This window comes from Ranitomeya imitator, chromosome 2 (assembly GCF_032444005.1).
Source record: "Ranitomeya imitator isolate aRanImi1 chromosome 2, aRanImi1.pri, whole genome shotgun sequence".
In the NCBI taxonomy this organism is placed as follows: Eukaryota; Metazoa; Chordata; class Amphibia; order Anura; family Dendrobatidae; genus Ranitomeya; species Ranitomeya imitator.
The window spans coordinates 248,923,197-248,984,144 of record NC_091283.1 but is presented as its reverse complement, the minus strand read 5'-3'; the positions used below and the strand labels follow the sequence as shown (position 1 = coordinate 248,984,144).

General features: G+C 44.8%; 1 protein-coding gene and 1 long non-coding RNA gene across 2 annotated transcripts in view; both read right to left on the bottom strand.

The window, feature by feature from the left end:
• Window positions 1-347: 347 nt before the first annotated feature.
• On the bottom strand, window positions 348-46,457 carry LOC138667349 (oocyte zinc finger protein XlCOF8.4-like). The gene is made up of 5 exons (XM_069755577.1): window positions 46,418-46,457; window positions 9,738-9,887; window positions 9,429-9,608; window positions 9,223-9,346; window positions 348-1,173 (listed from the first exon to the last, which is right to left on the bottom strand). The coding sequence occupies exons 1-5, from the start codon at window positions 46,442-46,444 to the stop codon at window positions 572-574; spliced, it is 1,083 nt and encodes a 360-aa protein (XP_069611678.1). The 5' UTR covers window positions 46,445-46,457; the 3' UTR covers window positions 348-571.
• Window positions 46,458-60,691: 14,234 nt separating this feature from the next.
• LOC138662915 (uncharacterized) overlaps window positions 60,692-60,948 on the bottom strand; it is a 2,935-nt gene continuing 2,678 nt past the window's right edge. The window contains exon 2 of the long non-coding RNA XR_011318090.1: window positions 60,692-60,948. This exon is cut by the window's right edge and continues 320 nt beyond it. This is a non-coding gene — a long non-coding RNA (uncharacterized lncRNA).

The window sequence follows — 60,948 nt, the reverse complement described above, 5'->3', positions numbered from 1 at the left end:
ATACATGACTTTAGTTTTTTTTTGTCTAGTGTCGCTTGAATATAGGTCAATATTAAATAGTCTCCTGATGAGTCGCCTTTGGAGAGGACGATGAAACCCGTAGAAATGAGAGGCTTGAAGAGTGAGTGTGTATACGTCACCTCACACTATATACTGAACTGTAGGGTACATGTTTTTTCTATTAGTAAATTATGGGTATAGTTTTACATTTGGAATGAATAAAGTTCAGTTTTATCCTTTTTTTTCAGCAAACATGAGGAATGATAAGAGACAACCCACTTAAGAAAATTCAATTTTGGTTGAAACTATTCCAACATTATGAACATAAAAAAGGCTTCTCCCCTATGTGACGTCTCTGATGTTTATTAACATTTGATTTCCAAGTAAAATATTTCCCACATTAAGAAAATAAAAAAGGCTTCTCCTCTGTGTGACTGCTCTGATGTCTAACAAGAAGCGCTTTCCGGTTAAAACATTTCCCACATTCTGAACAGGAAAAAAGCTTCTTCCCTATGCGAGTTCTATGGTGCCTAACCAAATATGATTTCCGGTTAAAACATTTCCCACATTCTTAACAGAAAAAGGGCTTCTCCCTTGTGTGAGTTATCTGGTGACTAACCAAATATGATTTCCGGTTAAAACATTTCCCACATTCTGAACACGAAAAAGGCTTCTCCCCTGTGTGAGTTCTCTCGTGACTAACAAGATTAAATTTCCAGTTAAAACATTTCTCACATTCTGAACAGGAAAAAGGCTTCTCCCCTGTGTGAGTTCTCTGGTGATTAACAAGACTCCTTTTGTAGGTAAAACATTTCCCACATTCTGAACATGAATAAGGCTTCTCTCCTGTGTGAATTATTTGGTGTCTAAGAAGTTGCCATTTATGGTTAAAACATTTCCCACATTCTGAACATGAAAATGACTTATTTGCTTTAGGAACAGTGTGTTTCTTAATGACTCTTTTGTGACTTTGATTTTCCTTAGTAGTCAGTAATGAATCAGAAGATGGGACCTGTTTCATAGGATCAGATGATAGATCTTTGCTGTGAATGGATGATGATATATCTGGAGTAATGGCATTCACTTCAGTTGTATCTTGTAGGATCTCAAGATCATCAGATTTAAAAATTGAAGATGTCAACTGTCCCTCTAATCTCCTGGTATAGTCATCTGCTAAGAGAAAAAAAAAACAATTATTTTTAATAAAAGTATCATTATGGTTTACTTTTTTGAACATTTCTACTTAAACGGTCCATAAAATGGCAAGCTATGTAAAAAAAACTTTAATTATTTAACAAGACAATGACAGTTCACAATCTAATAGAAAACCTTGTTGGATGAGCCAGTAGTGTGTGGTGTTCAACCGTTTGTTCATTCTGCCTCCCAAATATCGGATAAAAAGGAACCAATCAATAATATGTAGGCAAAAATAATACCAATTCTCATCTCACAAAAAACAAGTCCCCACTCAGGTCCATCATCTGTCAATGGAAAAACAGAGATTCTCACATCACACTTAGTGGCTCAAAGGCTGTTGAAAAGTAACAGAGTTTCTATATATCGAGCAAAATTGGCTCTCACTTCTGAGTCTTGCAGTGTGCTCAAACAACATTTAGGATCCCTGTATTTAGCAATATTATATAGTGAGAAGAATCCACTTAATTTGTGGTGTGTGTCTCCTGGAGCACAATCTGGGCACTATGTGCTGGGTAATAAAATTGCAAATGTGTAATTTTCACTCTCCAACATCTACTGCGTGTTAATTTCCGGAAAGTGGCTGTGGAGTCAAAATATTAATTCCTCCTACACACGTGGTCTGAATTGTTGGTATCCCTCGTTTAATGACAGAAAAACCCACAATGGTCACAGAAATAACTTGAACCTGACAAAAGTAATAATAAATCAAAACTCTATGAAAATGAACAAATGAAAGTCAGACATTGCTTTTTAACCATGCTTCCACAGAATGAAAAAAAAAAATAAAACTCATGAAACAGGCCTGGACAGAAATGATGGTAACTTAACCGCTTCATGACTGCCAACAGTAGATAAACGTCGGCGCTGGCAGGGCTTTGTGCAGCGCCGACGTTTTTCTATGGTCGGCGGTTTTGTGCTTATCGGGACTCCCACGTACGTTATAAAAAGGGGATTCCGGCGCACAACACTTCCTGTGAATCCCGACCTCATCGAGACCTGGTTGGTTCAGGTCCTGATGACGTCAGCATCACACCAGTCAATAAGACAAATCACTAGGAATGTTTGTTGTAGCAACGAACTTTCCCGGTTGATCTGCCTCATAAAACCGCTTTTACTCCTCAGATCTCCTGTCAGTGAGCGATTAGAGGAGAAACAGTGTTACAAGTGCAGCTGTGTCAGTCAGCAATCTTGTTATAAAGTAAAAAAGAAAACATAAAGCAGGATAGGGTTAGTGCTATAGTTAGGGTTAGTGTTGGGGCTAAAGTTAGGGTTACTGTTAGGGTTAGGATTATTGTTAGGCTAAAGTTGGGTTTACTGTTAGGGTTACTGTTAGGCTAAAGTTAGGGTAACTGTTAGGGTTGCTATTAGGCTAAAGTTACGGTTACTGTTAGGTTAAAGTGAAGGTCACTGTTACGCTAAAGTTAGAGTTAGGGTTTATTCTAAAGTTAGGGTAGGCTAAAGAATTTGGCTTTTCTCAATTGTCTCCCCAATAATTTGGTCACCTCAGTCTAGTCACGTCAGTCAGTCATGTCAGAGTTTTCTATTTCCAGAAAAAAAAAATAAAAACGAGTAAAATGGTCGGTCAGTATTATAGTGCAGAGGAGGCTTATGCACTTTTATGTTCTGACAGAGAAGAAAGTGCAGTGTCAGATGGCGATGTGGATTTCGAGGGCTTTAGTAGCAGCGACAGTGATAGCTCAGAAATGAGCAGTGATTCTGGTCCATCCTCACACACAAGGACCAGTACAACCAGAAGGACAAATAGCGCGTCTGGAGAAATGTCTCCAACTCAGGGAACAATGCCCAGTACTGGCGCTGTCCCTAGTGCTCGTGAATTGGCGCACACCAATGTCCAAGGGGCTTTGCCTCTTGATGTAGCATTTCCCAGATGGGGTGCTTCGGATTCGACTACTCCATTCATCCCTAATTTAATGCTATTCCTGGTATAAATGTGGAGGTGGAAAATTTTGGACCAATTAATTTTTTTAATTTGTTTCTGACAGATAACTTGCTAGAGCATATTATCCTACAAACAAATTTATGTGTGTCCCAATTCATCAGCCAGAATCCACGATCCTATTATGCTAGGTCAAATTTATGGACACAAACTAATGTCCTAGAAATAAAAACATATTTAAGACTTACATTCGCTATGGGGCTTGTTAAAAACAAAAAAAAGCATTCGGTCCTATTGGTCTAACGCCCTGTTCAAGCCACCCCAATGTTTTCTGCCATTCTTCCTAGGACCCATTATGAAATGTTTATGAGATTTTAGTATTTTAAGGACAACAGTCGATGCCTGCCCAGAAATGCCCCAGAACATGACAGACTATTCAAAATCAGACCCATCATCAAAGACTTGACAGAAAAGTTCTTAAAACTCTACACCCCAACAGAAGACATTTCCATTGATGAAAACATTTCCCTTGTAAAATTCAAAATAAGACTGCACCTCAAGCAATTTATTCCTTCCAAGAGGGTTCAGAATAAAGCTCTATAAAATGTGCGAGAGTTCAACCGGATACACATCAGCTTCTCGCATTTATGAGGGGAAAGATAGCCAACTAAACCCACCAGGATGCCCTACTTATCTCTGGACATCTGGAAAAATCGTTTGGGAGCTGATAACTCCATTTTTACAAAAAGGCTACAATCTGTATGTTGACAACTACTACATCGGCATACCCCTATTTAAAAGTGTGGTTGAACGTAACATGGGGGCTTGTGGGACCATTCTCAAAAAATGTCCAGGGTTTCCTTAATCATTGGTCAACAAAAAGTTCAGAAAGGGGCAGTCAGGGGCTTTGCACAATGGAGAACTGCTTGCCCTTAAGTATAAGTATAAAAAATGTATTTTTATCCTGAGCTCGATCCACATAGATGCCACGAGGGCCACTGCAGACCAACAGGGATCCACTACTCCAAAACCTGTGTCTGCCATTGACTACAGCAAATATATGGGGAGTGTGGACCTTGCAGATCAGGTTGTACAGCCATACCAGGTATCAGGAAAGTAATATACCTGGTATAAAAAGTTAGTTTTATTTGTTTCAGGTGGCCTCATATAATTCTTTTGTGTTATACAAAAAATCCGTAAATGCAGACACTTTCCTTGATTATTGGGAAAAGGTAAATGAAAATCTTGTTTTTGGAAATGTTGTCCCCGCCAATCCTTTAGAATATCAAGATGTCAGAAGACTCACTGAGCGACATTTTATTGCCCTCATTCCAGCAACTGAAACAAGAAAGAACCCCCAGAGAAGATGTCGTGTATGTTCCAAGAGAGGAATGAGGCATGATACCCGCTATTATTGCCCACAATGCCCATCATTGCCAGCCTTATGCCTCCATGGCTGATTTAAATCTTCCACACAGAACCACGTTTTTTAACTGTTTTGACATTCAAGCATTTGGTTTATTTAGTGACAGACACATTTGAGTAGAGCTGACTTAACAATTTCCGGGTGTAGGTGGGGGGAAGTCTCCAGAGACAAAAGCTGGGCACAATATATTGGGCACTACCAATGACATTTTTGCAGTTTTTGCTGTAAAACTTCCACTACATGTTTCTGGAAATCATATATGTAGTGAAAATGGTCACTATATCCATAGATGAATTCACAGAGGGGTGTCATTTCCAAAATGGGGTCACTTCAGGGGGATTCTGTTGTTCTGGCACTTAGCAGCTCTCCAAAGTGCCATAACAGCAGAATACCCCATGAAGTGACCCCATTTTGGAAATAACACCCCTCTGGGAATTGGAAATGACACCCCTCTGCAAATTCATCTATAGGTGTAGTGACATTTACCTATCTACCTATTTTCCAATGTAAAATCTGGGGTTAAAAACATTTTAGTGGTAAAAATTAATTACCACTGCCCAATGGTGTAATTTTCTATGGATCAGCTGTGGTGTCAGTATGCTCACTGCACCTCTAGAAGAATTCATTCAGGGAAGAATTTTGTAAAATGCAGTCACTTTCGGGGGCACCTCAGGGGCTCTGAAAAAGTGACATGTCACCCACACACAATTCTGGCAAAATCTGCTCTCCAATATGGTGCTCCTTCCCTTCCGAGCTCTGCCATGCGTCCAAACAGTGGTTAACCCCCACATATAGGGTGTCAGCATACTAAGGACAATTTGCACAACAACTTTGGGAGTCCAATTTCTCCTGTTACCTTTTGAAAAAAAAAATGGGGGCAAAAAGATCATTTTTGTGGAAAAAATATGATTTTTTACTTTCACGGCTCTACGTAATTAAATTCTGTGAAGCACTTGGGGGTTCAAAGTTCTCACCACACATCTAGATAAGTTCCTGGGGGTCTACTTTCCAAAATGCGGTCACTTTTTGTGGGTTTCCACTATTTAGACACATCCGGGGCTCTGACAATGTGACATGTCACTCCCAAACAATTCCAGCAAAATCTGCTCTCCAATATGGCGCACCTTCCCTTCCGAGCTCTGCCGTGTGCCCAAACAGTGGTTTACCCCCACATATGGGGTATCGGCGTGCTCAGGTGAAATTGCACAACAAATTAAATGGAGCAATATCTCCTTTTACCCTTATGAAAATGCAAAATATGGAGCTAAAAAGATTTGAGAAAATGTTATAAAATTCTGTGAAGCACCTGTGGGTTTAAGGCGCTTTATACACATCCAGATAGGTTCCTAAGGGGTCTAGTTTCCAAAATGGTGTCATTTGTGGGGTGTTTACACTGTTTAGGCACATCAGGGGCTCTCCAAACGTGACATGGCAACCGCTAATTATTCCAGCATATTTACAATCAAATAAGCAAATGGCGCTCCTTCCCTTCCGAGCTCTGTCATGTGCCCAAACAGTAGATTTCCCCCACATATGCGGTATCCGCGTGCTCAGGAGAAATTGCAAAACAAAACGTTTAGTCCATTTTCTCCTGTTACCCTTGTGAAAGTAAAAAAAATTAGGTCTAAAGGAAAATGTTTGTGAAAAAAAGTGAATGCTTATTTTTTCCTTCCACATTCTATTCATTCCTGTGAAGCACCTGAAGAATTAACTAACTTCTTGAATGGAATGTGGTTTTGAGCTCCTTGAGGGGTGCAGTCAATTTTTAGAATGGTGTCACTTTTGGGTATTTTCTGTCATATTGACCCCCTAAGCTCACTACAAATGTGATGAGGTGGTCCCTAAAAAAATGGTTTTGTAAATTTTGTGGTAAAATGAGAAATCGCTGGTCAACTTTGAACCCTTATAACTTCCTAACAAAAAAAAATTGTTTCCAAAATTGTGCTGATGTAAAGTAGACATGAGGGGAATGTTATTTATTAGCTATTTTGTGTGATATGACTGATTTAAGAGCATAATAATTTACATTTAGAAAATTGCAAAATTTTCAACATTTTCGCCAAATTTCCATTTTTCTAACAATTAAACGCAAGTCATATTAGGGAAATTTTACCATCATCATAAAGTACAATATGTCACAAGAAAACAATCTCAGAATCACCAGGATTCATTGAAGCGTTAATATGACCTCATAAAGTGACACTGGTCAGAAGGCAAAAACAGGCTCTGGTGCAAAATATTTTGCTGTACAACCTTTTGAGGCAATCACTGCAATCAAACGATTCCTGTAACTGCCAATGAGACTTCTGCATCTCTCGACAGGTATTTTGTTCCACTCCTCAAGAGCAAACTGCTTCAGTTGTCTCGTGTCTGAAGCTCTTTCCAAAGATGCTCTATAGGATTTAGGTCAGGGCTCATAAAAGGCCACTTCAGAATAGTTCAATGTTTTCCTCTTAGCCATTCTTGGGTCATTATCCTGTTGCAAGATCCATGACCTGCGACTGAGATCAAGCTTTCTGGCACTGGGCAGCACATTTCTCCCTAGAATCCCTTGATAGTCTTGAGATTTCATTGTACCCTGCACAGATTCTAGACACCATGTGCCAGATGCAGCAAAGCAGCCCCAGAACATAACAGAGCCTCCTCCATGTTTCACAGTAGGGACAGTGTTTTTCTTGACTTGCTTCATTTTTCTGTCTGTGAACATAGAGCTGATGTGCCTTGCCAAAAAGTTTCATTTTTGTCTCATCTGTCCATAGGACATTCTCCCAGAAGCATTGTGGCTTGTCGACATGTAGTTTGGCAAATTCCAGTCTGGCTTTTTTATGATTATTTTTCAACAATGTTGTCCTCCTTGGTCTTCTCCCATGAAGTCCACTTTGGCTCATACAAGGACAGATGGTGTGAGCTGACACTGATGTTCCTTGAGATTGAAGTTCACCTTCGTATTATCCATCTCTTTAATTTGCCATCAATTTTCCTCCTGCGGCCACATCCAGGGAGGTTGGCTACAGTCTCATAGATCTTACATTTCTGAATATGTGCAACTGTAGTCACAGGAACATCAAGCTGCTTGGAGATGGTCTTATAACTTTTACCTTTAACATGTTTGTCTATAATTTTCTTACTAATCTCCTGAGACAACTCTTTCCTTCACTTCTTCTGGTCCATGTTGAGTGTGATACACACCATGTCACCAAACAGCACAGCGAGTATCTGTAGCCCTATATACCGGCCACTCACTGATTCTAAGACTGTAGACACCTGTGATGTTAATGGACACACTGCGATTTAACAAGTCCCTTTTGTCACATTATTTTCAGGAGGTACCATCATTTCTGTCCAGGCCTATTTCATGAGTTTTTTTTTTTTAATTCTGTGGAAGAATGGTTGAAAAGGAATGTCTGACTTTCATTTGTTTGTTTTCATAAATCTTTTATTTCTCATTACTTTAGTCAGATTCAAGTTATTTATGTCACTATTGTGGGTTTTTCTGTCATTAAACTAGGGGTACCAACACATATGTATAGATTATAACCCTCAGTGAATTCATTTATGAAATGGAATCACTTTATGAGGATTTCAACTATTCTGGTTTTCTGTCATTTAGTCATATTAGGGCTTCTGCATATGGTGTGTCCAATCTCATCTGGGATCTGTTCCTGCTGTCCAGCTGGAGTAATCTGCTCCCTACTTCAGCCAATTGGAAAGTACCACACCCTACTAAAGCTCAAAGCACATGGCCTGAATCTGCCAGAAACAGCATTGTTCTCCTCTGGTTCAGTCCTCTGTGCTCAGCTTGCGGCTTGTGTATTTGTTTCCTGTTGTGACTGTGGCCCGTGTACTGACTACTCATGTGTCTTCTGATTCTGTATTCTGTCCTTCTGGTTCTGACCCAGCTACCTGACTATCCTACTTGCCATCTAATACCACAGAGTAGCAGGTAACACCATGGTCCAAGCCCAGGGGTCCCAGTGTAAGTCCAGATCCATGTAATGGTGTTAAACGGCGATGAGCAAGGCAATCCTTGGGATATGGAAAGCAGAGAAGATAGTGCCAAGCATGTTCATGGTGGCGATCTTTTGAGCTGCCAGTTGACCACGAACAGTGCTCCCAATACATTGTGTCTGCAAACTATTCCAGCTAGATCTGCATTCAAACAGGTAAATGGCGCTCCTTCCCTTCTGAACACTGCCGTGTGCACAGAGAGTAGTGTACAATCGTATGTAGGGTACACACAGTGTACCAAAATATTATGCAAATTGGATTTAAGTGTCATTAAGATTTCTTTCGTTTTTCAAATAAACTCATGGATGGTATTGTGTCTCAGGATCAATGGATCACTGAAATCAATTTTAAACACATGTGATAATTAGTTTTCCTGGTGATTCTAATTAATGGAAAACCACTTAAAAATGATATTCCACATTATTAAGCAGGCCACAGTTTTCAAGTAACATGGGAAAGAAAAAGGATCTCTCTGCTGCCGAAAAGCATCAAATAGTGCAATGCCTTGGTCAAGGGATGAAAACATTAGATATTTCTCAAAAACATAAGTGTGATCATCGTACTGTTAAGAGATTTGTGGCTGAATCTGAGCAAAGACATGTTTGTGATGATGAAGGCAAAATGAGGAAGGGACCAAATTCATTCTTTACATACAGATAATTTTGGGCCGTGTGTATTTAGTCCGGTCTATTACCTGGAGATGTGAGGGGCTGGGGAACCTCCATTATGACGTTCTTGTACAGATCTCTGTGTCCTTCTAAATACTCCCACTCCTCCATGGAGAAATAGACAGCGACATCCTGACACCTTATAGGAACCTGACACATACAATGATACCGTCATCCCCCGATCCCTTCATAGTGTTACTGTATAATGTCCCAGCATTCCCAGCACTGTTACCTCTCCGGTCAGCAGCTCAATCATCTTGTAGGTGAGTTCTAGGATCTTCTGGTCATTGATGTCCTCATGGATCAGGGGGTGAGGTGGAGACCCCGTGATTGGGCTCAGGGGTCTTCCCCATCCCTCAGACACAGGGTCCTGACAGCGATCACTAGAGGTCTTCTTCACCACTGTGTAATCCTTGTAATGGAGAGACACATTAATAAATCTCACTACAGACATTTCCAGAGTCCTCACCTCTCCAGTTCTGTCCATCTGTTATTCCCATAGATAAGAATGATGTAATGTGAAGTCATCAGAATCTCTCACCTCTCCAGTAAGCCGGAAGAGGATCTCTAGGGTGAGGTGTAATATCCTTTCCACCATCTTGTCTCTGTCCATATCCATCTTTGATGGGTAAATCAGGAAAATGTTCTTTTGTAGAAGATCTTCACTGAGAGGATCCGATATTGTAGAGACCTGAATGAGAAGATGAGCCGATGTAACATCATAAGAATCCTGTGTAATAATACAATTACTGGAGATAATAAGGGAAACATATGAGGAGATTTATTATTTTACAGTATTTAGTTTCCTTCTTTACATCTACTAATAAATCCTATATATTTAGGCCACAGACAACGAGCAGTTTCCTCCTCGGAGTCGGCAGCTGAATACGTTTCTCATAGACTCATCTTCCATAACGCTAATTCTCGTCTCATTTACCGACCATGGAATCGGCATTAGCAATACTGCAGGAGATATTCATTACACACGACATGAGAAATAACTACTTCATGATGAGGGCGACATCTTCATCTTCTACTATGGCTCTAGAGACAGATTTGGCCAGAGCCGGTCACTGATTCCATCACCACCAGCCTCTATATGAAGGTTTCCCGTCTTCCCCGCACTGTAATCTTCTATCACGTTAGATCTCAGCTCTGATTCACACACAGAAGTTTGTTTATAGTCTAGGAAGGGGGTAATACCCATGAAGCTTCCCAGGCTAGTAATATCAGCTCACAACTGTATACTTAGCCTTAGCAAAGGCTATGCAAATTGTTGCAGGCTGATATTAATAGCGTAGGAAGGTGCCATGGATACTGCGCCCCCAGGCTAAAAATATAAAAGGCACATATCTAAGATGCACCAATTCTGGCACTTAGCCTCTCTCTTCCCACTTGCCCTTTAGTGGATATCGCTGAAATTGTGATGATGGGAAGGAGAGGGTGACAATACCACACCCCACCGAGCCCTGTCGATTCATAGGCATTAGTGATGAGTGAATATACTCATTACTCGAGATTTCTCGAGCATGCCCGGGTGTCCTCCGAGTATTTTTTAGCGCTCGGAGATTTAGTTTTAATCAACGGAGCTGAATGATTTACATCTGTTAGCCAGCATAAGTACATGTGGGGGTTGCCTGGTTGCTAGGGAATCCCCACATGTAATCAAGCTGGCTAACAGATGTAAATCATTCAGCTGCGGTGATTAAAACTAAATCTCAGAGCACTAAAAAATACTCGGAGGACCCCCGAGCGTGCTCGAGAAATCTCGAGTAATGAGTATATAAGCTCATCACTAATAGGCATCATAGCAACCGAGTGGGCTACCGTTTTGGATGACACACTCCTGCCTATCCAACTATTGTATGGTAAATATCTCATAGATCCTGGGTTCATTAGTATCTGCACCAAGAATGAGGCTAAGTGAGTATTTATTAATTGTCGGTGGTCTGAGGTAGGGTTGAGCGAAACGGATCGTTCATTTTCAAAAGTCGCCGACTTTTGGCACAGTCGGGTTTCATGAAACCCGACCCGATCCCTGTGTGGGGTCGGCCATGCGGTACGCGACATTCGCGCGAAAGTCGCATTTCAATGATGCGAAAAGTGCCATTTCTCAGCCAATGAAGGTGGACGCAGAGTGTGGGCAGCGTGATGACATAGGTCCTGGTCCCCACCATCTTACAGAAGGGCATTGCAGTGATTGGCTTGCTGTCTGCGGCGTCACAGGGGCTATAAAGGGGCGTTCCCGCCGACCCCCATGCTACTGCTGCTGATCTGAGCATAGGGAGAGGTTGCTGCCGCTTCGTCAGAAGCCGGGATAGCGTTAGGCAGGGTCCATTAACCCCCAAACCGCTTGTGCTGTAGCGATTTCCACTGTCCAACACCACCTTTTGTTTGCAGGGACAGTGGAAGCTACATTTTTTTCCTCAGCGCTGTAGCTCATTGGGCTTCCATAGAAGGCTCCCTGATAGCTGCATTGCTGTTTGTACGCCGCTGTGCAAACCAACTGCTTTTTTCAAAGCACAAATCCTGTTGTTCGTTCCTTTCTGCACAGCTATCTTGTTTGTTTGTCCACACTTTTGATTTAATTTGTGCAGCAGTCCACTCCTTGTTATTGCTGCCTGCCATACCTTGCTGAGATTACTGCAGGGAGATAGTAATTGTAGGACAGTCCCTGTTTTTTTTTTTTTAATTCTCCCTGAAAAAAATAAATAGTGGGAGATTAATCTTGGCATTTGTGCTTGAGTGCCAGTCGTGTGTGCCATCTCTCTCCAATTGTGGGGCACAGAAAGCCTAGTGTCTATAATCCTTTTTTTTTTTTTTTTTTTTTTTTTTAATTCTCCCTAAAAAAAAAAAATAGTGGGAGATTAAGATTGGCATTTCTGCTAGAGTGCCAGTCCTGTGTGTGCCATCTCTCTCCAATTTTGGGGCACAGAAAGCCTAGTGTGTAATACTGGCCCTGATTTCTTGGCAATTCTCCCTAACAAAAAAAAGTAGAGGGAGATTAAGATTGGCATTTCTGCTAGAGTGCCAGTCCTGTGTGTGCCATCTCTCTCCAATTTTGGGGCACAGAAAGCCTGGTGTGTAATACTGGCCCTGATTTCTTGACAATTCTCCCAGAAACAAAAAAAAAGTGGGAGATTAAGATTGGCATTTGTGCTTGAGTGACAGTCCTGCGTGTGTGGCATCTCTCTCAAATTGTGAGCCACAGAAAGCCTAGTGTCTGCAATACTGTTTTTTTTGGAGGGGGTTTTAATTCTCCCTTTAAAAAAAAAAGTGGGAGATTAATATTGGCATTTGTGCTTCTGTGCCAGTCGTGTGTGCCATCTCTCTCAAATTGTGGGCCACAGAAAGCCTAGTGTCTGTTTTTTTGGTTTTTAAATTCTCCCTGAAAAAAAAAAATAGTGGGAGATTAATATTGGCATTTGTGCTTCAGTGCCAGTCCTGCGTGTGTGGCATCTGTCTCATTTTGTGCCACAGAAAACCGAGTGTGTAATATTGCGCCTGATTTTCCTTGCAGTCTCACCCACCTATAAAGGGATATCTAAATCCTACAGAAGTTTGAGTTCACCTTGTAAGTTGTTTTTTCAGTAACAAATACCGTTACTTTGGTTACGTTTTTAAAACAATGAAGAAGTCTGGTGGAAGAGGTCGTGGCCGTGGGCGTTCATTGCCAGCTCGTAATGATGGTAGTGGTGGTGGAGCATCAGGTGGTCGTGGGAAAAACAATATAGCACCTAAGTCTCGAGCTTTGGAGCCAGGTTTGTCGTCTGGCTACACAAGGCCTCGAACGCTCCCTTTTCTGGGAGTAGGAAAACCGCTTTTAAAGCCGGAGCAGCAAGAGCAAGTTTTGCCTTTCCTTGCTGACTCAGCCTCTAGCTCTTTTGCCTCCTCTTCTGAAACTGGTAAATGTAAAAGCAGCGCGTCGTTAGTGGATGTTCATGGTCAGGGACAAGTCGCTCCATTGTCCTGTTCAGCAAAAACAACAACAGAGAAGGATGCGTCAGGCGACACAACGGGTTACTCCATGGAGCTCTTTACACATACCGTTCCTGGGTTAGAAAGTGAAACAGTTAACAGGCCATGCCCATTACAAGTTGAATCGGACATGGAGTGCACAGATGCACAGCCACAGCCAGATTACTATGCTGTTCCTTTGACTCAGACCACCACATTGCCCTCGCAGTGTACTGATCCAAAATCAGACTCTGATGAGACTATGGTGCCCCGTCACAAACGCTATACCACCGGCTTACACGGTAACACAGATGAAGTTGCACATGAGATAGAAGAGGAGGTCATAGATGACCCAGTTGTTGACCCCGATTGGCAGCCATTGGGGGAACAGGGTGCAGGCGGCAGTAGTTCTGAAGCGGAGGAGGAGGGGCCGCAGCAGGCATCAACATCGCAACAGGTTCCATCTGCCGGGCCCGTATCTGGCCCAAAACGCGTGGCAAAGCCAAAACCAGTTGGAGGGCAGCGTGGCCATCCGGTTAAAGAAGCTCAGTCTGCAATGCCTGAAAAGGTATCCGATGCTAGAAAGAGTGCAGTCTGGCATTTTTTTAAACAACATCCAATTGATCAGCGCAAAGTCATCTGTCAAAAATGTTCAACTACCTTAAGCAGAGGTCAGAATCTGAAAAGTCTAAATACAAGTTGCATGCATAGACATTTAACCACCATGCATTTGCAAGCCTGGACTAACTACCAAACGTCCCTTAAGGTTGTAGCACCCTCGGCCAATGAAGCTAGTCAGCAATGCTACATCCCTTCCGTCACTGTAAGGCCACCATTTTCCGCACCACCTGCAGTATCAGTGCAGGTTTCGTTGCCAGGCCAAAGCAGTCAGGGTCAGGAAATCACCAGTTTCGTAGTAGAAAACACTGCATCTAGGGCACCGGCAAGAATACCGTCTCCAACCGTCTCTCAGTCTGCCATGTCCACCGGCACCCCCGCTAGTTCCACGATCTCCAGTCCAGCTCACCCTATATGAGACTCTCGTTAGAAAAAGGAAGTACTCATCCTCGCATCCGCGTACACAGGGTTTTAACGCCCACATAGCTAGACTAATCTCGTTAGAGATGATGCCCTACTGGTTGGTTGAAAGCGACGCTTTCAAAGCCCTGATGGACTGCGCTGAACCACGCTACGAGCTACCCAGTCGACACTTCTTTTCGAGAAAAGCCATCCCAGCCCTCCACCAGCATGTTAAAGAGCGCATCGTCCATGCACTCAGGCAATCTGTGAGTACAAAGGTGCACCTGACAACAGATGCATGGACCAGTAGGCATGGCCAGGGACGTTACGTGTCCATCACGGCACACTGGGTGAATGTGGTGGATGCAGGGTCCACAGGGGACAGCAATATTGGGACAGTTCTGTATAGCCCACGGTCTAGGAAACAGTTGGCTGTAGCCCCCCTCCTCCTCCTCCTCCTGCAGAAGCGAGAGCTCGTCCACAGACCGCAGTGGCACAACCACTCCATCCGCAGCTGCCACTGTTGCACACCAGATGCTCCATTATGGGGCAGCTACTGGCAAGCGTCAGCTGGCTGTATTGGCTATGAAGTGTTTGGGCGACAACAGACACACCGCGGAAGTTCTGTCCAAGTTCTTGCAGAAAGAAACGCAGTCGTGGCTGGGCACTGTACATCTTGAGGCAGGCAAGGTAGTGAGTGATAACGGAAGGAATTTCATGGCTGCCATCGCCCTTTCCCAACTGAAACACATTCCTTGCCTAGCTCACACCTTAAACCTGGTGGTGCAGTGCTTCCTGAAAAGTTATCCGGGGTTATCCGACCTGCTCCTCAAAGTGGGCGGACTTTGCTCGCATATCCGCCGTTCGCCCGTACACTCTAGCCGTATGCAGACCTATCAGCGGTCTTTGAACCTTCCCCAGCATCGCCTAATCATCGACGTTGCAACAAGGTGGAACTCAACAATGCACATGCTTCAGAGACTATGCGAACAGAGGCGAGCTGTTATGCATTTGTGGGAGGATACACATACACGGGCAGGCAGTAGGATGGCAGACATGGAGTTGTCAGGTGTGCAGTGGTCGAAGGTACAAGACATGTGTCAAGTCCTTCAGTGTTTTCAGGAATGCACACGGCTGGTAAGTGCAGACAACGCCATAATAAGCATGAGCATCCCCCTAATGCATCTGCTGATGCAAAGTTTGACGCACATAAAAGGAGCAGGCGTCTGCAGCAGAGGAAGAGGAAAGCCTTGATGACAGTCAGCCATTGTCTGGTCAGGGCAGTGTACAGGACGAGGTAGCAGGCGAACAGGAGGAGGAGGACGAGGAGGATGATGGGGATGAGTATTTTTTTAATGAGGAAGCTTCTCCGGGGCCACTGGAAATTGGTGGCGTGGCAAGGCCGGGTTCTGGTTTTTTGAGGGACACAAGTGACGTAGATTTGCCTGAAACTGCCCCTCAACCCAGCACAACCGCAGATTTGACAACTGGAACTTTGGCCCACATGGCGGATTATGCCTTACGTATCCTCAAAAGGGACACACGCATTACTAAAATGATGACCGATGACGATTACTGGTTGGCCTGCCTCCTTGATCCTCGCTATAAAGGCAAATTGCAAAATATTATGCCATATGAGAACCTGGAACAAATATTAGCAACCAAACAATCAACTCTTGTTGACCGTTTGATTCAGGCATTCCCAGCACACAGCGACAGTGAGCGTTATCACACGAGCTGCAGGGGGCAGCAGGCCAGAGGTGTTAGAGTTGCACAAATCAGAAGTGGCGTTGGACAGAGGGGTTTTCTGACCAGGTTGTGGAGTGATTTCGCAATGACCGCAGACAGGACAGGTACTGCAGCATCAATTCAAAGTGACAGGAGACATTTGTCCAGTATGATTACTAACTATTTTTCATCCCTTATCGACGTTCTCCCTCAACCGTCATTCCCATTTGATTACTGGGCATCCAAATTAGACACCTGGCCAGAATTGGCAGAATATGCATTACAGGAGCTTGCTTGCCCAGCAGCTAGTGTGCTATCAGAAAGAGTATTCAGTGCTGCTGGTTCAATATTAACCGAAAAAAGGACTCGTCTGGCTACCCAAAATGTTGATGATCTAACCTTCATTAAAATGAACCACTACTGGATTTCGAATTATTTTGCCCCACCTTTCCCGGCTGACACCTAGCTTTACAATGAAAAGGTCTTGCTTGTGGACTGCTCTGACTGAGTTTTCCAATCTCGTAATTTGCAGCAGCTGTTTGTCCAGCATACGACATGTTTACACCTCCCTAAATGGCCAAACTCCCCCCACGGGGCCGTGGTCTCGCCACTTGGCGCAAACACCCGTGAGAGTGCCGTTTGTCTGAAGAGGTGGGTGTGCACGCTTTTGGTCGACGGCACTGCCACTGGGTCCCTCATAGTACAATAAAGTGTCTCTGGCGGTGGTGGCGCGAAACCAACGTCAGACACACCGTTGTAACATGAGGGGCCCTGGGCCTGTACCGCCGGCCACAAGACAGTTCCCGCCCCCCCAGCTCAAACAGTGCTCTATGATTTGCAAAATTATCTCTCACAGCTCCACCAATGTTTAGTCTATGCGCTGACATCCTTCAATGCCTGGCACTGACAATACCAATGTGTTGACATGTATGATGCTACTTAAAATAGTCTGGGGCAGTGTCCTATATTTACACCAGTAAATACTTTGCGCCAAATTACTAGGTCAGAAACACAGCAGAGGAGCCCACCCCTGTACCTAAGTATGCCACCCTTTTGTTTTTTGGTTTTGTTGTATTGCGAGACATTAACATCTATTTATTTTTTGGGAGAACTGTCAGACACTCATTACAATCGGCCTCCGCTGACAACACCAATGCTGCCTGTGTACCCCTGCAAGATAATTCCAAGTGCATAGAGCCTACTTTTGTTATGTTAGGCCTACTAAGCCTGTCTGTGGTCCCTCCTTCCAATAGTCCTGCACTGACCACACCACTGCTGCCCGTGTACCCCGGAAGCTATTTTAAAGTGCCTACAGCCTACTTTTGTTATGTTAGGCATACTAAGCCTGTCTGCGGTCCCTCCTTCCAATAGTCCTCCACTGACCACACCACTGCTGCCCGTGTATCCCTGGAACCTATTTTAAAGTGCCTACAGCCAACTTTTGTTATGTTAGGCCTACTAAGCCTGTCTGCGGTCCCTCCTTCCAATAGTCCTCCACTGACCACACCACTGCTGCCCATGTACCCCTGGAACCTATTTTAAAGTGCCTACAGCAAACTTTTGTTATGTTAGGCCTACTAAGCCTGTCTGCGGTCCCTCCTTCCAATAGTCCTCCACTGACCAGACCAATGCTGTCCGTGTACCCCTGGAACCTATTTTAAATTGCATAGAGCATCCTTTTTTTAATTGTAGGCGTACTAAGTCTGTCTGCAGTCCATAATTGAAATTGTCCTCCACTGACCAGAGCAATGCTGCCTGTGTACCCATGTAACCTTTTTTAAACTGCATTGAGCCAAATTTTTTGTTTAAGGCCTACTACCTGTGTCTGTCTGCGCCACTCAATACAGCTGTCCTCCCCTGAAAAAAGCTGAGCGTCAATAGTCTGGTTTTCAGCCTATAGGAATTTGAAAACTGCATTGGGGCTACTACTTCGGTAGGGCCTAACGGTGTCTGCAGCTCCAAGGTGTTCTCCAGGTTGCCTCTCCATAGCTTCGATCTTCTAGCTCTCGCTCAGTAGTTGTTGAAACAACACTACATTAGGCCTACAAGTTGGGTCTGGGTTGTAGAGACGGTGTCTTCCGCTCCAAGGTGTTCTCCAGGTTGCCTCTCCATAGCTTTGATCTTCTAGCTCTCGTTAAGTAGTTGTTGAAACAACACTGCATTAGGCCTACAAGTTGGGTCTGGGTTGTAGAGACGGTGTCAGCCACTCCAAGGTGTTCTCCAGGTTTCCTCTCCATAGCTTTGATCTTCTAGCTCTCGTTCAGTTGTTGTTGAAACAACACTGCATTAGGCCTACAAGTTGGGTCTGGGTTGTAGAGACGGTGTCTGCCACTCCAAGGTGTTCTCCAGGTTGCCTCTCCATAGCTTCGATCTTCTAGCTCTCATTCAGTAGTTGTTGAAACAACACTGCATTAGGCCTACAAGTTGGGTCTGGGTTGTAGAGACGGTGTCTTCCGCTCCAAGGTGTTCTCCAGGTTGCCTCTCCATAGCTTTGATCTTCTAGCTCTCGTTAAGTAGTTGTTGAAACAACACTGCATTAGGCCTACAAGTTGGGTCTGGGTTGTAGAGACGGAGTCTTCCGCTCCAAGGTGTTCTCCTGGTTGCCTTTCCTGAGCATCTATCTTCAGGCTCTTGTTAAATAGTTGTTAAATGGAACAACTGCATTTGGCCTACTAGTTGGGTTGGGGCCTACTAACAGTGTCTGCCGCTCCTTGCTGTTCTCCTGGTTTCCTGTCCTGAAATTCCATTTTCAGGCTCTCGTTAAGTAGTTGTTAATGTTAGACTGCATTTGGCCTACTAGTTGGGTTGGGGCCTACTATCGGTGTCTGACGCTCCTTGCTGTTCTCCTCCACTGAACAAAGCTGTGCCGCCTGTTTACTACTGTTGCCAATTTTGAACTGCATTTAGACTACTTACTGATTTGGGCCTACTCTCTGTGTCAGCCTCTCATTACAGTTGTCCTCCACTGCAATGCCCCCTGGTTAGTCCTGTTACCAATTTTGAACTGCATTTAGCCCACTTTATTCTTTGGGCCTATATCGGTGTTTCCTCCTCATCCTGCCCATTGCCCAGCCAGCGATAGATGAGTCTGCTGGTACATTGACCCATAACGCAACATTCCCCGTGCACGCTACACAGCAAGATTGTGACCCTGCTGAAAGTCAGGTTCCTCTTCCTGCATACCATACCACCTTACACGGGGACAAAGAGGAAGGTGCAGATGAAAGTGCAGGTTCCTTCATCAGGTGGGGGGAGGAATACTCGTTGGCGACGTCACTGGCACAGGGCCCCTCATAGTACGCAAAAGTGTCGCTGCCGGTGGGAGGCGCCCCCGCTGTGCAAACACACCGCCGTACTTTGAGGGGCCCTGTGCCAGTGCCAATGCCAACGAGTGGGCCCTCCCTGCTTGCTCAGGATCACAGCACTTGCAAAGTTGAAATACTTACCTCTCCCTGCTCCACTGCCGTGACGTGGTCCAGATTTCCTGGGCCCACTAAATACTTGAACCAGCCCTACCCCCCACAACTTTAGCCAAATGACCCCCAATTTCCAATGCCTTACTATTATTATAAGGTAAATTAAGATTGACAAGCTTCAGTAACAAGAATGGATGTTTTTGCCATTAAAATGGGCACTGTACATGTTTTCCTGGCCTCCACTCACTGCCGACTATGCTCCCCCATTGACTTGCATTGGGTTTCGTGTTTCGGTCGATCCCCGACTTTTCACGATAATCGGCCGGTTCCACTCGACTCGACTGTTGAGATAGTCGGGTTTCGCGAAACCCGACTCGACCCTAAAAAACTAAAAGTCGCTCAACTCTAGTCGGAGGTAGTCAGTGATGTGGATGGTACCATATTGTGCATGTAGGGGGCAGTACTGTGGGCACATTATACTGTGTGTGAGGGGGATGCCAGTCCTGTGGAAACATTATCCTGTGTCTGTGGGAAGCCAAAATTGTGGGAACTTTATACTGTGTGTGGGGTTGTGGCGGTACTATGAGAACATTATATTGTGTGTGGGGGTATGGAGGCACTGTAGGAACATTATACTGTGTGTGGGGGTATGGCGGTACTGTAGGAACATTATACTGTGTGTGGGGGTATAGCAGTACTATGAGAACATTATTCTGTGTGTGGGGGTACGGCGGTACTATGAGAATATTATAGTGTGTGTGGTGGGATGGAGGTACTGTAGGAACATTATACTGTGTGTGGAGGTATGGCGGTACTGTAGAAAAATTATACTGTGTGTGGGGGTATGGCGGTACTGTAGCAATATTATACTGTTGATAGGGTAAATAATCGCCGCGCTAGCTGAACTTGGTACAAGAGTGAATAGTTAGAAAATATATAATATGCTAGTACTCACTTGCTTGCTTAAAAGGATCTGACTTGCGTAGGTCGATTCTGCTTGCTGAGGTAGATGTTGGGAGAGCTGGAATAGTGGTTTGAATAATTTGAGGATATGTATATATATATATGTATGTATATGTGATAAATTTATGTGATAATTTATGGTGTCAGGATGTACTTACAGATGTTGCCAGGTACCGTGCATAGTAGGGCCCGAAACGGGAGATATTTAGAATAGATGGTCCACTAGTGCTGTACCGGGTTTATGGAGTATATAGAAATAGCTGCCAATAAGGAGAGGTTTCAATACTGTGTTGCCGGTTTGATATGAAGTCTCTATAGCATAAAAAACACATATGGGGTATAGTCACATATGGGGTATAATTTAAGTACCCTAGATATTCATCAAGTGTGTGTAGCCCAATGCAGCGTGCTTAAAAGGGTAAGTCAGAAGGTACACTTACTGTGCAAGATAGTAGTAAGATTGAGAGCTGTACATGACCCACCGGGTAGTGAAGGTGGCCGAGCTGGAGTACAGTGCTCGGGGATTTCTGCCAGGAAGGAATAGTGTTCGGCGCGTGAAGCGCTATGGTCGGGGACCTCGGGAGGACACAGGAGGCGCCCGCTGCCGAGCTGGAGTACGGTGCTCGGGAACTACCGCCAGAGAGGAGTAGTGTTCGGCGCGTGGAGCGCTATGGATGGGGACCTCAGGAGAATACAAGAAGCGCACGCTACCCGCGTGCTCCGGCCGTGAGCAGTGCAGGGATGCGGCGCGCAAAATGGGCGGAGCTGAGATGTGACGTCACAAATGAGCGAGGACGGGGGCTCGGTTAGGGAATTTTACCAACGCGTTTCAAGAGGAATCTCCTCTCTTCATCAGGGCTGTATCCATAACCGGCTACTCGCCTCATTATATACCTGAGGCTCCCCATTACTTGATATTGGCTAATTAATGCTTGTTAGAACAATTGGATAATTATGTCGGGCTTTAGAAGGCTGATCGGTGGCAGGCTGAGAGGTTACTTGAGTGTACTTATAGTACAAAAGAGGCCATATCATGAAAGATAGATCATAAATGATAGAGGTTGAGTCTATGAAAGTTGCTGGGTATATACGGGAGACCGCTGGTATGATGCCTGTGGATATGCCTACATGAATAGGGCGGTGGACTACTATGTAGTGAACGAGTTTTTGATATAATTAAAAAATCTAAATTTATTAATAATTAGGGATAAAAACGTGATGAAAATTAAAATATGATGAAAAACATAGAACACAATAAAACATTGGAGATACATGTAAAAAATATATAAAAAATGTAAGTATATAGATATATAAGAATATAAAAACATGAATATAAAAATGCCCTCAAAATGGCAAAGTATATATGTCAACATGCATTAATGTGTATGTTCTAGTACTAAGGCAGACAGGCACATGCCTGAGCCCATTTTGCTAGAGTATTAAAATGCGTAAAACTCTATCTCCTGGTTCAGGCCATTAGGGGCCAGACTGTCCAGAGTAAATATCCATTTAGATTCGATTCTGGACATAGTTTTTAGGAAGTCCCCACCCCTAGGATTCGGCGGGACCACTTGAATGCCACAAAAGAAAATTCCTTGGCATGATTGGTTGTGTTTTTCAGAAAAGTGCCGTGACAATGGGTGTCCCTTAAAACCCTTTGTGATGTTGTCCAGATGTTCTTTGATTCTTTTTTGTAGACGTCTTTTGGTTCTACCCACATATATTTTTTCGCAAGGGCATATTAGGATGTAGATGACTCCCTTGGTTTGGCATGTGATGTTTGTTCTGATATTGTAATGATTAGACTTATATGTATCCGTGAAAGAAGTATAAAATTTTTTTGGCAGTGCTGTGCGTTTGCAGCAGGAGCATGTGCCACATGGGCGAAAACCCCCTGTTTGTGTTAGGGATTTTATAGGCAGCAAAGCTTGTTTATTGGTGGTGGAGGTGACTAATTTAGTTGTGGGGGCCAGTAAGAGGCCCAAATTTTGTGCTTTTTTACATATGAATTTGGGATGTTGTGGTAGTAAATCACCAATACACTTGTCTCCCTGTAGTATCGGCCAGTGTTTGCGGACAATTTTGTTAAACTTTTGGTGGTCCGCATGGAATTGGGTAAGGATGGGCAGTCGATTGATTTGTTCCTTAATAGTTGGTGGATTGGGATTGACTTTGGTTTTGGATAATAGAGAATCCCTTGGAATAGCTTCCACCTCTGATCTGGCCTGAGCTAGAGCTTGTGCATCATACCCTTTCTCCTTAAATTGAGCAGTTAGATGTTGAGTTTCTGTGTGATAATCTTCGATTTTGGTACAGTTTCTCCGTATTCTCGTGAACTGACCCTTGGGGATGTTGGTTAGCCGTACGGGGAGATGGCAGCTACTAGTGTGGCTTGTTCTAACAAGCATTAATTAGCCAATATCAAGTAATGGGGAGCCTCAGGTATATAATGAGGCGAGTAGCCGGTTATGGATACAGCCCTGATGAAGAGAGGAGATTCCTCTTGAAACGCGTTGGTAAAATTCCCTAACCGAGCCCCCGTCCTCGCTCATTTGTGACGTCGCATCTCAGCTCCGCCCATTTCGCACGCCGCATCCCTGCACTGCTCACGGCCGGAGCACGCGGGTAGCGGGCGCTTCTTGTATTCTCCTGAGGTCCCCATCCATAGCGCTCCACGCGCCGAACACTACTCCTCTCTGGCGGTAGTTCCCGAGCACCGTACTCCAGCTCGGCAGCGGGCGCCTCCTGTGTCCTCCCGAGGTCCCCGACCATAGCGCTTCACGCGCCGAACACTATTCCTTCCTGGCGGCAATCCCCGAGCACCGTACTCCAGCTCGGCCACCTTCACTACCCGGTGGGTCGTGTACAGCTCTCAATCTTACTACTATCTTGCACATTAAGTGTACCTTCTGACTTACCCTTTTAAGCACGCTGCATTGGGCTACACACACTTGATGAATATCTAGGGTACTTAAATTATACCCCATATGTGACTATACCCCATATGTGTTTATATGCTATAGAGACTTCATATCAAACCGGCAACACAGTATTGAAACCTCTCCTTATTGGCAGCTATTTCTATATACTCCATAAACCCGGTACAGCACTAGTGGACCATCTATTCTAAATATCTCACTTTCGTGCCCTACTATGCACGGTACCTGGCAACATCCGTAAATACATCCTGACACCATAAATTATCACATAAATTTATCACATATACATACCTATATATATATCCTCAAATTATTCGAACCACTATTCCAGCTCTCCCAACAGCTACCTCAGCAAGCAGGATCGACCTACGCAAGTCAGATCCTTTTAAGCAAGCAAGTGAGTACTAGCATATTATATATTTTCTAACTATTCACTCTTGTACCAAATTCAGCTAGCGCGGCGATTATTTACCCTATCACTAGTCTTTTTGCCCTTTAACAGGTACCTACACAGAACCTGTTCTAATCGCCAGCTGCTCCTGGACCTTTTCTTTCCCCTTTTTTCGGTGGTAAGCGCCAGTGCTATTATCTGATCTTTAATATTATACTGTGTGTGGGGGTATGGCGGTACTGTAAGAACATTATGCTGTGTGTGGGGGTATGGCAGTACTGTAAGAACATTATACTGTGTGTGGGGGTATGGCGGTACTCTAGGAACATGATACTGTGTGTTGGGGTATGGCGGCACAATGAGAACATTATATTGTGTGTGGGGGTATGGCAGTACCATAAGAACATTATACTGTGAGTAGGGGTATGGCGGTACTATGAGATCATTATACTGTGTGTGGGGGTATGGCGGTACTGTGAGATCATTATACTGTGTGTGGGGGTATGGCGGTACTATGAGAACATTATACTGTGTGTTGGGGTATGGCGGTACTGTAGGAACATTATACTGTGTGTGGGGGTATGGCTGTACTGTAGGAACATTATACTGTGTGTGGGGGTATGGCGGTACTGTAGGAACATTATACTGTTTCTGGGGGTATGCCGGTACTTTGTGATGATTATACTTTGCGTGGGGGTATGGCGGCACTATGAGAACATTATACTGTGTGGGGGTATGGCGGTACTATGAGAAAATTATACTGTGTGTGGGGGTATGGCGGTACTGTAGGAACATTATACTGTGTGTGGGGGTATGGCGGTACTATGAGAACATTATACTGTGTGTGGGCGTATGGTGGTACTATGAGAACATTACACTGTGTGTGGGGGTATGGCGGCACTATGAGAACATTATACTGTGTGTGGGGGTATGGCAGTACTATGAGAACATTATACTGTGTGTGGGGGTATGGCGGTACTATGAGATCATTATACTGTGTGTGGGGGTATGGCGGTACTGTGAGATCATTATACTGTGTGTGGGGGTATGGCGGTACTATGAGAACATTATACTGTGTGTTAAGGTATGGCGGTACTGTAGGAACATTATACTGTGTGTGGGGGTATGGCGGTACTGTAGGAACATTATACTGTGTGTGGGGGTATGGCGGTACTGTAGGAACATTATACTGTTTCTGGGGGTATGCCGGTACTTTGTGATGATTATACTTTGCGTGGGGGTATGGCGGCACTATGAGAACATTATACTGTGTGGGGGTATGGCGGTACTATGAGAACATTATACTGTGTGTGGGGGTATGGCGGTACTGTAGGAACATTATACTGTGTGTGGGGGTATGGCGGTACTATGAGAACATTATACTGTGTGTGGGTGTATGGTGGTACTATGAGAACATTATACTGTGTGTGGGCGTATGGTGGTACTATGAGAACATTACACTGTGTGTGGGGGTATGGCGGCACTATGAGAACATTATACTGTGTGTGGGGGTATGGCAGTACTATGAGAACATTATACTGTGTGTGGGGGTATGGCGGCACTATGAGAACATTATATTGTGTGTGGGGGTATGGCGGTACTATGAGAACATTATACTGTGTGTGGTGGGATGGTGGTACTATGAGAACATTATACTGTGTATCGGGGTATGGCGGTACTATGAGAACATTATACTGTGTGGGGGTATGGCGGTACTATGAGAACATTACACTGTGTGTGGTGGGATGGTGGTACTATGAGAACATTATACTGTGTATGGGGGTATGGCGGTACTATGAGAACATTATACTGTGTGTGGGGGTCTGGCGGTACTATGAGAACATTATACTGTGTGGTGGGGGTATGGCGGTACTGTAGGAACATTATACTGTGTGGGGGTATGGCGGCACTATGAGAACATTAAACTGTGTTTGGGTATGGCGGTACTATGAGAACATTATACTGTGTGTGGTGGGATGGAGGTACTATGAGAACATTATACTGTATGTGGTGGGATGGAGGTGCTATGAGAACATTATACTGTGTGTGGGGGTATTGCGGCACTATGAGAACATTATACTGTGTGTGGGGGTATGGCAGTACTATGAGAACATTATACTGTGTGTGGGGGTATGGCGGTACTGTAGGAACATTATACTGTTTGTGGGGGTATGCCGGTACTTTGTGATGATTATACTTTGTGTGGGGGTATGGCGGCACTATGAGAACATTATACTGTGTGGGGGTATGGCGGTACTATGAGAACATTATACTGTGTGTGGGGGTATGGTGGTACTATGAGAACATTATACTGTGTGTGGGCGTATGGTGGTACTATGAGAACATGACACAGTGTGTGTGGGGGTATGGCGGCACTATGAGAACATTATACTGTGTGTGGGGGTATGGCAGTACTATGAGAACATTATACTGTGTGTGGGGGTATGGCGGCACTATGAGAACATTATACTGTGTATGGGGGTATGGCGGTACTATGAGAACATTATACTGTGTGGGGGTATGGCGGTACAATGAGAACATTACACTGTGTGTGGTGGGATGGTGGTACTATGAGAACATTATACTGTGTATGAGGGTATGGCGGTACTATGAGAACATTATACTGTGTGGGGGTATGGCGGTACTATGAGAACATTACACTGTGTGGTGGGATGGTGGTACTATGAGAACATTATACTGTGTGTGGGGGTATGGCGGTACTATGAGAACATTATACTGTGTGTGGGGGTCTGGCGGTACTATGAGAACATTATACTGTGTGGTGGGGGTATGGCGGTACTGTAGGAACATTATACTGTGTGGGGGTATGGCGGCACTATGAGAACATTATACTGTGTGTGTGGGTATGGTGGCACTGTGAGAACATTATACTGTGTGTGGTGGTATGGCGGTACTATGAAAACATTATACTGTGTGTGGTGGGATGGAGGTACTATGAGAACATTATACTGTATGTGGTGGGATGGAGGTGCTATGAGAACATTATACTGTGTGTGGGGGTATGGTGGTACTGTAGGAACATTATACTGTGTGTGGGGGTATGGCGGTACTGTAGGAACATTATACTGTGTGTGGGGGTATGGCGGTACTATGAGAACATTACACTGTGTGTGGGCGTATGGTGGTACTATGAGAACATTACACTGTGTGTGGGGGTATGGCGGTACTATTATTATTATTATTATTTATTGTTATAGCGCCATTTATTCCTACTACTGTGGGGGGGGGGTATGGTGGTATTGTAGGAACATTATACTTTGTGGTGGTATGGCTGTACTATGAGAACATTATACTGTGTGGGGCTATGACCGTACTATGAGAACACTATACTGTGTGTGGTGGTATGGCGGTACTATGAAAACATTATACTGTGTGTGGAGGTATGGCGAGACTATGAAAACATTATACTGTGTGTGGGGGTATGGCAGTACTATAAGAACATTATACTGTGAGTAGGGGTATGGCGATACTATGAGAACATTATACTGTGTGTGGGGTTATGGCGGTACTATGAGATCATTATACTGTGTGTGGGGGTATGGCGGTACTGTGAGATCATTATACTGTGTGTGGGGGTATGGCGGTACTATGAGAACATTATACTGTGTGTTGGGGTATGGTGGTACTGTAGGAACATTATACTGTGTGTGGGGGTATGGCGGTACTATGAGATCATTATACTGTGTGTGGGGGTATGGCGGTACTATGAGAACATTATACTGTGTGTGGGGGTATGGCGGCACTATGAGAACATTATACTGTGTGTGGGGGTATGGTGGTACTATGAGAACATTACACTGTGTGTGGGGGTATGGCGGTACTGTAGGAACATTATACTGTGTGTGGGGGTATGGCGGTACTATGAGAACATTATACTGTGTGTGGGGGTATGGTGGTACTATGAGAACATTACACTGTGTGTGGGGGTATGGCGGCACTATGAGAACATTATACTGTGTGTGGGGGTATGGCAGTACTATGAGAACATTATACTGTGTGTGGGGGTATGGCGGCACTATGAGAACATTATACTGTGTGTGGGGGTATGGCGGTACTATGAGAACATTATACTGTGTGTGGTGGGATGGTGGTACTATGAGAACATTATACTGTGTATGGGGGTATGGCGGTACTATGAGAACATTATACTGTGTGGGGGTATGGCGGTACTATGAGAACATTATACTGTGTGTGGGGGTATGGCGGCACTATGAGAACATTATACTGTGTGTGGGGGTATGGCGGTACTATGAGAACATTATACTGTGTGTGGGGCTATGGCGGCACTATGAGAACATTATACTGTGTGGTGGGGGTATGGCGGTACTGTAGGAATATTATACTGTGTGTGGGGGTATGGCGGTACTGTAGGAACATTATACTGTGTGGGGGTATGGCGGCACTATGAGAACATTAAACTGTGTGTTTGGGTATGGCGGTACTATGAGAACATTATACTGTGTGTGGGGGTATGGTGGTACTATGAAAACATTATACTGTAAGGGGGTATGGCAGTACTATGAGAACATTATACTGTGTGTGGTGGGATGGAGGTACTATGAGAACATTATACTGTATGTGGTGGGAAGGAGGTGCTATGAGAACATTATACTGTGTGTGGGGGTATGGTGGTACTGTAGGAACATTATACTGTGTGTGGGGGTATGGCGGTACTATTATTATTATTTATTGTTATAGCGCCATTTATTCCTACTACTGTGGGGGGGGGGTATGGTGGTACTAAGAGAACATTATACTGTGTGTGGGGGTATGGCGGTACTATGAGAACATTATACTGTGTGGGGGTATCGCGGTACTGTAGGAACATTATACTGTGTGTGGGGTATGGCGGTATTGTAGGAACATTATACTGTGTGGTGGTATGGCGGTACTATGAGAACATTATACTGTGTGGGGGTATGGCCGTACTATGAGAACACTATACTGTGTGTGGTGGTATGGCGGTACTATGAAAACATTATACTGTGTGTGGGGGTATGGCGGTACTATGAGAACATTATACTGTGTGTGGGGGTATGGCGGTACTATGAAAACATTATACTGTGTGTGGGGGGTATGGCGGTACTGTAGGAACATTATACTGTGTGTGGGGGTATGGCGGTACTGTAGGAACATTATACTGTGTGTAGGGGTATGGCGGTACTGTAGGAACATTATACTGTGTGTGGGGGTATGGCGGTACTATGAGAACATTATACTGTGTGTGGGGGTATGGCGGTACTATGAGAACATTATACTGTGTGTGGGGGTCTGGCGGTACTATGAGAACATTATACTGTGGTGGGGGTATGGCGGTACTGTAGGAACATTATACTGTGTGTGGGGGTATGGCGGTACTGTAGGAAAATTATACTGTGTGGGGGTATGGCGGCACTATGAGAACATTAAACTGTGTGTTTAGGTATGGCGGTACTATGAGAACATTATACTGTGTGTGGGGGTATGGTGGTACTGTGAGAACATTATACTGTGTGTGGTGGGATGGAGGTACTATGAGAACATTATACTGTATGTGGTGGGATGGAGGTGCTATGAGAACATTATACTGTGTGTGGGGGTATTGCGGCACTATGAGAACATTATACTGTGTGTGGGGGTATGGCAGTACTATGAGAACATTATACTGTGTGTGGGGGTATGGCGGTACTGTAGGAACATTATACTGTTTGTGGGGGTATGCCGGTACTTTGTGATGATTATACTTTGTGTGGGGGTATGGCGGCACTATGAGAACATTATACTGTGTGGGGGTATGGCGGTACTATGAGAACATTATACTGTGTGTGAGGGTATGGTGGTACTATGAGAACATTATACTGTGTGTGGGCGTATGGTGGTACTATGAGAACATGACACAGTGTGTGTGGGGGTATGGCGGCACTATGAGAACATTATACTGTGTGTGGGGGTATGGCAGTACTATGAGAACATTATACTGTGTGTGGGGGTATGGCGGCACTATGAGAACATTATACTGTGTATGGGGGTATGGCGGTACTATGAGAACATTATACTGTGTGGGGGTATGGCGGTACAATGAGAACATTACACTGTGTGTGGTGGGATGGTGGTACTATGAGAACATTATACTGTGTATGAGGGTATGGCGGTACTATGAGAACATTATACTGTGTGGGGGTATGGCGGTACTATGAGAACATTACACTGTGTGGTGGGATGGTGGTACTATGAGAACATTATACTGTGTGTGGGGGTATGGCGGTACTATGAGAACATTATACTGTGTGTGGGGGTCTGGCGGTACTATGAGAACATTATACTGTGTGGTGGGGGTATGGCGGTACTGTAGGAACATTATACTGTGTGGGGGTATGGCGGCACTATGAGAACATTATACTGTGTGTGTGGGTATGGTGGCACTGTGAGAACATTATACTGTGTGTGGTGGTATGGCGGTACTATGAAAACATTATACTGTGTGTGGTGGGATGGAGGTACTATGAGAACATTATACTGTATGTGGTGGGATGGAGGTGCTATGAGAACATTATACTGTGTGTGGGGGTATGGTGGTACTGTAGGAACATTATACTGTGTGTGGGGGTATGGCGGTACTGTAGGAACATTATACTGTGTGTGGGGGTATGGCGGTACTATGAGAACATTACACTGTGTGTGGGCGTATGGTGGTACTATGAGAACATTACACTGTGTGTGGGGGTATGGCGGTACTATTATTATTATTATTATTTATTGTTATAGCGCCATTTATTCCTACTACTGTGGGGGGGGGGTATGGCGGTACTATGAGAACATTATACTGTGTGGGGGTATGGCGGTACTGTAGGAACATTATACTGTGTGTGGGGGTATGGTGGTATTGTAGGAACATTATACTTTGTGGTGGTATGGCTGTACTATGAGAACATTATACTGTGTGGGGCTATGACCGTACTATGAGAACACTATACTGTGTGTGGTGGTATGGCGGTACTATGAAAACATTATACTGTGTGTGGAGGTATGGCGAGACTATGAAAACATTATACTGTGTGTGGGGGTATGGCAGTACTATAAGAACATTATACTGTGAGTAGGGGTATGGCGATACTATGAGAACATTATACTGTGTGTGGGGTTATGGCGGTACTATGAGATCATTATACTGTGTGTGGGGGTATGGCGGTACTGTGAGATCATTATACTGTGTGTGGGGGTATGGCGGTACTATGAGAACATTATACTGTGTGTTGGGGTATGGTGGTACTGTAGGAACATTATACTGTGTGTGGGGGTATGGCGGTACTATGAGATCATTATACTGTGTGTGGGGGTATGGCGGTACTATGAGAACATTATACTGTGTGTGGGGGTATGGCGGCACTATGAGAACATTATACTGTGTGTGGGGGTATGGTGGTACTATGAGAACATTACACTGTGTGTGGGGGTATGGCGGTACTGTAGGAACATTATACTGTGTGTGGGGGTATGGCGGTACTATGAGAACATTATACTGTGTGTGGGGGTATGGTGGTACTATGAGAACATTACACTGTGTGTGGGGGTATGGCGGCACTATGAGAACATTATACTGTGTGTGGGGGTATGGCAGTACTATGAGAACATTATACTGTGTGTGGGGGTATGGCGGCACTATGAGAACATTATACTGTGTGTGGGGGTATGGCGGTACTATGAGAACATTATACTGTGTGTGGTGGGATGGTGGTACTATGAGAACATTATACTGTGTATGGGGGTATGGCGGTACTATGAGAACATTATACTGTGTGGGGGTATGGCGGTACTATGAGAACATTATACTGTGTGTGGGGGTATGGCGGCACTATGAGAACATTATACTGTGTGTGGGGGTATGGCGGTACTATGAGAACATTATACTGTGTGTGGGGCTATGGCGGCACTATGAGAACATTATACTGTGTGGTGGGGGTATGGCGGTACTGTAGGAATATTATACTGTGTGTGGGGGTATGGCGGTACTGTAGGAACATTATACTGTGTGGGGGTATGGCGGCACTATGAGAACATTAAACTGTGTGTTTGGGTATGGCGGTACTATGAGAACATTATACTGTGTGTGGGGGTATGGTGGTACTATGAAAACATTATACTGTAAGGGGGTATGGCAGTACTATGAGAACATTATACTGTGTGTGGTGGGATGGAGGTACTATGAGAACATTATACTGTATGTGGTGGGAAGGAGGTGCTATGAGAACATTATACTGTGTGTGGGGGTATGGTGGTACTGTAGGAACATTATACTGTGTGTGGGGGTATGGCGGTACTATTATTATTATTTATTGTTATAGCGCCATTTATTCCTACTACTGTGGGGGGGGGGTATGGTGGTACTAAGAGAACATTATACTGTGTGTGGGGGTATGGCGGTACTATGAGAACATTATACTGTGTGGGGGTATCGCGGTACTGTAGGAACATTATACTGTGTGTGGGGTATGGCGGTATTGTAGGAACATTATACTGTGTGGTGGTATGGCGGTACTATGAGAACATTATACTGTGTGGGGGTATGGCCGTACTATGAGAACACTATACTGTGTGTGGTGGTATGGCGGTACTATGAAAACATTATACTGTGTGTGGGGGTATGGCGGTACTATGAGAACATTATACTGTGTGTGGGGGTATGGCGGTACTATGAAAACATTATACTGTGTGTGGGGGGTATGGCGGTACTGTAGGAACATTATACTGTGTGTGGGGGTATGGCGGTACTGTAGGAACATTATACTGTGTGTAGGGGTATGGCGGTACTGTAGGAACATTATACTGTGTGTGGGGGTATGGCGGTACTATGAGAACATTATACTGTGTGTGGGGGTATGGCGGTACTATGAGAACATTATACTGTGTGTGGGGGTCTGGCGGTACTATGAGAACATTATACTGTGGTGGGGGTATGGCGGTACTGTAGGAACATTATACTGTGTGTGGGGGTATGGCGGTACTGTAGGAAAATTATACTGTGTGGGGGTATGGCGGCACTATGAGAACATTAAACTGTGTGTTTAGGTATGGCGGTACTATGAGAACATTATACTGTGTGTGGGGGTATGGTGGTACTGTGAGAACATTATACTGTGTGTGGAGGTATGGCGGTACTATGAGAACATTATACTGTGGGGGGGTATGGCAGTACTATGAGAACATTATACTGTGTGTGGTGGGATGGAGGTACTATGAGAACATTATACTGTTTGTGGGGGTATGGCGGTACTATGAGAACATTATACTGTATGTGGTGGGATGGAGGTGCTATGAGAACATTATACTGTGTGTGGGGGTATGGCGGTACTGTAGGAACATTATACTGTGTGTGGGGGTATGGTGGTATTGTAGGAACATTATACTTTGTGGTGGTATGGCTGTACTATGAGAACATTATACTGTGTGGGGCTATGACCGTACTATGAGAACACTATACTGTGTGTGGTGGTATGGCGGTACTATGAAAACATTATACTGTGTGTGGAGGTATGGCGAGACTATGAAAACATTATACTGTGTGTGGGGGTATGGCAGTACTATAAGAACATTATACTGTGAGTAGGGGTATGGCGATACTATGAGAACATTATACTGTGTGTGGGGTTATGGCGGTACTATGAGATCATTATACTGTGTGTGGGGGTATGGCGGTACTGTGAGATCATTATACTGTGTGTGGGGGTATGGCGGTACTATGAGAACATTATACTGTGTGTGGGGGTATGGCAGTACTATGAGAACATTATACTGTGTGTGGGGGTATGGCGGCACTATGAGAACATTATACTGTGTATGGGGGTATGGCGGTACTATGAGAACATTATACTGTGTGGGGGTATGGCGGTACAATGAGAACATTACACTGTGTGTGGTGGGATGGTGGTACTATGAGAACATTATACTGTGTATGAGGGTATGGCGGTACTATGAGAACATTATACTGTGTGGGGGTATGGCGGTACTATGAGAACATTACACTGTGTGGTGGGATGGTGGTACTATGAGAACATTATACTGTGTGTGGGGGTATGGCGGTACTATGAGAACATTATACTGTGTGTGGGGGTCTGGCGGTACTATGAGAACATTATACTGTGTGGTGGGGGTATGGCGGTACTGTAGGAACATTATACTGTGTGGGGGTATGGCGGCACTATGAGAACATTATACTGTGTGTGTGGGTATGGTGGCACTGTGAGAACATTATACTGTGTGTGGTGGTATGGCGGTACTATGAAAACATTATACTGTGTGTGGTGGGATGGAGGTACTATGAGAACATTATACTGTATGTGGTGGGATGGAGGTGCTATGAGAACATTATACTGTGTGTGGGGGTATGGTGGTACTGTAGGAACATTATACTGTGTGTGGGGGTATGGCGGTACTGTAGGAACATTATACTGTGTGTGGGGGTATGGCGGTACTATGAGAACATTACACTGTGTGTGGGCGTATGGTGGTACTATGAGAACATTACACTGTGTGTGGGGGTATGGCGGTACTATTATTATTATTATTATTTATTGTTATAGCGCCATTTATTCCTACTACTGTGGGGGGGGGGTATGGCGGTACTATGAGAACATTATACTGTGTGGGGGTATGGCGGTACTGTAGGAACATTATACTGTGTGTGGGGGTATGGTGGTATTGTAGGAACATTATACTTTGTGGTGGTATGGCTGTACTATGAGAACATTATACTGTGTGGGGCTATGACCGTACTATGAGAACACTATACTGTGTGTGGTGGTATGGCGGTACTATGAAAACATTATACTGTGTGTGGAGGTATGGCGAGACTATGAAAACATTATACTGTGTGTGGGGGTATGGCAGTACTATAAGAACATTATACTGTGAGTAGGGGTATGGCGATACTATGAGAACATTATACTGTGTGTGGGGTTATGGCGGTACTATGAGATCATTATACTGTGTGTGGGGGTATGGCGGTACTGTGAGATCATTATACTGTGTGTGGGGGTATGGCGGTACTATGAGAACATTATACTGTGTGTTGGGGTATGGTGGTACTGTAGGAACATTATACTGTGTGTGGGGGTATGGCGGTACTATGAGATCATTATACTGTGTGTGGGGGTATGGCGGTACTATGAGAACATTATACTGTGTGTGGGGGTATGGCGGCACTATGAGAACATTATACTGTGTGTGGGGGTATGGTGGTACTATGAGAACATTACACTGTGTGTGGGGGTATGGCGGTACTGTAGGAACATTATACTGTGTGTGGGGGTATGGCGGTACTATGAGAACATTATACTGTGTGTGGGGGTATGGTGGTACTATGAGAACATTACACTGTGTGTGGGGGTATGGCGGCACTATGAGAACATTATACTGTGTGTGGGGGTATGGCAGTACTATGAGAACATTATACTGTGTGTGGGGGTATGGCGGCACTATGAGAACATTATACTGTGTGTGGGGGTATGGCGGTACTATGAGAACATTATACTGTGTGTGGTGGGATGGTGGTACTATGAGAACATTATACTGTGTATGGGGGTATGGCGGTACTATGAGAACATTATACTGTGTGGGGGTATGGCGGTACTATGAGAACATTATACTGTGTGTGGGGGTATGGCGGCACTATGAGAACATTATACTGTGTGTGGGGGTATGGCGGTACTATGAGAACATTATACTGTGTGTGGGGCTATGGCGGCACTATGAGAACATTATACTGTGTGGTGGGGGTATGGCGGTACTGTAGGAATATTATACTGTGTGTGGGGGTATGGCGGTACTGTAGGAACATTATACTGTGTGGGGGTATGGCGGCACTATGAGAACATTAAACTGTGTGTTTGGGTATGGCGGTACTATGAGAACATTATACTGTGTGTGGGGGTATGGTGGTACTATGAAAACATTATACTGTAAGGGGGTATGGCAGTACTATGAGAACATTATACTGTGTGTGGTGGGATGGAGGTACTATGAGAACATTATACTGTATGTGGTGGGAAGGAGGTGCTATGAGAACATTATACTGTGTGTGGGGGTATGGTGGTACTGTAGGAACATTATACTGTGTGTGGGGGTATGGCGGTACTATTATTATTATTTATTGTTATAGCGCCATTTATTCCTACTACTGTGGGGGGGGGGTATGGTGGTACTAAGAGAACATTATACTGTGTGTGGGGGTATGGCGGTACTATGAGAACATTATACTGTGTGGGGGTATCGCGGTACTGTAGGAACATTATACTGTGTGTGGGGTATGGCGGTATTGTAGGAACATTATACTGTGTGGTGGTATGGCGGTACTATGAGAACATTATACTGTGTGGGGGTATGGCCGTACTATGAGAACACTATACTGTGTGTGGTGGTATGGCGGTACTATGAAAACATTATACTGTGTGTGGGGGTATGGCGGTACTATGAGAACATTATACTGTGTGTGGGGGTATGGCGGTACTATGAAAACATTATACTGTGTGTGGGGGGTATGGCGGTACTGTAGGAACATTATACTGTGTGTGGGGGTATGGCGGTACTGTAGGAACATTATACTGTGTGTAGGGGTATGGCGGTACTGTAGGAACATTATACTGTGTGTGGGGGTATGGCGGTACTATGAGAACATTATACTGTGTGTGGGGGTATGGCGGTACTATGAGAACATTATACTGTGTGTGGGGGTCTGGCGGTACTATGAGAACATTATACTGTGGTGGGGGTATGGCGGTACTGTAGGAACATTATACTGTGTGTGGGGGTATGGCGGTACTGTAGGAAAATTATACTGTGTGGGGGTATGGCGGCACTATGAGAACATTAAACTGTGTGTTTAGGTATGGCGGTACTATGAGAACATTATACTGTGTGTGGGGGTATGGTGGTACTGTGAGAACATTATACTGTGTGTGGAGGTATGGCGGTACTATGAGAACATTATACTGTGGGGGGGTATGGCAGTACTATGAGAACATTATACTGTGTGTGGTGGGATGGAGGTACTATGAGAACATTATACTGTTTGTGGGGGTATGGCGGTACTATGAGAACATTATACTGTATGTGGTGGGATGGAGGTGCTATGAGAACATTATACTGTGTGTGGGGGTATGGCGGTACTGTAGGAACATTATACTGTGTGTAGGGGTATGGCGGTACTGTAGGAACATTATACTGTGTGTGGGGGTATGGCGGTACTATGAGAACATTATACTGTGTGTGGGGGTATGGCGGTACTATGAGAACATTATACTGTGTGTGGGGGTCTGGCGGTACTATGAGAACATTATACTGTGGTGGGGGTATGGCGGTACTGTAGGAACATTATACTGTGTGTGGGGGTATGGCGGTACTGTAGGAACATTATACTGTGTGGGGGTATGGCGGCACTATGAGAACATTAAACTGTGTGTTTAGGTATGGCGGTACTATGAGAACATTATACTGTGTGTGGGGGTATGGTGGTACTGTGAGAACATTATACTGTGTGTGGTGGTATGGCGGTACTATGAGAACATTATACTGTGGGGGGGTATGGCAGTACTATGAGAACATTATACTGTGTGTGGTGGGATGGAGGTACTATGAGAACATTATACTGTGTGTGGGGGTATGGCGGTACTATGAGAACATTATACTGTATGTGGTGGGATGGAGGTGCTATGAGAACATTATACTGTGTGTGGGGGTATGGTGGTGCTGTAGGAACATTATAATGTGTATGGGGGTATGGCGGTACTATTATTTATTGTTATAGCGCCATTTATTCCTACTACTGTGGGGGGGTATGGCGGCACTATGAGAACATTATACTGTGTGTGGTGGTATGGCGGTACTGTAGGAACATTATAGTATGTGTGGTGGTATGGCGGTACTATGAGAACATTATACTGTGTGGGGGTATGGCGGTACTATGAGAACATTATACTGTGTGGGGGTATGGCGGTACTGTAGGAACATTATACTGTGTGTGGGGGTATGGTGGTACTATGAGAACATTATACTGTGTGTGGGGGTATGGCGGTATTGTAGGAACATTATACTGTGTGATGGTATGGCGGTACTATGAGAACATTATACTGTGTGGGGGTATGGCCGTACTATGAGAACACTATACTGTGTGTGGTGGTATGGCGGTACTACGAAAACATTATACTGTGTGTGGGGGTATGGCGGTATTATGAGAACTGTTATGGACCTGGTGGTTAGGAGCACCTGGAACGACCTGATGGTTAAACTCACACAGGACAAGCTCTGGGAAGTGGGAGCTCTGCTGACCGCAACCCCTAATCCTATCACACAACTAGAAATTGCCGTGGAGCGTACCTAACGCTACCTAGACACCTCTTCACAGCCTAAGAGCTAACTAGCCCTAGAGATAGAAAATAAAGCCTACCTTGCCTCAGAGAAATTCCCCAAAGGAAAAGGCAGCCCCCCACATATATTGACTGTGAGTAAAGATGAAAGTCACAAACACAGAAATGAAACAGGTTTCAGCAAAGGGAGGCCAGACTTACTAAACAGACTGAGGATAGGAAAGGTATCATTGCGGTCAGCACAAAAAACTACAAAAAGACCACGCAGAGTGTGCAAAAAGACCTCCGCACCGACTCACGGTGCGGAGGTGCCACTCTGCATCCCAGAGCTTCCATCTAGCAAGGCAAAATCATGATAGCAAGCTGGACAAGGAAACAATGAACAAATAATTAACTAGCAGGGACTTAGCTTCTGCTGGAGTAGACAGGTCACCAGAAAGATCCAAGAGCGAACTGAACCAGTACAAGAACATTCACAGCTGGCATGGAGTAACGATCAGAGTGGAGTTAAATAGAGCAGCCAGCCTAGGACTAAACTAGGTCACCTGTGGAAGGAACCTCAGAACCAGCAGCTCCACTCACAGCCACCAGAGGGAGTCCATGGACAGAACTCGCCGAAGTACCATTCATGACCACAGGAGGGAGTTCGATAACAGAATTCACAACAGAGAACATTATACTGTGTGTGGGTGTATGGCGGTACTATGAAAACATTATACTGTGTGTGGGGGGTATGGCGGTACTGTAGGAACATTATACTGTGTGTGGGGGTATGGCGGTACTGTAGGAACATTATACTGTGTGTAGGGGTATGGCGGTACTGTAGGAACATTATACTGTGTGTGGGGGTATGGCGGTACTATGAGAACATTATACTGTGTGTGGGGGTATGGCGGTACTATGAGAAGATTATACTGTGTGTGGGGGTATGGCGGTACTATGAGAACATTATACTGTGTGTGGGGGTACGGCGGTACTATGAGAACACTATACTGTGGGGGGGTATGGCGGTACTGTTGGAACATTATACTGTGTGTGGGGGTATGGCGGTACTATGAGAACATTACACTGTGTGGGGGTATGGCGGTACTATGAGAACATTATACTGTGTGTGGGGGTATGGCAGTACTATGAGAACATTATACTGTGTGTGGGGGTATGGTGGTACTATGAGAACATTACACTGTGTGGGGGTATGGCGGTACTATGAGAACATTATACTGTGTGTGGGGATATGGCGGTACTATGAGAAGATTATACTGTGTGTGGGGGTATGGCGGTACTGTAGGAACATTATACTGTGTGTGGGGGTATGGCGGTACTGTGAGAACATTATACTGTGTGTGGGGGTATGGCGGTACTATGAGAACATTATACTGTGTGTGGGGTATGGCGGTACTATGAGAACATTATACTGTGTGGGGGTATGGCGGCACTATGAGAACATTACACTGTGTGTGGGGGTATGGTGGTACTACGAGAACATTATACTGTATGGGGGTATGGCGATATTATGAGAACATTATGCTGTGTGGGGGTATGGCGGTACTGTGAGAACATTATACTGTGTGTGGGGGTATGGCGGTACTATGAGAACATTATACTGTGTGTGGGGGTATGGCGGTACTATGAGAACATTATACTGTGTGGGGTGATATGGCGGTACTGTAGGAACATTATACTGTGTGGGGTATGGCGGTACTATGAGAACATTATACTGTCTGGGGGTATGGCGGTAGTGTGAAAATACCTTTTTTACGAGAGATGCCAGTACTGTGGAAACATTATACTGTGTGAGCGCCATCATATATATTGCATAAGGGGAGTAAAAAGGAGAGTCACAAAAAAAGACTCCTCAGGGCTGTGCTGCATTTGTACAGACTGCTATCTGCCATCCAGACGGGACCATGTGACATCAATGGGAAGAGGGAGGGTTTCCGGAGGGAAGAGTCTAGAGGGTGCACCTGGTCAGGAGACCTTGATGACGCAGTTAGGCCAGCGTCACACTCAGCGTAAGACAATACGGTCCGTATATTACGGCCATAATACGCTGAAAAGTCCCCAAAATAGTGGTCCGTATCTCCTCCGTAGGCAGGGTGTTTCAGCGTTTTTTGCGCATGGAATCCTCCGTATGTAATCCGTATGGCATCCGTACTGCGTGTTTTTCTCGCATGCTTGCAAAACCGACATACGGCTATACAAGGGATCCATGTGTAAAAAAAAACAAAAAACATATATACTGTATATATATATGTCAGTAGACACATATATGTATATATATTATTACTTCATACAGCGCTAGATAGCTTTAACCCCTTAGCGACCGCCGATTCGCCTTTTAACGTCGGCTGCTAAGGGTACTTAAACCATAGCGGAAAAAGTAAATAGCGACCCCCAGAGTCGGATTTTCTCCGGGGTCTCGGTTGCCAGGGGTAGCCGAGACCCCAGAGAACATGATTCGGGGGGGTTTTTTTTACCGACCCCGCATTTGCGATCGCCGGTAATTAACCGTTTATCGGCGATCGCAAAAAAAAAAAAAAAAAAAAACGCGATTTCTTTTTAATTTCTCTGTCCTCCGATGTGATCGCACATCAGAGGACAGAGAAAAGGGGTCCCCGATCACCCCCCGATACTCACCTATCTCCCCCGGTGCTCCTTGTGGCTCCCGGTGGGCGCCGCCATCTTCAAAATGGCGGGCGCATGCGCAGTGCGCCCGCCCGCCGGCCCCGGGAGAACCCCTGTTTTGCGATCGCCGGTAATTAACTGTTTACCGGCGACCGCAAAAAAAAAAAAAGCAAAGTGTAATTCTCTGTCCTCTGAGGTGATCGCACATCAGAGGACAGAGAAATAGGGGGATTCGGGGACCCTGCCATACTTACCGGTGTCCCTGGGTCCTCCTGCTGCTCCTCCTGGCCGCCGGCGTCTTCTGGGGAAAAGAAAATGGCGGGCGCATGCGCAGTGCGCCCGCCATCTGTCTCCATCTGCCGGCCGGCAGGAGAAGAGCAGTTGGGGCTAAAATTAGGGTTAGGGCTAGGGTTAGGGCTAAATTTAGGGTTAGGGTTGGGGCTAAATTTAGGGTTAGGGTTGGGGCTAAATTTAGGGTTAGGGTTGGCGCTAAATTTAGGGTTAGGCTTCTTTCACACTTACGTCGGTACGGGGCCGTCGCAATGCATCGGCCCGACATACCGACGCACGTTGTGAAAATTGTGCACAACGTGGGCAGCGGATGTAGTTTTTCAACGCATCCGCTGCCCAATCTATGTCCTGGGGAGGAGGTGGCGGAGTTTCGGCCACGCATGCGCGGTCAGAAATGGCGTTACATTGATCGTTTTTTTGTGCTGACGGTCCGCCAAAACACTGATCCAGTGCACGACGGACGGGACGTGTGGCCATCCATCACGATCCGTCGGCAATACAAGTCTATGGGCAAAAAACGCATCCTGCGGGCACATTTGCAGGATCCGTTTCTGGTCCAAAACGACGGATTGCGACGGATGCCAAACGACGCAAGTGTGAAAGTAGCCTTAGGGCTAGGGTTAGGGTTAGGGCTAAAGTTACGGCTAGGGTTGGGGCTAAAGTTAGGGTTAGAGTTGGGATTAGGGTTAGGGTTTGGATTAGGGTTGGTATTAGGGTTAGGGTTGGCATTAGGGTTACGCTTGGGATTAGGGTTAGGTTTGGGATTAGGGTAAATGTTAGGGTTGTGATTAGGGGTGTATTGAGATTAGGGTTAGGTTTGAGGTTAGGGTTGAGATTAGGATTAGGGGTGTGTTGGATTTAGGGTTTTGATTATGGTTAGGGTTGACATTAGGGTTGTTTGGAGTAAGGGTTGTGATTATCGTTAGGGTTAGTGATTAGGATTATGGATCAGGTTGGGATTAGGGTTAGGGGTGTGTTGGGGTTAGGGTTGGAGCTAGAATTGGGGGGTTTCCACTGTTTAGGTACATCAGGGGGTCTCCAAACACGACAGCCAATTTTGCGCTCAAAAAGTCAAATGGTGCTCCCTCCCTTCTGAGCTCTGCCGTGCGCCCAGTGGGTTACCCCCACATATGGGGCATCAGCGTACTCACGATAAATTGAACAACAACTTTAGTGGTCCAATTTCTCCTGTTACCTTTGTGAAAATAAAAACTTGGGGGCTACAATATCTTTTTTGTGTAAAAAAAATTTTTTTTTATTTTCACGACTCTGCATTCTAAACTTCTGTGAAGCACTTGGGCATTCAAAGTTCTCACCACACATCTAGATAAGTTCCATGGGGGGGTCTAGTTTCCAAAATGGGGTCACTTGTGGGGGATTTCTACTGTTTAGGCACATCAGGGGCTCTCCAAACGCGACACGGCGTCCAATCTCAATTCCAGACAATTCTACATTGAAAAAGTAAAACGGCACTCCTTCTCTTCCAAGCTCTGCGGTGCGCCCAAACAGTGGTTTACCCCCACATATTGGGTATCGACGTACTCAGGAGAAATCGCACAAAAACTTTTGTGGTCTAATTTCTCCTGTTGCCCTTGTGAAAATAAAAATTTTGGGGCAATAATATCATTTTTGTAGAAAAAATGCGATTTTTCATGGCTCTACGTTATAAACTTCTGTGAAGCACTTGGGCATTCAAAGTTCTCACCACACATCTAGATAAGTTCCTTAAGGGGTCTCGTTTCCAAAATGGTGTCACTTGTGGGGGGTTTCTACTGTTTAGGCACACCAGGGGCTCTGCAAACGCAACATGGCGTCCGATCTCAATTCCAGACAATTCTACATTGAAAAAGTAAAACATCATCCCTTCCCTTCCAAGCTCTGCGGTGCGCCCAAACAGTGGTTTACCCTCACATATGGGGAATCGACGTATTCAGGAGAAATCGCACAACAACGTTTGTGGTCTAATTTCTCCTGTTACCCTTGTGAAAATAAGAATTTGTGGGCGAAAAGATCATTTTTATGTAAACAAAAGCGATTTTTTATTTTCACGGCTCTACGTTATAAACTTCCGTGAAGCACTTGGGGGTTCAAAGAGCTCACCACACATCTAGATAAGTTCCTTAAGGGGTCTAGTTTCCAAAATGGGGTCACTTGTGGGGAGTTTCCACTGTTTAGGTACATCAGGGGCTCGCTAAACGTGACATGGCATCCGATCTCAATTCCAGCCAATTCTGCATTGAAAAAGTCAAACGGCGCTCCTTCCCTTCCAAGTTCTGCGGTGCGCCCAAAAAGTGGTTTACCCCCACATATGGGGTATTGGCGTGTTCAGGAGAAATTGCATAACAAAATTTATGGTTACATTTCTGTTTTTACACATGTGAAAATAAAAAAAAGGTTCTGAATTAAGATGTTTGCAAAAAAAAGTTAAATGTTCATTTTTTCCTTCCACATTGTTTCAGTTCCTGTGAAGCACGTAAAGGGTTAATAAACTTCTTGAATGTAGTTTTGAGAACCTTGAGGGGTGTAGTTTTTAGAATGGTGTCACGCTTCGTTATTTTCTATCATATAGACCCCTCAAAATGACTTCAAATGTGATGTGGTCCCTAAAAAAAAATGGTGTTGTAAAAATGAGAAATTGCTGGTAAACTTTTAACCCTTATAACTCCCTAACAAAAAAAAAATTTTGTTTCCAAAATTGTGCTGATGTTAAGTAGACATGTGGGAAATGTTATTTATTAACTATTTTTCGTGACATATCTCACTGATTTAAGGGCATAAAAATACAAAGTTTAAAAATTGCAAAATTTTTAAAATTTTTGCCATATTTCGTTTTTTTCATAAATAATCGCAAGTAACATCGAAGAAATGTTACCACTAACATGAAGTACAATATGTCACAAAAAAAAACAATCTCAGAATCAGCGGGATCCGTTGAAGCGTTCCAGAGTTATAACCTCATAAAGTGACAATGGTCAGAATTGTAAAAATTGGCTCGGTCATTAAGTACCAAATTGGCTCTGTCACTAAGGGGTTAAAGCCGGTAATTCAATTGCCAGCTTTTGCTATCTCCTTCCTAAACCCGACATGATATGAGACATGATTACATACAGTAAACCAACTCATATCACCATTTTTTTTGCATATTCCACACTACTAATGTTAGTAGTGTGTATATGCAAAATTTGGCCGTTCTAGCTATTAAATTAAAGGGTTAAATGGCGGAAAAAATTGGCGTGGGCTCCCGCGCAATTTTCTCCGCCAGAGTAGTAAAGCCAGTGACTGAGGGTAGATATTAATAGCCTGGAGAGGGTCCACGGTTATTGGCCCCCCCTGGCTAAAAACATCTGCCCCCAGCCACCCCAGAAAAGGCACATCTGGTAGATGCGCCTATTCTGGCACTTGGCCACTCTCTTCCCATTCCCGTGTAGCGGTGGGATATGGTGTAATGAAGGGTTAATGCCACCTTGCTATTGTAAGGTGACATTAAGCCAAATTAATAATGGAGAGGCGTCAATTATGACACCTATCCATTATTAATCCAATACTAGTAAAGGGTTAAAAAAACACACACATTATTAAAATTTATTTTATTGAAATAAAAACAAAGGTTGTTGTAATAATTTATTCTACGCTCAATCCTTCTGAAGAACCTCGTTCTGTAACAAAGTAAAAATAATAAACCAATAATATACATACCTTCCGAAGATCTGTAAGGTCCCACGATGTAAATCCATCTGAAGGGGTTAAAAAATTTTGCAGCCAGGAGCTCTGCTAATGCAGCACTGCTCCTGGCTGCAAAACCCCAGAGAATGAAGGTAAAGTAGGTCAATGACCTATATTTGCCTTCATTTGCAGTGAGGCCCCCTCTGCTGGCTGTTCCTGGAGCGTGGGAACTTTCCTAGAAAGCTCCCAGGCTCGAGTTCATATGAGGACAACCAGCAGAGGGCACCTCACCGCGAATGAAGGTAACTACAGGTCTTTGACCTACTTTACCTTCATTCCCCGGGGTTTTACAGCCACGAGCACAGCTGCATTAGCAGAGCTCCTGGCTGCAAAAATTTTTAACCCCTTCAGATGGATTTACATCGTGGGACCTTACAGATCTTCGGAAGGTATGTATATTATTGGTTTATTATTTTTACTTTGTTACAGAACGAGGGTCTTCAGAAGGATTGAGCGTAGAATAAATTATTACAACAACCTTTGTTTTTATTTCAATAAAATAATTTTTAATAATGTGTGTTTTTTTAACCCTTTACTAGTATTGGATTAATAATGGACAGGTGTCATAATTGACGCCTCTCCATTATTAATTTGGCTTAATGTCACCTTACAATAGCAAGGTAACATTAAACCTTCATTACCCCATATCCCACCGCTACACGGGAATGGGAAGAGAGTGGCCAAGTGCCAGAATAGGCGCATCTTCCAGATGTGCCTTTTCTGGGGTGGCTGGGGGCAGGTGTTTTTAGCCAGGGGGGGGGGGGGGCAATAACCATGGACCCTCTCCAGGCTATTAATATCTACCCTCAGTCACTGACTTTACTACTCTGGCGGAGAAAATTGCGCGGGAGCCCATGCCAATTTTTTCCGCCATTTAACCCCCAAAAAATGGTGATATGAGATGGTTTACTGTATGTAACCATGTCTCATATCATGTCGGGTTTAGGAAGGAGAGAGCAAAAGCCGGTAATTGAATTACCGGCTTTAAAGCTATCTCGCACTGGATGAAATATTAATATATATACATATATGTGTCTGACATATATATATATATATATATATATATATATATATATATATACCTATTCTATGTGTACACATTTATTCTACCCATTCTATTGTAAGCTGTCAGTGTGATTTTACCGTACACCGCACTGAATTGCCGGCTTTTCTATAGAACACCGCTGCGTATTTCTCGCAAGTCACACTGCTGGTCCGTGTGTAATCCGTATTTTTGTGGCTTCCATAGACTTTCATTGGCGTTTTTTTTGCGCAATACGGCGACAAACGCAGCATGCTGCGATTTTCTACGGCCGTAGAAAGCCGTATAATACTGATCAGTAAAATACGGCAGATAGGAGCAGGGGCATAGAGAATAATTGGGACGTTTGTTAGGCGAGTTTTACGGACGTAGTTTCTGCGCTCTTATGTCCGTAAAACTCGCTAGTGTGACGGCAGCCTTACTGATATTATAAAGGCCGGAGCCCCAAAGGCAGAACAGATTTGGCGCCAACAAAGGAAAGGGGTGCGGGGAAGAATCTGAGGTACCAGCTCATGGTAAAGTGCCCGAGGCAGCTGGGCGTGGGGCAGAACCCTGCTTACAGGGCATAATGGGGGCATTACACTGTGTGGGGCCAAGAAAGGGGCCCTGTACTAGGAGAACAATCCGCTCCCTCACTTCCTGTCCTCCATAGTTGCCTCGTATGTATCTATTACAGGAAACAGAACAACAACGTTATGATTCTTATAAAGAGTCTCCGTGCAGAAGGGGTTAATGTCCCCGCGCTCAGTAATGGGGAATCTCCACATACCTCCACCTGCAGAGCCGCACTCCACATATATGGCTGCTCTGTGCGCACAGGACCTGTGATGAGGTCACAGGAGGGAGGAGTCAGGGGTCACGTGATCAGGTCCCTCAGGGATGAGATGGTTGTGGCTGTAGTCCTGGTTCCTCTGTGCACTGGGATTCCGCTTTCTCACACAGTCGGATATTTCCCGGTTGCAGACGGACCGGGGCCTTTAGTGACTTGGATTCCGCCTGCTCTATATAAGAATGCTGAATCCCAGTAGATAGAAGGCCCCTTATTGTATATAGATATAGATGAATCCTGTCATGTGATTTTTTTTGAGCTGCAGACTAGATATGACATCTGATCACACATTTATTTATATGTGACAATTATATGCAAGAATTTTCCCCTTAATCCCAGTGTGTACAATATTCTGCGCCAATCTCATCCGCGTCCCGTTTTATTTACTGGTGATCATTTTTGTAGATCACACAACCACAGATTTTTTCCAGTGTTTTAACCCTCGGGCGATTTTCCGTTTTTTAACATTTTTTTTCCCTGCCCATAACTTATTTTTCCATCCACATCACCAATGGGATTTTTTATTTTTATTTTGGCGGGACGTTCTTATTGATGCCATTTTGGCGCGGATCCCATGTTTTGATCACCTCTTATTTTATTGCAATGTTGCGGCGACCAAAAAAAAGTCATTATGGAGTTTCGAGTTTTTTTCTCGTTATGCCGTTTACTGATCAGATTAGTTTACATTTTGATTGGTCAGACCTTTCGGAACACGTCAATTCCAAATTTGTGTATTTTTTTAATTGAGCAAAAGCAATATTTTTTTCTCATATTTCTATGATATATGATGTAACTGCATCATGCGTTGTGAAGGGGTTAATACTATAATTATTGGCCAAATGGACCAGGTCCTTCTGCCGACTTGGATTTAGCCTTCCTGCTCTCTGTGAGAAAGCTAAATCCCATTTGGCCAAGGCCTCTTTCACACTTCCTTTTCTTGCAATCCGTCGCAATCCGTCATTTTGGGCAAAAACGGATCCTGCAAATGTGCTCGCAGGATGCATTTTTTTACCACACGTCGCGTCCGTCATGCTACGGATCCGTCGTGTTTTGGCGGACCGTCGTCACAAAAAAATGTTCAATGTAACGTGTTTTTGTACGTCGCCGAAACTCCACCCCCTCCTCCCCAGACTGCAGAATGGGCTTCCGATGCGTCGAAAAACTGCATCCGCTGCCCACGTCGTGCAAAACTTTCACAACGTCCGTCGGTACGTCGGCCCGACGCATTGCAACGAAAGATGATCTACTAGATATAGCAGGCTAAAGGACCAGGTCCTTCTGCCAACTTGAATTTAGCCTGCTCACTGTGAGAAAGCTAAATCCAAGTGGGATAAAGGACCAGGTCCCTTGAAGTGGTTTAATACCAGACTTAGGCTAGGGTCACATTGCGTTATGTTGTATTGTATATTGGGCGTGCGCTAGCGATGTGCCGTCATTTGAGTGACGGACCGCGAACACTGCTTGCAGCGTTCGCGGTCCGTTCCTCGCTAGCGCAGATCGGGGATCTGCGCTAGCGGGATCAGCTAATGCGATCCCTTTTGGGACATTGCGTTAGCGCAGTCCATAGCGCTATGCGCTAAACGGACTGCCCTAACGCAATGTGACCCTAGCCTTAGTAAGCTAAAACACCAGGTCCTTCTGCCCACTTAGATTTAGCTTGCTGTATGTAACAAATTCTAGTGGGCAACACAGTCCAACAGTGATTCACCATCTGATGCACTGTAATGAGTCCACTGGTTCACTGTCGGACTTCCGTACTGTAGTGCCCCTGTGTCACGCAGGGGGCAGTCCGGTAATCCAACCTACTACAATGTTTCCGCCATGTTATGCGTATTGCCGGTCACTGTGCTCCTTGAGTTCACCTCAAGTGACAGTTGACAGCTCAGAGGGTTCTGTGATAACCGCAAACTGTAATCTCCAGTGACCTCACAGGTGGTGGCTTCCATGCCACCCTTAGGCCGGCGTCACACTTGGCGTAAGACAATACGGTCCGTAATTTACGGCCGTAATACGCAGAAAAGTCCCCAAAATAGTGGTCCGTATCTCCTCCGTAGGCAGGGTGTGTCAGCGTATTTTGCGCATGGCATCCTCCATATGTAATCCGTATGGCATCCGTACTGCGAGATTTTCTCGCAGGCTTGCAAAACCGACATATGGACATACAATGGATCCATGTGCTCAAAAAATCGTAACAACATATATACTGTCTATATATATATATATATATATATATATATATATATAATCTATAATATAACGCTGGGAGCGTCAGTCTGTCCGAAGCCTTTATAAACTGCGCAAGTGCAAGCGCCGGCGCAGTCTGGGCCTCACAGAGTGACGCTCCCGGGAGATCGCGGTATGCGTTCACACTGAACGCACACCGCGATCTCCACCCGAGAGTCAGGGACCGCCAGGAGGGTGAGTATCGGCTATATTCACCTGTCCCGTTCCACCGCTGCGCGCCGCCATCTTCCCGGTCCTCGGCCTGTGACCTTCAGTTCAGAGGGCGCGATGACGCGCTTAATGCGCACCGGTGCCGCCCTCTGACTGAACAGTCACAGCCAGAGGACCGGGAAGATGGCGGCGCGCAGCGGTGGAACGGAGGACAGGTGAATATAGTAAGTGCTGGGGGGCCTGAGCTGGCGGCGATACCAGCACCTGACCCCCACAGCGCGCCGGTGTCCCCGCCTGCTCAGGCCCCCCAGCACTCAGCGCCGAGCGGGTCAGAGGCAGCGGGGCCGAGCAGGTCAGAGGCAGCGGGGCCGAGCAGGTCAGAGGCAGCGGGGCCGAGCGGGTCAGAGGCAGCGGGGCCGAGCGGGTCAGAGGCAGCGGGGCCGAGCGGGTCAGAGCAGAGTGTGGCAGATGTAGCAGGCAGGGTGTGGCAGATGTAGCAGAGCAGAGTGTGGCAAACGTAGCAGAGCAGAATGTGGCAGATGTAGCAGAGCTGAGTGTGGCAGATGTAGCAGAGCAGAGTGTAGCAGAAGTAGTAGAGCAGAGTGTGGCAGATGTAGCAGAGCTGAGTGTGGCAGGATGGGAGCAGTCCATGTCAGAATAGGGGCGCAGGATGGAGCAGCGCATGACAGGATGGGGACGCAGGATGGAGCAGCACATGACAGGATGGGGACGCAGGATGGGAGCAGCACATGACAGGATGGGGGCGCAGGATGGAGCAGCACATACCAGGATGGAGACCATATACCAATATAAATGCTCGCCACCCGGGCGTAGAACGGGTTCAATAGCTAGTATATACAGTGGGGCAAAAAAGTATTTAGTCAGTCAGCAATAGTGCAAGTTCCACCACTTAAAAAGATGAGAGGCGTCTGTAATTTACATCATAGGTAGACCTCAACTATGGGAGACAAACTGAGAAAAAAAAATCCAGAAAATCACATTGTCTGTTTTTTTAACATTTTATTTGCATATTATGGTGGAAAATAAGTATTTGGTCAGAAACAAAATTTCATCTCAATACTTTGTAATATATCCTTTGTTGGCAATGACAGAGGTAAAACGTTTTCTGTAAGTCTTCACAAGGTTGCCACACACTGTTGTTGGTATGTTGGCCCATTCCTCCATGCAGATCTTCTCTAGAGCAGTGATGTTTTTGGCTTTTCGCTTGGCAACACGGACTTTCAACTCCCTCCAAAGGTTTTCTATAGGGTTGAGATCTGGAGACTGGCTAGGCCACTCCAGGACCTTGAAATGCTTCTTACGAAGCCACTCCGTCGTTGCCCTGGCGGTGTGCTTTGGATCATTGTCATGTTGAAAGACCCAGCCACGTTTCATCTTCAATGCCCTTGCTGATGGAAGGAGGTTTGCACTCAAAATCTCACGATACATGGCCCCATTCATTCTTTCATGTACCCGGATCAGTCGTCCTGGCCCCTTTGCAGAGAAACAGCCCCAAAGCATGATGTTTCCACCACCATGCTTTACAGTAGGTATGGTGTTTGATGGATGCAACTCAGTATTCTTTTTCCTCCAAACACGACAAGTTGTGTTTCTACCAAACAGTTCCAGTTTGGTTTCATCAGACCATAGGACATTCTCCCAAAACTCCTCTGGATCATCCAAATGCTCTCTAGCAAACTTCAGACGGGCCCGGACATGTACTGGCTTAAGCAGTGGGACACGTCTGGCACTGCAGGATCTGAGTCCATGGTGGCGTAGTGTGTTACTTATGGTAGGCCTTGTTACATTGGTCCCAGCTCTCTGCAGTTCATTCACTAGGTCCCCCCGCGTGGTTCTGGGATTCTTGCTCACCGTTCTTGTGATCATTCTGACCCCACGGGGTGGGATTTTGCATGGAGCCCCAGATCGAGGGAGATTATCAGTGGTCTTGTATGTCTTCCATTTTCTAATTATTGCTCCCACTGTTGATTTCTTCACTCCAAGCTGGTTGGCTATTGCAGATTCAGTCTTCCCAGCCTGGTGCAGGGCTACGATTTTGTTTCTGGTGTCCTTTGACAGCTCTTTGGTCTTCACCATAGTGGAGTTTGGAGTCAGACTGTTTGAGGGTGTGCACAGGTGTCTTTTTATACTGATAACAAGTTTAAACAGGTGCCATTACTACAGGTAATGAGTGGAGGAAAGAGGAGACTCTTAAAGAAGAAGTTACAGGTCTGTGAGAGCCAGAAATCTTGATTGTTTGTTTCTGACCAAATACTTATTTTCCACCATAATATGCAAAAAAAATGATAAAAACACAGACAATGTGATTTTCTGGATTTTTTTTTCTCAGTTTGTCTCCCATAGTTGAGGTCTACCTATGATGTAAATTACAGACGCCTCTCATCTTTTTAAGTGGTGGAACTTGCACTATTGCTGACTGACTAAATACTTTTTTGCCCCACTGTATATATATATACTGTATATATATATATATATATATATATATATATGTCAGTAGACACATATATGTATATATATATTAATATTTCATCCAGCGCGAGATAGCAAGCCGGCAATTGAATTACCGGCTTTAAAGCTATCTCCTTCCTAAACCCGACATGATATGAGACATGGTTTACATACAGTAAACCATCTCATATCCCCATTTTTTTGCATATTCCACACTACTAATGCTAGTAGTGTGTATGTGCAAAATTTGGGCGCTCTAGCTATTAAATTAAAGGGTTAAATGGCGGAAAAAATTGGCGTGGGCTCCCGCGCAATTTTCTCCGCCAGAGTAGTAAAGCCAGTGACTGAGGGCAGATATTAATAGCCTGGAGAGGGTCCATGGTTATTGGCCCCCCTGGCTAAAAACATCTGCCCCCAGAAAAGGCACATCTGGAAGATGCGCCTATTCTGGCACTTGGCCACTCTCTTCCCATTCCCGTGTAGCAGTGGGATATGGGGTAATGAAGGGTTAATGTCACCTTGCTATTGTAAGGTGACATTAAGCCAGATTAATAATGGAGAGGCGTCAATTATGACACCTATCCATTATTAATCCAATTGTATGAAATGGTTAAAAAACACACACACACATTATTACAAAGTCTTTTAATGAAATACAAACACAGGTTGTTGGAATATTTTATTATCCTGGTAATCCACCTGAAGTCCCTCGCTCTGTAACAAAGGAAAAATAAAAAAACAACAATATCTCATACCTTCCGATGATCTGTCACGTCCCACGATGTAAATCCATCTGAAGGGGTTAAAATATTTTACAGGCAGGAGCTCTGCTATAATGCAGCTGTGCTCCTGCCTGTAAAACCCCAGCGAATGAATGGAAAGTAAGTCAATGACCTGTAGTTACCTTCATTCGCGGTGATGTTCCCTCTGCTGGTTGTCCTCATAAGACCTCGAGGCTGGGAAAATATTCTGAAAAGTTCCCACGCTCGAGGTCATATGAGGACAACCAGCAGAAGTGTCTATCAGCCATATCCTCCTTCTTCACCTCTCGCTTCCTAAAACTCAATGTAGACAATACCGAACTCATCATCTTTCCTCCATCTCGCGTATCCCCCCTACCTGATCTATCTATTATGGTAAGCGGCATCACGCTCTCTCTCACACCTGAAATCCGCTGCCTCGCGGATGGGAAAATATTCTGAAAAGTTCCCAGGCTCGAGTTCATATGAGGACATCCAGCAGAGGGCGCATCACCGCGACTCGATGTAACTACAGGTCATTTCCTACATTCCATTCATTCCCCGGGTTTTTACAGCCACGAGCACAGCTGCATTAGCAGAGCTCCTGGGTGTAAAATGATTTAACCCCTTCAGATGGATTTAAAGCGTGGGACAAAACTGAACGAAGGAAGGTATGGAATATTGTTGTTTGTTTTGTTTAACTTTGTTTCAGGTGACAAGTGTCTTCAGGTGGATTAAGAGTATAATAAAATACTAAAACAACCTGTGTCTTTATTTCATTAAAATTCTTTGTAATAATGTGTATGTGTTTTATTAACCATTTCGTACTATTGGATTAATAATGGATAGGTGTCATAATTGACGCCTCTCCATTATTAATCTGGCTTAATGTCACCTTACAATAGCAAGGTGACATTAACCCTTCATTACCCCATATCCCACCGCTACACGGGAGTGGGAAGAGAGAGGCTACATGCCAGAATAGGCGCATCTTCCAGATGTGCCTTTTCTGGGGTGGCTGGCGGCAGATGTTTTTAGCTGGGGGGGGGGGCAATAACCATGGTCCCTCTCCAGGCTATTAATATCTGCCCTCAGTCACTGGCTTTCCCACTCTGGCGGAGAAAATTGCGTGGGAGCCCACGACAATGTTTTCCGCGATTTTACCTTTTAATTTAATAGAGCCCCCAAATTTTACACCAAGACACTTCTTACATTACTAAAGAGGAATATGTAATAAAAGAAGAGATATGAGATGGTTTACTGTATGTAACCATGTCTCATATCATGTCGGGTTGGGGAAGGAGATAGGAAAATCCGGCAATTGAATTACCGGCTTTTCTGCTATCTAGCGCTGCATGGAATATTAATATATATATATGTGTGTGTGTCTCACTGACATATATATATATATATATATATATATATATATATATATATATATATATATACAGTGGGGCAAAAAAGTATTTGGTCAGTCAGCAATAGTGCAAGTTCCACCACTTAAAAAGATGAGAGGCGTCTGTAATTTACATCATAGGTAGACCTCAACTATGGGAGACAAACTGAGAAAAAAAAAATCCAGAAAATCACATTGTCTGTTTTTTTTAACATTTTATTTGCATATTATGGTGGAAAATAAGTATTTGGTCAGAAACAAAATTTCATCTCAATACTTTGTAATATAACCTTTGTTGGCAATGACAGAGGTCAAACGTTTTCTGTAAGTCTTCACAAGGTTGCCACACACTGTTGTTGGTATGTTGGCCCATTCCTCCATGCAGATCTCCTCTAGAGCAGTGATGTTTTTGGCTTTTCGCTTGGCAACACGGACTTTCAACTCCCTCCAAAGGTTTTCTATAGGGTTGAGATCTGGAGACTGGCTAGGCCACTCCAGGACCTTGAAATGCTTCTTATGAAGCCACTCCTTCTTTGCCCTGGCGGTGTGCTTTGGATCATTGTCATGTTGAAAGACCCAGCCACGTTTCATCTTCAATGCCCTTGCTGATGGAAGGAGGTTTGCACTCAAAATCTCACTATACATGGCCCCATTCATTCTTTCATGTACCTGGATCAGTCGTCCTGGCCCCTTTGCAGAGAAACAGCCCCAAAGCATGATGTTTCCACCACCATGCTTTACAGTAGGTATGGTGTTTGATGGATGCAACTCAGTATTCTTTTTCCTCCAAACACGACAAGTTGTGTTTCTACCAAACAGTTCCAGTTTGGTTTCATCAGACCATAGGACATTCTCCCAAAACTCCTCTGGATCATCCAAATGCTCTCTAGCAAACTTCAGACGGGCCCGGACATGTACTGGCTTAAGCAGTGGCACACGTCTGGCACTGCAGGATCTGAGTCCATGGTGGCGTAGTGTGTTACTTATGGTAGGCCATGTTACATTGGTCCCAGCTCTCTGCAGTTCATTCACTAGGTCCCCCCGCGTGGTTCTGGGATTTTTGCTCACCATTCTTGTGATCATTCTGACCCCACGGGGTGGGATTTTGCGTGGAGCCCCAGATCGAGGGAGATTATCAGTGGTCTTGTATGACTTCCATTTTCTAATTATTGCTCCCACTGTTGATTTTTTCACTCCAAGCTGGTTGGCTATTGCAGATTCAGTCTTCCCAGCCTGGTGCAGGGCTACAATTTTGTTTCTGGTGTCCTTTGACAGCTCTTTGGTCTTCACCATAGTGGAGTTTGGAGTCAGACTGTTTGAGGGTGTGCACAGGTGTCTTTTTATACTGATAACAAGTTTAAACAGGTGCCATTACTACAGGTAATGAGTGGAGGAAAGAGGAGACTCTTAAAGAAGAAGTTACAGGTCTGTGAGAGCCTGAAATCTTGATTGTTTGTTTCTGACCAAATACTTATTTTCCACCATAATATGCAAATAAAATGTTAAAAAAACAGACAATGTGATTTTCTGGATTTTTTTTTTCAGTTTGTCTCCCATAGTTGAGGTCTACCTATGATGTAAATTACAGACGCCTCTCATCTTTTTAAGTGGTGGAACTTGCACTATTGCTGACTGACTAAATACTTTTTTGCCCCACTGTATATATATATCCCTATACTATGTATAGACATTTATTTTAGCTATTCTATTCTAACCTGTCAGTGTGATTTAACTACACCGCACTGAATTGCCGGCTTTTCTATAGAACACCGCTGCGTATTTCTCGCAAGTCACACTGTTGGTCCGTGTGTAATCCGTATTTTTCTCGCCCCCATAGACTTTCATTGGCGATTTTTTTTTTGCGCAATACGCTGACAAACGCAGCATGCTGCGATTTTCTACGGCCGTAAAAGACCGTATAATACGGCCTATAAAATACAGCAGATAGGAGCTGGGCCATAGAGAATCATTGTACCGTGTGCAATCTGTATTTTCTACACCTCTCATACATCCGTAAAACTCGCTAGTGTGACGCCGGCCTAACTCTCGACTCTGCCCTGTCCATCAAACCGCATGTCCAAACTCTTGCCACCTCCTGTCGCCTCCAACTCAAACATATTGCCAGAATCCGTCCCTTCCTCTGCCCTCAATCTACTAAAACGCTTGTGTATGCCCTCATCATCTCTCGCCTCGACTACTGCAACACCCTCCTCTGTGGCCTCCCTGCTAACTCTCTTGCACCACTCCAGTCTGTCCTCAACTCTGCTGCCCGGCTAATCCACCTCTCTCCTCCCCTCTGCAAATCCCTCCACTGGCTCCCAATTCCCCAACGAATCCAATTCAAACTACTAACACTGACCTACAAAGCCATCCACAACCTGTCCCCTCCCTATATCTCTGAACTATTCTCCCAATATCTTCCCTCACGTAATCTTCGATCCTCCCAAGACCTCCTACTCTCCTCCACACTTATTCATTCCTCACACAACCGCCTCCAAGATTTCTCCCCAATATCCCCCATCCTCTGGAATTCAACACCTCAACACGTCTGTCACGATATGGTATGAAATATCATAAGTAGTTCTCTTGCTAGCCTGCGTGGGCTAAGCCCCCCTTCTTGGAGTGATACTGCAACAGTTTGTAGTTGCAAATTCCTGGCTTTCCTTCTCAGAGAGTGTGGGGGTTAGGAGAGCCAAAAGTATTTACGACCGGCATTTCCTGTGTAAGCTCTTGTTCATTTATAAGTGAAGTAGAAACTTCGAGGATCCATGAAAGATTCTTTGTTTAGTTTTTGTTAGATATTAGGCAAACGATTTAAGCTAGAAATACGAAAATATATATTCTTATTCTCACTCGGTGTATCTACCCATCCCGCGAAACACGGGCTTCTAACTCCATCTGGTAAAGAAGTAGGGATTTCTCTGTAAATATGTATCCCAGATAGGACATATTTGATCTCATTAGAATGCTCACGTTAATCCGAGATGAATGATGGATTTGTTAGGACTATAACATGTTTTGTAGCGGAGTTATCGAAATTAGATATAGATTAGAAAAAATGAGTTAACTGAAGAGGTAGGAGGGACGAGGTGATCCAACCCCTTTCTGGGATGTTACCGGCTTAAGCTATAACTGTCTGCACACATCCCCAGCTTCCTTCTTGTCCTTTTTTTCCTGGAAGAGCTGAGTACATCCCATGAGCTGGGACGTATGGAAAACTGCCCTAGCCTGGGGGCCTGCCATGCGTTGAACATGTGAGTGTTATCTTTTCTCCTTTATTCCCTTTATGTTATAATTACCCGTGTACATATTTGCAATTGTCTCATTTGTAATATCTTTATAAAATATTTTTGATAAAGCACTGCCTAATTTTTTATGGGATATAATATTTAATATTAGTTCGTTCTCCTGTTCTACACCGTACCCTAAGTCTTCTGAAGGGAAATACGCTACTGTTGTGTTGGGTTAGCTTCGGACCCGTTTAATCGAAGCTGGTGGCGGCGATACCGTGTGCAGACTGTTGAGTGATGCTGTAGCGACTGCGGCGTTGATAATTATTGTTCCTGCCTGAGTGGGAGTAGTTATCGCGTCGCTGCAGCGTGCCCAATAGCCAGTACATAGCAGGCAGCCTTTCTGGCGACTAATTACCCAGGGTGCAGTACCTAATCTGACCTGAGAGTAAGGGGGGCGCCAGAGAGCTGCAAGTGTTAAGTGGAACTGTAAGTGGGATATACATAAATCCCTGCAGTTTGTGGTATATTGAAAGCAGTGGGATACCTAGCATAAGCCCCTGCTGTAAACTAAGAGGTCATTAGCCTTGTGTGTGTTTTCTCATCACATTGCTAGCAGTGGAGGGATAACTAAGATAAGCCCCCCTGCACATGTGATAGTTGTCTGTTGGCCTAAAGTCACCCCGAATCGTGACAATTGGGGCCAGCGGTCAGGGGATTCCTGACAACGTCTGATTAGCCACCAGTGCCACCACCCTCGGATCCTTCAGACAGAACCTGAAAGCCCATCTCTTCAGGAAAGCCTACAGCCTGCAATAACCATTCTGCCGCCTCCCCACCACCAGAGCTGCTGCACCCCCGACCTTCTGTCTCTTCCCCATTATCCCATAGAACATAAATCCGCAAGGACAGGGTCCTCTCCCCTCTGTACCCGTCTGTCATTGTAAATTTGTTCACTGTAAATGATATCTATAACCCTGTATGTAACCCCTTTCTCATGTACAGCACCATGGAATTAATTATGCTATATAAATAATAATTCATGCCAGGCTGCCCAGAGGCAAAGACAAACTGTCCTCTGTGGGAGGTGTATGGTCTATGTCCTCCCTGCCATGCTCCAGTGATGCCCATGAGCTACTTTGAGTGCCACCCTGTTGTGTTCGCGACATGGTGAAGTGTTGTTCCACAGAGCTACTCGCCCGTGCATGCTGCAGCTGAAACTCCAGTATTGCTTCTGCTCGCACAGCCTCTACAGCGCATTCAACTTTTGAGTTCCACCTTGATACGTCGCATATGAGGCGCTGATCGAGAAGGTAGAAGTGAAGCTGCAGCGCAGACCGTCGAGCAGCTGCAGGGTGTGAACGCCATAATCGTGCACAGACGACCTCTCACATATGGGTAATTTTTAAGAAAGATTTGCACCACTAAACTTGACACATGTGCCAGGCAAGGGATGTGGTCAAACCAGCTAGGCCTAGAGCTGCTTCCAGATTTTGCCCGTTATTGCACACCACCAGGTCTGGATTTAGGTCCAGCAGCACCAACCACTCATCAGTCTCGTTTATTCCTTGTCCACAGCTCTTGCGCAGTATGGAACTTGTCCCCCAAAATGATGAGTTTGAGAACAGCCTACTGTCTTTTCCCCCTGGCTGTGTTGAAGTTGCAGGTGCTAGTCTTACTGCTAGGTGATGGAGTAAGTGGAGTAGGCCACATGGGCAGAGCAATGTCCAACAATAGATGTAGGACATGCGCTAGAATGCCTTCCTCCTCTGTCCCAGCTGCCACATTTACCCAGTGTGCAGATAGGGAGATGTAACGTCCCTGCCCATACTTACTGGTCCACGTATCGGTAGTTATCTGGACCTTGCCACTGATGGCGTTGCACAGTGCACACCTGATTTTGGTTGCAACATGTGTGTGCTGGGCAGGGATGGCCAACTTGAAACATTAGTGGTGGATGAGAACCACGTACTTCGCAACAGCCACCACCATCATTTTTTTAAAATGGTTTTTCTCCATCAGCTGGAATGGCAGTGTTTCAAAGGCCAGGAATTGGTAAATGCTGTTATTCAGGACCAGGGCCTGTGGGCGGGTAGTGGGGTATTTCTTCTTTATGGGGTTTGGGTGATGGAGAGATGAACACTTCCATGGGACAGGGTGGAGATGCTTGGTGACACTGCTGGTGGTGGTGCTGTCACATCCTGTCTTTGCGGGTAGGCTGTTGTTCGTGAGCTGGATGAAGAGGTCAAGACCGCAGCAGAAGAGGGAGCAGGACGAAAGCTCACATCTGTCATGTTTTTTAAGGTGTCTACTCTACTGCAGCTCGTACTTAGAACTCAGATGCAGGTGGTGCTCAGGTTAAGAAAATGTTAAAAAAAAAAAAAAAAATCAGAAGAGACTGCTTCATGACTTTGGGCTGATACTGCTTGGCCGATTTGCAAGGGGGTGAGGTGGTAGAAAGATGCCCACGGTCCTCAAGTGAAAACTGCGCTTTCAGCAGTGGACCCATTGGAAAGAACTAGAGGCGCTCTCAGCCACCCAATCTAACACCGTCTGCACATGTTCTTGCCTCACTATCCATCCAGCGGTGCTCGTACCTAGGATATGGTGCACAACATCCCGTGGACTGCATGCACCAGAGGAACGTGTTTCATGTAGACACGTAACGGGCCAGATCAACTATGTCACCTCCATCACAACCTTCATTTGATGCTCTCCTCATGTCACTCCCCCAACAATAATTCCCAGTAGAGAAGAGGCTGAATTAGGGCACTCTGAACCATGCTTCATTACTGGCAGCATGCATCAGGTTATTACAGCATGCTGCACAAGGGTGGTAAATAAACAGTATACGGTAATTGTCTAAATTTTTCTATAAAAAAAAAAATTTAAATTTTAAAATTTGAGAATCATTAGTGGTTGATACCCTTTTAAAGGAGAAGTGTAACAATGATTGCAGCCAGCGTCTTGGGAGTCTCCTCCGGTCTTTATCAGGCTCAGTATAGGAGGAGGCTGACAGCAGTGGATACAGAAAGCGCTCCCACTCTCATCCAGAACGGATCCACGATTTGTTCCCACTTCTCATTGGTGTACTAGCCCAGTTTTATTAATGTTACAGGACCATTTCCAGTTTTCCATATTACAGAATTGTATCTTTATAAATGTCGCACTGATGGGCCGTACGGCATCCTATGTTTTCTGCTCACACCCATCTGATCTCAGTCACATTGCAGCTGAATACAGATCTGCCCAGCCTGATAGAAGAACATTGCTCCGAGGGCAGCCGACATTTACAGGATTGCCCTCATCTGATTTTTATGCTAACAAAAGCGAGATAAAATGTGAAGAGTCACATATTATACAGAACTGGCCATAAATAAGACAAGTGATGCAGAACTATCAATATGGGAGGGGGAAACAGTTGTGGCCAGAAATATTGCAGCAGTTCATAGATGAGGAGGGTGAGGTTTTATTGTCCTGTGATTTAGGTCTGATCCAGGGTTGTGAAGTCTCCAGGATGTCTGAGGGAAACATTCCTTAATTGATAGAGCAAGACAAATACATTCGACATATTCATTCCAGCTGTGTCACAGGTCGTCAGAATTTTGTAAACCATTAGTACAAAAAAATTAAAATGTGAATATTGCCTAACATTCCAGAGATACATTATTCCTCTGGAAAATGTCACAGCCAGTCCCATCAGTGGTGGCAGCAGCAGTGAAACCCTCATAGAAAACCAGCTTATGTCTTTTAAAGAAAAAACAATTATGGACTTAAAAAAAAACAAAAAAAAAAAAACATACAGCTAGTCCGGCTGTATGGGCTACATGGAAGTGCGGGTCCGGTCTACTGGTGAGGACATCCCTACAGATCGTTTCCCCAATAACCTGCTATGTGTAAACTCAGCCTGATACAGATCCAACTGCGTTACCCTCCACTAATATCACCCCGCGCTTAAGAATTATAGAAATGAAAATTCAACTCATAGCTGTCAAACAAGTTTATTACAAGTCAAATAGTTAGAAATAAAAAAGAGAAATATATAAATATATGCATACATACAAATGAATAATAAAGAGATTAAGAAATCAAAACAATAAATTAAACATTAAAGACAGATTAATGACAAAAAAGCAAAACACATTTTGTACCAAAATCCCCTGTGCTTTAGCTGCAAAAATTGTATTGTGGTGCTTAAAAGGAACCTGTCACCCCCAAAATCAAGGGTGAGCTGGAGGGACC

What these genes read in the sequence shown, in the direction of transcription:
- LOC138667349 (XM_069755577.1), bottom strand. Translation starts at nt 46,444, where the DNA reads ATGTGGAGTGCGGCTCTGCAGGTGGAG. An exon ending in TCTTCCGGCTTACTGGAGAG is followed by an intron (nt 9,609 to 9,737) that starts GTGAGAGATTCT and finishes CTCCATTACAAG; the next exon opens with GATTACACAGTGGTGAAGAA. An exon ending in TTGAGCTGCTGACCGGAGAG is followed by an intron (nt 9,347 to 9,428) that starts GTAACAGTGCTG and finishes TGTATGTGTCAG; the next exon opens with GTTCCTATAAGGTGTCAGGA.